Raw genomic sequence first — 72089 nt, forward strand, 5'->3', positions numbered from 1 at the left:
CTGGAAGCCAGAGACTCACACATTTCATCTTTCGGTTGGTGAATTGATGGTGACGCTAGAAGATGTGAGCTATATTTTTGGTCTCCCGATTAATGGGGAGGCCGTTACGGGTAGATCAGATAGCAGTCACCAGTTTTTGGTGGAAAACTGCATTGCGTGTTTTGGTCGGGAGTCCGATCCGGAAGATCACGTGTTGGGGAAGGTTAATATTGCTTGGGTCCGGCGGTGCAGAGACACCGAGAAACGGGGAGCGTTTTAATTTGAACACGAGACCTTGGCATCTTCAATGTCATTGCTTTCAACCATACTGGCAGAGTCTGGTAAGAAACTTCCCAATCACCGAAAACTTTTGCGACAGCTTTCTGCTTTGCCAACCAAGCCTTGCGGCGGTAACTCACAGTGTAGTTGAACCTGCCTTGAACTTCTGCAATAACAGACTTCACCTTTATCGAGGGGTCTGCTTCGACCAACGGCCTAATGGCATCTGCAATTGTGTCTGAGTCCAACTTGGCATGATCTTGTGAAATCGTGCCCATGGTGCACGTGTGCTTGCCATTGTATCTCCTGATCTCCCAACAAGCTTTTTTCGAATCAAGCTAGCTCGGATAAGCCAGTCGTACCCTGCACCATACCCCTTGCATTTCGCATAGAATGTTTGCGGTTCAGACTCATACACAGTGTAATCAACTCCTCTAGTGATGGTGTAGCTTTTGATCGCAGATATTATCGACTCTCTCGATCCAAATTCCATTTCGACACTAAACTCGCCATCTTCCGCCGCAACGTTGCTTTCACCTACGACATGTGCACCACCATCAGTCAGACAAGGCAAATAAAATAAGCACTATAAGAAACTTGAGTTAATAATCATAACATACCCGTATTCACATACTCAGGAAATTCCGGGGCATGCATGACTTCGAGATCTAGAGTCTGCATAAAAGACGGAACACCAAACGGGTGTTGGCCTACAATCGCATTTGCTTCATTTTGCACTGCCGGATTGCCTGCCAAGTCTCCGTCATCGTTTTCGTCATCGACTTCATAGTTAGCTTCGAATTCCTCTTCGCTGTCATTATTCTCTTCTTCCTAATCTATATCTCCGAGGTCATCAACATTGACCTCGTCGCTGACCGTACCCATCCCCGACTGCTGTTCAAACTCAACATACATCTCTATCGGCACGTGAGATCGGGTTTGTTGATAAATATACAACATCTGCTGCATACTGGCATCGTCAGTGATGGGCATTATTTGAAACTGTATTAACCACCAAATACTTGCAAAGGACTTCTGTATAAAAGGTTGCTCACCCTTTTCAAAATGTGACTTTGAATGTTATTACAAAGCCCATTTTCTAACTCGACAAAACTCATGGTACATGGAATAGCAAATAACAACGGACATTCACAAACAAAAGTCACTCCTTCATGTATGTTTGGTATAACTTCACCGTTATAATATACTCACAAATTTGCAATATTTTCCATAACTTCAACCTCACCTAATCCAATTTTTTTGACACACCTAACTGCCAAAAAAAACTAAGAACTAGAACATATGTATAAGAAAGAAGAGTATGATGAGTAGAAGTGGAGTGAGTCCATTTGGGCAAGGCTTGCTTCGTATTTATAGGCAGACCTCTTCATTAAAATATTTTTTCTCACAAAACGCAACCTGCGTTTTTCATTTTTCAAAAAATTAATCTGACACTACAAAAAATGCAGCCTGCATTTTGCATTTCTTAAAAAAAAAAGCTGACATATAGCAGAAAATGCAAGCTGCATTTTGTTATTACGAAAAAAAAAACTAAAATCCATCACAAAACGCAGGCCGCATTTGGTTTAAAACAAAATAAAAAAATTTTGAAAAGCATGCAAAAAGCAAAACGCAGCCCACGTTTGATCCCTTTCCTGAGAAAAAAAAACCAAAACCAAGCCAAAAGTAAAACGTAGCTTACGTTTTAAATCTGACACCATAACAGGAAAAAATTTGTCCATACATCCATTACATTGAACAATACCAATCTTTGTTTTATATAAAAAAAATGAGCCATTTCTAACATTATAGAAATTAATAATTAAATTCCATATATAATAATATGACATTTATATGGATAGATTATTTTATATTATATATCGAGTGATAATAGTCAATAGACTAGAGTGCACAAGGCCACAAGTGCAATTTATATACTTGTCCTCGAATTTGTGGCCAAATACAAAAAAATACTGGAGCTTTAGCAAAGTCACTATCATCGGCAACATCAATGGTCAACCATCGTTGCAAAACGCAAGTCAAAACTAGAAATGAAGTGCACAACAAATAACATAGGTATATATAGGTGTCATCTATGGTGGCACTAAAGGTTGGATGGCTATAATGGCTAAGTTCGTTGAACCAACAGATGCCTGACATTTGTAGAATTTGGAGGTCGTTTGACTCTCCGGTTCACTATGTCAATGATGGTAAAATTGTTAATGAAATACAATAAATATATGTTGATGTGGTTAAAACTGAATTAACAAAAATTTCACTCCAAAAAAATTAAAAGAAAATTAAATTTTTATTCAATATTTGATTTGGGAAAAAATAAATTATGCTTCGGTTGTGCTGTTCCTGAGTCTATCGCCGTGGCCGTGTGGTGGAGGAGTTGTCGCTGATAGTGTGACGTCGCTAGTAGGCCTAGCAGCATGGACCCTATCCGCGGGTACCCAACCCGACCCAACCCGGTCGGGTAGGGTTGCCAACCCGATCTGCTGCGGGTTGAGTCTCAACCCTACCCGCACCCCATGATATGTGTTATATATGATTAAAAATGTTACATATGGGAGTTGAACCAAAGATTTTAAGCATGTGCAAAAACTTCTTGGCCACTTAACTAAATTTATAAATTTGTAAACTTTACTCATTTATTTTTATAAAATATATTTCTCATTTAATGAGATATAAATACAACTTTTAACAATCTAGTGGCCTCCATTTTTGTCAACCCGCGGGTAGGGTCGGATACCCGCGGGTTGAGTGCGGGTAGGGTTAGGGTTGGGTATTTCTCAACCCGCGGATAGGATAGAGTTGAGTGTTGGTTAAAAACTCAACCCGCGGGTAGGGTTAGGGTTGGGTTCAAACCCTACCCTACCCTACCCGTTGCCACCCCTAGTCGCTAGTGTTCGTGGAGAGTGTCTTCAAAAACATGGGTGAAACGTTGTGGGTGGAGCAAGTTGGTGTTCCGTTCATACATCGCCGGAGGAGGAGCGCCTCATCCAAGTTTCTACCTTGTGCTCCGGAGGCTGAAGCACACCTAATGACTATAACGAACAACACTATCAAATGTCCTTGACGCAAGCACTAATGTCGCCTTAGTCCCATCGTCAGTCTTCACCAATAACATGCCAATAACTTCAAAATCAGCATTTCGCATTCTACCATGCCTCCTGCCATTAATAGACCCAACATCATCGACACAAAACCACTACTGCTTCATCAACTTTTGAACTCATTTTCTAGAACGACGTCCGCCGCAAACCTAACCCATTTTCTACGGCCGTCGGTGACGCCGTCTCTCTCACCGATACCCATTGAACTGGTTGACATTCATAGCCTTGCTAAAGGATAGCAATTTTCACTAATATCCCCCGGTAAAAGAGATAAAAGTTACCGTAGTTAATCACAAACAAAGATTAACCTAAATTAACAATAATGCCACTTGTCATCTTCTCATTCAATGATCAATGGATAGCCATCACTAGCCATCGAAATTATGGCCGCTAGAGACGTGGCCATATAATATACATTTATTTTTTTAGATTTTGATAAAATTTTTGGTGTAACACTCAATTATTAAATTTTATTATATTTTTTAAAATTTTAGAATACAATAATTAGAAAGCGTATTGTTCTACTTTTAAAATTTTAAAAAATACCATAAAATTCAATAACTAAATGTTATACCAAAATTTTTTATATATAAAAAAAATTAGCCAATAAAATGAAAAAGATTTTAGCTATTATGATAACAATCATTGCTTTATATATTCCATTTCTTTTAACTTACAACTCACTGTAAAAAATTATAGTGGATACTAAGGCAAATTTGAATAATAGTGCTAGTACAAGTCAAGAAAAGTAAGATTCTGTTAGTATAAGTGATAGTATAAATAGGAAGTCATTGCTTTCAAAAGAATGAGGTGTAATACATATTTTTTATAATCCCAATTTTGCTTTACTATATTTTTTTCTTTACTATGTTGTCCTAAGTTCTTTCTTGGCTTTCACACTATCTAGCTCGTATACATCTTTATCATGTCCCTATTTTCTGTTCATCTTTCTTCTTAAAAGTTACATATTTCAATTCTCCTAAGATGGTATCTAGAGTTTAAATTTCTATTCTTCAATGGCTGAATCACCTTCCAATTTTAACTCTGTCAACAGTAACAACAACCCCCAAAATGCCGTTACATCTGTTCCTAGTACTGCATCCTTCTTGAATCAACAACTACTCACCCCGATTGGAGACAAATTTGGCAAAAATAATCACAATACTTGGTTACAACAAGCTGTTGATGGGTAAAAAAATGTCGGTTAAGAATTTCTGATAAAAATAGCGTTGCAAGTACAGTTTTAACTGACGAAATTTCTACTATCAATTTAAAATATGTCACAATTAATAATAAATAACCGGGAGTAGAATCCGGGTCGTTTCCCAAAGAGTTGACACAAGATGCAAATTATTGGCTAGGATTTTTCTGATTATTTTCTTGAAATTTAGAACGGAAAAATAAATGGCTAGGAATTAAAGTAATGAATAAATAACAAGAGGTGATATGTATTTAAAATAAAAGGCCTTGGTTAGGGGAGAGAATTGGAGTTTCTATCCTTGTTGTCTTTCCCAAGTGTAATAGTAAAAGTTCATTGCTCCCACTTAGTTATCCTCTAACAATTGAAGGAAAGTCAAGTGGCTGTCACTAACTCTGACTCACAAGTCCTAGTCACTTCATGGGGAAAGACTAGAGTTGGTGAAAATCAAGTTAGCCAACAATTCCCAATTACAGATTAACACTTGAGTATCACAACTCAAGGGTTTCCAATTAATCAACCCCTAAGCCAAGTTGGAAGGTCTACTCCATGAACACGAATGCCATTTTCATAAACACATAATAGGAGTAAATAAAAGACATAATAATTATGAAAAATTAATTAAATCAGAATTTGTACGAACAATAATTAACACGAATCAAACAAGAAATAAAAATAAATATAAAAATACTTCAATGCATTAATAAGATTCAAAAGTGACAAGATCCAAATGTGAATGCAAAGTAATCAAATAGAAAAGAGTAAATAAGGGAATTTAAGAAGAAACTAGGAACAAAATGATGATGAATGAAGGTAGCAGCACTCTCTCAAGATCCAATTCAAAAGCAAAACTAAGAATGTTAAAAACCCTAGGAGAAGTAGTAGTTTCTCTCTCTAGAACTCAAAACTAATCAAAAACTAAAAATGAAAGTGAAGTGTAGTCAGTCTTAGCTCCATCCCTGCCTCTACTCTGTGTTTTCGGGCTTGGATCTGGGTCCAAATCAGCCCAGAAATCGTTCCCAGCGAGTTCTGTTAAGTGCAGCACGTGACGCTCTGTCACGCGTGCGCGTCGGCCACGCATACACGTCGCGGAACTTCTACACTGGTCGTCGCTGAATGATGCTCCTGATCACGCGCACGGGTCGGCCATGCGTGCGCGTCACTCCTCGCTTCTCAACTCTTTAGTTTCTTGTGTTCCTTCCACTTTAACATGCTTCATCTTCATCCTTTAAGCCATTCATGCCCTGTAAACCTGAAAACACTTAAGAAACACATCACGTCATCGAGTGGTAATAAAGGAGAATTAAAAATTAACAATTTTAAGACATAGGAAGCAAGTTTTCAATCATAGCACAGAATTAGGAAGGAAACTTAAAACATGCAATTTACATGAATAAGTGTGAGAATAGTTGACAGAACCCACTCAATTCAGTCTAAAATATATCATAAAATAGTAGTATATCAGCTGTAGCTACCATTTATGGACAAGATTTACAAGATTATCTTCTACCAGAGAAAATTTTTCCTCAATATCTTTTCTGAAGAAGATTGAATTGCTAGAAAAGAATCTGTTCACTACAAGCAGTGGAGGCAAGATGATTCCAACCTCATGTCATGGATGATTGCATCAACTGATCCGAATTTCAAAAATAAAATGGTAGGCATTGCTTTTAGTTTTCAAATCTGAAAAAAGATTGAAGATTACTTCGCTAAGTCAATCCTGTACAAAATCAAACAACTCAAGACACAATTGAAACTCATCAAGCAACATGGATTATCTGCCTCTGATTATGTGTTCAAAATCAAACATGTTGTTGACTCTCTTACGGCTTTAGGAAGCTCTCTTACTTCAGTAGAGCATATTGAAGCACTTTTTGAGGGTCTGAATTTTGATTATCAAATGCTAATCTTTACTGTCAATGCAAAACCGAAAATGTACTCATTAAATGAAGTTGAAACTCTCATTATGACTCATGATGATATGGTAAATATCAAAATTCAGAAATTTTAATAGCACAGGCTCATTTGACACAAGGCAATTTTTTACCCTCCATCAATCAAGGAAGGGATTTTGGAAGACGACGAGGCAGAGGGGGTAGGTTCTCTCGAGGAGGCAGATTTTTTAATTCAAATTTTAGACCACAATGCCAAGTTTGTGGTCGTACGGGTCATATTACTTGGAATTTCTATTATAGATTTGATCAACAAATTTTTTCTCCCTCAAATTCCACTGCACCCCTTTACAGACTTCAATCTCATTTTCTTTCATCTTTTATACCATCATCACAACCACCAGTGCTATCCACCATGTCACCACTACCTACAGCATCCTTTCATCATCCTGAGACATACATGGATGTTCTCTTATCAATAGCAGATACTTCTTGGTACCCAGACACAGGTGTATCTCATCATATCACCCCAAATTACTCCAACCTACTTATTAGCACCGAATATTCTAGCCCAGATCAAGTTCTTGTAGGTGTTGGATCAGGTTTGTCTATTAAATATTATGGAAATTCAATTTTTTATGCACAAGACTCAAATAGATGGTTTTAATTACAAAAGTTAATTCACACACCACAGATCACAAAGAATTTAATCAGTGTTTCTAAATTTGCTCAAGATGACAATATTTTTTTTGAATTTCATGCCTTTGTTTGCTTTGTTAAATGTCAGCTTTCCAAAAAGGTTCTCATGCAAGAATTTTGTAAAGGAGGAATCTACAAATTTGTTAATGTTGTTGTTTCTCATTTTTCTTTTTTAAATTTTGTACCTAGAGTTCTGGCTATTACATGTTCTTCTTTTGAATTGTGGCAGAAGAGCCTGGGACATGCTGCCAAACAAACTGTACACACAGTCTTGAATAAATACAGTATTATTACTCAGAATACAATTGACTCCTTTAATTCAAATTCTGATAATTCGTTGTGTGAAAATTGTGTTTATGCAAAATTACACAAGATGCCTTTTTCTGATTCTACTACTACTTACACTAGCCCTTCAATTAGTATATTCTGATGTTTGGGGCCCCGCCCCTATTATATCTCATCTTGATTTTAGGTACTATGTTATATTTGTTAATGTATATAGTAGGTACACTTATCTATATCTATTACAATCTAAATCTCAGGTATATACTGCATTTCTATAATATAAGACTCTCATTGAAAACTTAACAGGACATAAATTGAAGGAGTTACAATCTGATCATGGAGGAAAGTATAGCTCCAATAGTTTTAAAGAATTTATACTTAAACATAGCATGCATCATAGATAATCATGTCCTCACACACATGAACAAAATGGCAGGGCTGAGAAAAAACATCGCCATATTATAGAAACAGCTTTGGCAATGCTTTCTACAGCTTTCCTTCCCCTTACCTTTTGGGATGATGCAGTAATTACTGCTACATATCTAATTAATAGATTACCTACTCCTGTTTTTCAAGTAAGACACCATATGAATTGTTATTTAATCAAATTTTTTATTATCAATATTTGAGAATTTTTGGTAGCACATGTTATTCCCTGCTGAGACCCTAAACAGACATAAGTTTGATTATAGATCTCACAAGTGCTTTTTTCTGGGATATGCAGCCAATCACAAAGGTTATAGGTGCCTGTCACCCACTAGTAAGGTGTTTATTAGACATATTGTCTTTGATGAATCTTATTTCCATATAAAGAATTATTTGTAAATTCAGCTAATGACTTACGGTGTACAAAGACTAGAACTGAAATCAATTTCATTAATTAGAGTTCTTTTCAGACTATTCCTACTATAGAAACATATACTTATTTACCTACACAAACACTCTCTCATGATCAGCCCTCCCATAATTCAACTTTTCATAAGTCGAGTAATAGTACTAACACTAGCTCTGACATAAAAATTTCTCAGCCTGATCAAGTTTCTCCTTCAATTCTGCACCATGAAACCCCTATTGCTGGTTCTGCTATAGAAAGTTAGTCACCCTGTGATAGTTCACAACACAGTCATAGTGCATCATAAAATCCACCCATTCCACCAAACACTAATGTCCACCCTATGAACACCGGATCCAAGACAGGCAAGTCTAAACCCAAAATTTTTCTAACTAAACATAGTGATGAGAAATTTGAAAAAAGACCACCAAAAACTGTAGCTACTACTCTCACTATACCACACTGGTATAAGGCTATGAAAGAAAAATATAATGCTCTTATGAGAATTGATACTTGGAACCTAGTGTTGCACCAACTCATGCTAAAATAATAGGCTTTAAATGGATTTTCACTACTAAAAAGAACTCTGATGGATCTGTGCAAAAATACAAAGCACGATTAGTTGCACAAGATTTTTGTCAACATGAAGGTTTTAATTTTGACCAAGTTTTTAGTCTAGTGATTAGGCCTACTACTGTGAGAATTGTGCTAAGCTTAGCCTTATCCAAAGGTTGAGTTATTCCACAATTTTATTTTAATAACGCATTTTTTAATGGAGATTTATCTCAAATTATTTATATGCAGTAGTCCAAGAGTTTTGAAGTCAATTCTAAAATCTTAATGTGCAAACTAAATTGATCCCTATATGGTCTGAAGCAAACACCACGAAAATGGTTCCTAAAGTTGAACAAAACTCTAGAAACATTTGGCTTTACCACTGAAAAATCAGATACCTCTTTGTTTTTGAAATACACTTCTAATCATGTCATATATCTTCTATGCTATGTAGATGACATCATTATTACAGGAAGTGATTCAACTCAAGTTGACTTGATGATTAAAACTTTAAATACAGTTTTCTTATTAAAGGATCTAGGTGAACTGAGTTATTTTTTAGGTGTTGAAGTTAGAAGAACTACTGCAGGACATATTCATTTATCTCAAATAAAATATGTGAATGATTTACTCTCAAAATTAAACATGGAAGAGGCAAGTGCAATGTTAACTCCCATGATATCATCTCTTCAGCTGTTGACTACAAGTTCAGAAGAATTTGTGGATCTAAGACTATACAGATCTGTCACCAAAAAAAAAAAAAGACTATACAGATCTGTTGTTGAAAGTCTTCATTATCTCAGAATAACCAGATCGGATGTTTCCTTCGTTGTGAGCAAGCTTAGCTAATTTATGCATAAACCCTTGCTTGCACATTGGAAAGCTCTGAAGAGAGTTCTTCGGTATGTTCAAGGCACTAAGCAACAAGGGTTACTCTTTCATAAGAATACAGATTTCAGATTGTATGGATTCGCTGATGCTGATTGGGCATCAGACCTTGAAGACCACAGGTCAGTCACTGGGTTTTGTATTTTTTTTTAGGATCTAATCTTGTGTCTTGGTGTTGTAGGAAGCAAATCACTGTCAGTAAGAGCTCAACAGAGGCTGAATTTCGAAGTCTTGCAGCGTGTGTACGTAGCAGAGACAGTTTGGATTAGGAACTTGTTGTTCGAATTGAAAGTTCAACTTTAGACATCTCCAACCATTTTCTGTGACAACTTAAGCACCGTAATGCTTGCTTCCAATCCAGTGTTAAATGACAAAACAAAGCACTTCCAACTTGATATACAGTTTGTTCGAGACAATATCAAAAGCAATGAACTACATGTGGTCCATATCCCAGGTCAAGAACAAACTTAGAGTGGTCCCAAGACCAATCATAAATTTGAGGGAGGGAGGTGTAAAAGATGTAGTGGACACTAAGGCAAATTTGAGTAATAGTGCTAGTGCAGGTCAAGAAAAACAAGACTCTGTTAATATGGGTCATAGTATAAATAGGAAGTCATTGCTTTCAAAAGGATGAGATGTAATACATATTTTTTATAATCTCAATTTTGCTTTACTATATTTTCTTCTTTACTAAGTTGTCCTATGTTCTTTCTTGGCTTTCACTATCTAGCTCGTATACATTTTCATCATGCCCCTATTTTCTGTTCATCTTTCTTCTTGAAAATTACATGTTTCAATTCTCTTCAGACTCACAACCACACTTTAGTCTATTGGATTAGTACACAAAATACACTTTATTTAAATAAAATTTTTCTTAAATATTTTTTTAATCGCTAGTTAAAGCTCTCGACCATAAAATAGGAAAGAGTTCAAAAACTCGACTATATAAAATAGTCGAGCCTACAATACAAAACCAAAAAAGAACAAACAAAAGCAGAAACAAAAAGACTTTAACCAAACAAGACAAATTCGAACGTCTATATGAACTCGCTATTCGAAACAACAGAAAGTCTATAAAACATTAAAATAACAAGAATGATCCATAGCAATAACACTAAAGGATGTTAAAGGCAACCTTCTCATCTGTTGAACTCCTCTCATTCACCTCTTAAATTGAGATCTTGGTTTCAACTCTGCGTCGTTTTTTCCTTGTACGTCTACTAGTGATCTAGGTTGTGTCCTCCATTTCTTATTCCCATTCGAATTTTCCCTAATGCGATTCATCATGGCCTCATCATCACATCAAATTGAGTTGTGATCATATTCTCCAAGTTTTGGTAGCTTTATTTTCAGACTCGTCGTCATCTTCACTTCCACTAAGAACCCATCCCTTAAATCTGCCTCACCTCCTTTCTTCATAGCTTCTTCTTTGATTTTTCGTTTCGCTCTTCTTTTCCTTTTTGCGTCATTCTTATGTTTTGTTTCTGCACTTTTGATATGACCCTTTTTTTTAGTTGTTCGTTTTTCTTATTGTCTAGTCTTTCTTTTCTATGTTTTGGTCTTGCAAGAAGGCATCTCTTTTTCTCTTTCACATCACACTTTTTCATATTTCTCATCCTCACTTATGTTAGTCTTTTCTTTCGAATACTAAGTTGAGATGCATGTGTTCTAATAGCATCTTTAAAACCTGGTAGATACATAGATTCTATATCAATACTGGTCTCTTTACTATTAATCGTATAGTTGAGTTCATGTTCCTTGATACTGCCATAATGGAGGCCCAATTGAGTTTTTTCAATAACTTCTTCCGTGTTTCTATCATTCTGTGTTTTAATAACTTACCCTTTTCATGATGTACCATCCTGATTCACTATCAAGTTATCTTTAACTAAAGCTCCCACTCTGTCGGAGTATTCTTTATCCAAATCTTTTATTGACTTTTTTTTTCACTTGTTTTTTGCTTTTCTTTGTTTATATCTATATTGTAAAAAGGATTCCTCTTCAAGGTATGTTTTTTTTTATGAAGATATTGAATTTTGATATTTAAATTTTAAACAAGAAATTTTAATTTTAAGTTAAAAGAGGTTTGATTAATTGTAGCATTTAAGTTTTGGGTGTGTCTAAATTTTGTATTCATTGGATGTGTCACATTTTCATAAACCATTGTATTTTATTAAATAAAAAAAACTATTATAATAGAAGATTATTAATAGACTACTATAAATGCAGAATATACTAGTACATAAATAAATAAATTTTAATATATAATATTTTAAATAACAAATATAATCTTTTATTTTTAAATAAATATATATAAAATCTATAAATACACAAAAATTATAAATTATTTTTTATTCATTAAGATCAATTAATATAAATAAAATTTTTATAATATTAAAAATTTCTATTAAAATAATATTTTAAGTTACAACATAAAAATATAAAATAATTAAATTATATATATATTATTTGACAAATAATTAGATTGTTCTATTAAAAACTTATCAACTTATTACTTCCGTTAAAAAATATTATGAAATATATTTTTTTATCAAAATATTTATAAAAAAAATATATATTTTTAAATATTATATATAATACATAAAAATGCTAACTTTAACAAATTATTGGTAAAATTTTTTGGTTTAATATGATAAAAGAATTGCGTAATATAAAAAGAGAAGCATGTTTTTTTTCACATCTTACTTTTATGATTTGATAAGGTATCAATGTTAGAATTACAGAAATACAAGACATAGCAAAATCATTTTTATCATTGGCAAATCAAGTGCTGCGAACTGCAAAATAAGATGGCCAAAGTTCATGAAAGAGTAAAAGACATTGAACAAGTGAATTCAACTTTCAAGCTAAAATTGTTTTTACCTCTTTTTGTTGGAAAAAAATCTTATATTTAAGTTTATCCAACCAATAATCCATCTCTATCTAGTTTTTTTTTGGGACAAGGTTGCTTATGTGTAATGCACAAGGTTCTGAAAACCGGACCGAACCGGTCGGTCGAACCGGTTCAATTGGGAACCGGCAATGCAAGCAATCCGGTCCTCTCTCTAAAACTGCTGGAAGAAAAACCGTTGAAAAACCGAAGAATCGTGTAAGACCCGGTTAATTAACGGCTAATTAACCCATATATGAGAATTTATTCTAGAAAGCCAAAAATGATATTTTTATGGCTTAATATGATAGAGGAAATTGAGACGAGAATTTCGGTACCAATTTTATAGAATTCGGACCAAGATTGGACCGAACGGGCCAAACCGGGCCAACCGGACCCAAAGTGGGCCCTTGGCCCAACATAACTAAACCAAAACCCTAGTTTTCAGCACTCTCTCTCCTCACAACACACTCAAACACGCTGAAATTGAAGAGAGGGGAGGAAGAACACTCTCTCAAGTTCTTTCTCTCACTTGATCTTCAAACCACCATAACTTTTGATCTAGAGCTCCGATTGCCGCTCCGTTTGCGGCCACGCGTTCACCGCGGAGAGCTCTACAAAACCCATACAACTAATCTTGAGGTAAGCCACGTGTTTCTGTTCGAAATTCCAGCCCTTATTTTCGAGTTTCATGGGTAAAATGTTGAGATTTTGGGTTCTTTGATGTTATAGGACCCAACTCTCTTGAAGGAGAAGGTTAATGTTGTCTCCTTGGACCTTGGGTGTGGTAAGATTCTCAACCCTAGTGTGATTTTGTTGTTCTATGATGTTTGGGTTTTGAGATGTTGTGTATGGGTATGATGATTGTGGCTTAGGTTGTGTATATGTGAATATTGGAGCTTGATTGGTGATTTTGGAAAGCTTGGAAGAGGGTTTTGTGTGATAAAATCTGTTCTTGGAGGTGTTGATACCTTGAGAGCTTGTGGACAAGTGGTTTGGAAGTGCTCCGGTTGAGCTTGGGGAATCGGCTAAGGTATGGTTTTAGTTTCCCGTATCTAATATGTAATGTGGTAGGAAATACTTAGGCTAGAGGCCCTAAGATAGGCATTGAATTGTTGGTGTTGTTGAATGGTTGAAATATATGATGTGTTCATATATGTGATTATGAATATTGATGCCTTGATTGTGTGAAATATGAGAAATGCATGTTGTGATATATGCTTGATGGATGATTGAGGTTAAATTGATGGGTGGTACCATGTTGATGGTGAGTATGATGTTGATTATGTATAATGATGGTTAATTGGAAATGGTATTATTGGAAATTGGGATGAGGAAGGATGTATGACATGATATTGTGTTTGTCCTTTAGCCATTTGATTGAGAAGTGTTAAAATGGTTGGATGTGGTTTTGGAAACCTTGGTAAAGTGTCAATGTGTGAGTTGAGGATGGCTTGTTGTTGATTTTGGTACATTTTGAATGATTTCAAAGAGAAGGATTGAAATTGGCATGTTTGATTGATTTTGAAAAGAGTTGAAAGTGGCTTGTTTTGAAAATGGCACCTTGTGGTTTTGTATGAAAACATGGTTTTTGGGTATACTTTGACGGGACATAACTTGGACTACGGATCTCTGATTTGTGCCAAATCTGTTTAGAAATGAAATTGGATCCGGGATGTCCATGCCGTTCGAAGAACGAGTGAAAAACAATTTAAAATGAGGAAGTTATGTCCGTCGGAAGATTGGGGTTTGAATCTGTAAATTCTGCAGCTTTTAACTTAGAAAATTTTTAGCAGAATGACCCCTCGCGCATAGGCGCACTTGGTGCGTACGCGCCGTTCTTCGAGAAAGCGCCATCCACGCGTGCGCGTGGAGAGCGCGTACGCGTGGACCTGTTTTCATCCCAAAGTTGATTTTTGAGTTTTAAAAGCCAAATTTCATACTTCTAAGCCTCCGATCTCACCACTTATGTCTTAAATCATTATGATATGCCTAGCATGAGAAAAAGGGCTAGTGACTGTGGTAACTTGCGAGTGAAGCAAGGGGAAAAATGAATGATCATTGAGGGTCAAAGATGATTATGTGAGATGCGGAGAATGGCGGTGGAAGTGCTTGTTGTGCCATGGGCCGAAGGGCCGTAATTGTTAATGAATTGGCTGGTTATGGATTTAACCGTGAGCCGGATGGCTAGATTATTGCCGTGTTACGGCGGAGCCATGTTTATGGCCAAGTATAAATGCATATATGATGTTGATTGAATTGTGAAGGTTTGCACTTCCACCATTGGAGATGAGGGTTTCCCTGGGTAGTAGCAATGGCTAGCCACCATGTGCTCCAGGTTGAGACTCGAAGCTCTTTTGACCCTATGTCGTAAGTGTGGCCGGGCACTGTGAAAGGCCCGGATGAGCTCGCCCCCATAAATATTCACCAGTGATGGTGATGGATAAATATTCACCAGTGAGGGTGATGGATATGGATCATGATTATGATCAAGTTTATGATGAGTATAACTCGAGTTGGGGATGCACGACAGAGGGACAGTCCAATGGCTAGCTACCAGGACTTGTCGGGTTGGCTCTATAACCGACAGATGATATCATCAGCCACTAGGGACAGGCATGCATCATAAGCATACTACATGAATTGTTTGAGATTGCCTATTTGACTGCATATTACTTGCTAATTGCCTAAATGCCTTATTTGTTCCTATTTGTAAATCTCTTGTCTGATATAACTGTGTTTGCTATATTATACTCCTGCTGGTTGTTGGGAGGTCTGAAGGAAGTAGAAAGGGAAGTATTAGTTAGACTGAAGGATCTTTAGTTAGTTGCCACTTACGGTTTAGCTTGTTTATAAGCTTTGATATTTTCTGGAGGAAGTTCTAGGATTGCCTTCGGCTTTCCTCTATTATTATGTATTATATATGTGGAAGCTGTTACCGTACTGGGGACCTCTGGTTCTCACCCATGCGGATTTTGTGGTTTTCAGATGCAGGACGCGAGGCTTCTCGTTGAGGCATGTTGGGGACTTCTGGATTAGCGAAGATCCTTTGTTCTTGGGACTCTGTTTGGTTTATATATCTTGTTTAGATACTTTTATCTCCATTAAATAATACAAACTGTGATGACTCCTTCTAGAGGGGATTTTTGGAGAATAGGTTTTCTGTATTTGTGTCCCTTTGGGTTTCCTTTGGGATTTCCTTATTTTATCATATGTATATATTGCTATGCTCGGACCGGTTCTCTTCGCAGCCGGGTTTTGAGTCTTGATATTCTTGTTTTTGACACTCTTTATATATATGATCTTGCGTTAGCTTATCCTTTGCTCGTTACGTTATCGATCGGAGTGTTGCGCGTTCGAGTTACGGTTTTTGTTTACCCCTTTTTCTACAAAGGCTCCTAGTTATAATCAATTATTCATACTACTATACGTACCAAATTTTTGTTTTAGAGGTCGTAATACCTTGCCATCTCTGAATTATGACTTAAGCATAAAACTCTGTATGGTAGGGTGTTACATTATGGTATCAGAGCAGTTCGTTCCTATAGAGCCTGAGGGATGGACTGACTATGCTTCTGTGCATTCTCTGTGTGTATGTGTTATGTGCTGTTAGTATATCTACTTGATATAATTGGCATAAACGTTCATGAGCATACATTTGGGACTTTGAAACACTAGACTTCCGATATTGAGACTGATCAACTTAATATCGATTGTTTGGTGTGTAGAGGAACCAGATGGCGTCTCGTGGACGCGGTAGAGGCCGTGGGAGAGGTCGTACTAATGCTCGTGCGCCGGAGACTAACCCTAATGACCCGTTGAACTTTATGACTGCGTTGGAGAATATGGCTGCTGCTATGCAAGCCACTGCTGAGGCTCTTGGTCAACAGATGAACAACCATGGTAATGACGGAGGTGGAGTTCAGGGCCCGATGACACTGGCGAACTTTTTGAAGGTTAATCCACCTAAGTTCAAGGGAACTACTAGCCCGACTGAGGCCGATACATGGTTTCAGGCTATAGAGCGAGCACTGCAAGCACAAGTGGTACCTGAAGGACAGCGTGTCGAGTTCGCTACCTATATGCTCACAGGTGAAGCGTCGCATTGGTGGCAAGGTATCCGTTGTCTTCTGCAGCAAGGTGATGATTATATCACCTGGGATGTCTTCCAAGAGGAGTTCTATAAGAAGTACTTTCCGACTTCTGCTAGGACGGCCAAGGAGCTTGAATTGTTGCAGCTGAAGCAGGGTACTATGTCCGTATCTGAGTATACTGACAAGTTTGAGGAGCTGTTCAGATTCTCTCGTATGTGTCAAGGGACTCTAGTGGAATATGAGGAATGGAAGTGTGTTAAGTACGAGGGAGGACTCCGGAGTGATATTTTCGGTTCGGTGGGGCCAATGGAGATTAGGACTTTCTCCGAATTGGTGAACAAGTGTAGGGTTGCTGAAGAGTGTGTGAAGAGGACAGCCGCTGAGAAAGGAAGTCACAAAGGATCATTTCCACAGAACCGAGGGAAGAGCTTTGCACCTAGAGGTCTGTCTTTCAAGAGGGGAGGTTCTTTTAGGAGGCCCAACAACAACTACTCCCAAGGAAAAAGGTTTAGGAAGCAGCCTCAGAATGATCAAGCTTGTACTAGGTGTGGGAGTCACCATCCGGGAGTACCATGCAAGGCCGGATGGGGTTTGTGCTACAATTGTGGAAAGGCGGGGCATAAAGCCGCAAGTTGTCCAGAGAAGCAAAAGCAAGGTACTGGGAAAGCACAACAGACTGGTCGGGTGTTCACCACCTCAGCTGTGGGTGCAGAGGGATCCGAGACACTCATTCGAGGTAACTGTGAAATGGCTGGTCAAACTTTAAATGCTTTATTTGATTCGGGAGCATCGCATTCATTTATTGCATTTGAGAAAGCCCATGAGTTAGGATTGAAGATCGCAACCTTAGGTTATGACCTAAAGGTACATAATGCTACCCATGAAGCCATGGTAACTAGGCTAGGATGCCCGAAAGTTTCGTTCAGGTTCAAGCAGCGTGATTTTGTCCATAATTTAATCTGCTTACCGATGATCGGTCTTGATCTTATCTTGGGATTGGACTGGTTATCTGAGAACCATGTCCTGCTTGATTGTTCTACAAAGTCGGTGTACTTTATGCCGGAAGATACAGAAGGGCCGGTCGTGGTGAATAATTATTACTTGAATTCAATGATGGTGAACTGTTCTGGAACCGAATGTCAGGGTATCCTGTTGTTAACCGCGGGTGTTTCGGGTGATGATCAAAAGTTGGATCAGATTCCGGTAGTGTGTGAGTTTCCGGAAGTGTTTCCCGATGATATTGAGGAATTTCCACCTAACCGAGAGGTCGAGTTTGCTATTGAGTTGGTGCCTGGGGCGGGACCAATCTCAAGTGCTCCTTATAGGATGTCACCGTTAGAGATGGCCGAGCTAAAGTCTCAGTTAGAGGAATTGTTGGGTAAGAACTTTATCCGACCAAGTGTTTCCCCGTGGGGTGCTCCAGTATTACTGGTAAAGAAGAAAGATGGAAGTATGCGGCTCTGTGTGGATTACAGGCAGCTGAACAAGGTCACCATAAAGAATAAATACCCATTGCCGAGGATTGATGATCTCATGGATCAATTACAAGGAGCTGGGGTTTTCTCCAAGATCGATTTGCGATCCGGTTATCACCAGATAAGGGTGAGGGGTGAGGATATCCCTAAGACTGCTTTCAGGACTCGTTATGGTCATTACGAGTATACTGTAATGTCTTTTGGGTTGACGAACGCTCCTGCAGTGTTTATGGATTACATGAATAGAGTGTTCCGTCCGTTTCTGGATAAATTTGTTGTTGTCTTCATTGACGACATACTGATTTACTCCAAGACTGAAGAAGAGCATGCGGAACACCTGAGGACCGTGTTGCAGATTCTAAAGGAGAAGAAACTCTATGCGAAACTGTCTAAGTGTGAATTTTGGAAGGATAAGGTGAAGTTTTTGGGTCACGTGGTGAGTAAGAAGGGAATAGCCGTAGATCCAACCAAGGTAGAAGCTGTGATGGATTGGAAGCAACCAACCACAGTAACTGAGATAAGGAGTTTTCTGGGTTTAGCTGGCTATTACCGAAGGTTCATCAAAGGCTTTTCGCAATTAGCTTTGCCGTTGACAAAGTTAACTCGCAAAGACACTCTGTTTGTTTGGACTCCTGAGTGTGAGGAGAGCTTTCAGGCATTGAAGAAAAAGTTGACCACTGCACCTGTGTTAGTGTTACCTGAGCCGAACGAGTCTTTTGAGGTGTACTGTGATGCATCGTTGAAGGGTCTAGGGTGCGTGCTGATGCAGCATCATAATGTGGTGGCGTATGCCTCACGACAGTTGAGACCTCATGAAGTTAGTTACCCTACGCACGATCTGGAACTCGCTGTGGTCGTATTTGCCTTGAAGGTGTGGAGGCATTATCTCTATGGGGTTAAGTTCCAAGTCTTTTCCGATCACAAGAGTTTGAAATACCTCTTTGATCAGAAAGAGCTTAATATGAGGCAAAGGAGGTGGATGGAATTATTGAAGGACTACGACTTTGAGTTGAATTACCATCCGGGAAAAGCGAATATAGTGGCGGATGCGTTAAGTCGGAAGTCGTTATATGCGTCTTGGATGATGCTTCAAGAGGAGAAGTTGCTCAAGGGATTCGAGAGTCTAAAAATTGGTGCTCGAGAAGTATCTGGAAACTTGTGTTTGAGCCGATTAGAAATCTCAAGTGACTTTAAGTCCGAACTCCTAAAGGCTCATGAAAATGATGAAGCATTATGGAAGGTGTTACCGGCTATCGAGCAAGGAAAACAGTGGAGAGTGTCGGAAGAAAAAGATGGGTTATGGAGATTCAAGGGTAGGATCATTGTGCCGGATGTTGGTACTTTGAGACAAGATATCTTAAGGGAGGCACACAAAAGTGGATTCTCCATTCACCTGGGGAGTACTAAGATGTACCATGATTTAAAGGCGATGTTTTGGTGGCCGGGTATGAAGAATGATGTGGCGGAATATGTTTCAAAGTGCTTAACTTGTCAAAAGGTAAAGATTGAACATCAAAGACCTTCCGGGATGTTGCAACCCTTAGAGGTTCTGCAATGGAAGTGGGAAAGTATTGCGATGGACTTTGTGTCGGGATTGCCAAGGACTAGGACTGGTTTTGATGCTATCTGGGTGATCGTGGACCGACTGACGAAGTCAGCTCACTTTTTACCCGTTCGGATGACTTACACCCTTGAGGAGCTAGCTCGGTTATACATAAAGGAGATTGTGAGACTCCATGGTGTACCTGCTACTATAATCTCTGATAGAGATCCTCGTTTCACTTCGAGGTTCTGGGGTGCATTTCAGAAAGCTTTTGGAACCCGATTAAGCTTGAGTACAGCTTACCATCCTCAAACAGATGGTCAATCTGAGAGGACGATCCAAACACTAGAGGATATGTTGAGAGCTTGTGTTTTGGACCAACCGACGAGTTGGGATCGGTATATGCCGTTAGTGGAGTTTGCATACAATAATAGTTACCATGCGAGCATCGGAATGGCTCCGTATGAGGCATTGTATGGGAGGAAATGTCAATCTCCACTATGTTGGTATGAAGCTGGAGAGAAAGGCTTGTTGGGGCCAGAAATGATAGCTGAAACCACTGAACAAGTCAAGAAAATCCGAGACAGGATGCTTACGGCGCAAAGTCGCCAAAAGAGTTACGCCGATCAGAGGCGGAAGCCCTTGGAATTTGAGGAAGGAGATCATGTTTTCCTGAAAGTTACTCCGACCACAGGAGTAGGTAGAGCGATTAAAGAAAAGAAGTTGAATCCTCGATACATTGGTCCATTTCAGACCTTGGAGAGGATTGGGCCAGTGGCGTATCGGGTGGCTTTACCACCCCATCTTTCAAACCTGCACGACGTATTTCACGTGTCGCAGCTTCGAAAGTACACTCCTGATGCTAGCCATGTGTTAGAACCCGAATCGGTTCAGTTAAGAGAAGATTTGACGCTTCCAGTGGCTCCAGTCAGAATTGATGATACTAGTATCAAACGGTTGCGTGGAAAAGAGGTTTCATTAGTCAAAGTGGCTTGGAGTCGAGGCGGTGTTGAGGAACACACTTGGGAACTTGAGTCGGAGATGCGAACGGATTATCCGCACTTATTCTCAGGTAATTGAATTTGAATTTGAATTTTGTGGGCAAAATTCCCAATTAGGTGGGTAGAATGTAAGACCCGGTTAATTAACGGCTAATTAACCCATATATGAGAATTTATTCTAGAAAGCCAAAAATGATATTTTTATGGCTTAATATGATAGAGGAAATTGAGACGAGAATTTCGGTACCAATTTTATAGAATTCGGACCAAGATTGGACCGAACGGGCCAAACCGGGCCAACCGGACCCAAAGTGGGCCCTTGGCCCAACATAACTAAACCAAAACCCTAGTTTTCAGCACTCTCTCTCCTCACAACACACTCAAACACGCTGAAATTGAAGAGAGGGGAGGAAGAACACTCTCTCAAGTTCTTTCTCTCACTTGATCTTCAAACCACCATAACTTTTGATCTAGAGCTCCGATTGCCGCTCCGTTTGCGGCCACGCGTTCACCGCGGAGAGCTCTACAAAACCCATACAACTAATCTTGAGGTAAGCCACGTGTTTCTGTTCGAAATTCCAGCCCTTATTTTCGAGTTTCATGGGTAAAATGTTGAGATTTTGGGTTCTTTGATGTTATAGGACCCAACTCTCTTGAAGGAGAAGGTTAATGTTGTCTCCTTGGACCTTGGGTGTGGTAAGATTCTCAACCCTAGTGTGATTTTGTTGTTCTATGATGTTTGGGTTTTGAGATGTTGTGTATGGGTATGATGATTGTGGCTTAGGTTGTGTATATGTGAATATTGGAGCTTGATTGGTGATTTTGGAAAGCTTGGAAGAGGGTTTTGTGTGATAAAATCTGTTCTTGGAGGTGTTGATACCTTGAGAGCTTGTGGACAAGTGGTTTGGAAGTGCTCCGGTTGAGCTTGGGGAATCGGCTAAGGTATGGTTTTAGTTTCCCGTATCTAATATGTAATGTGGTAGGAAATACTTAGGCTAGAGGCCCTAAGATAGGCATTGAATTGTTGGTGTTGTTGAATGGTTGAAATATATGATGTGTTCATATATGTGATTATGAATATTGATGCCTTGATTGTGTGAAATATGAGAAATGCATGTTGTGATATATGCTTGATGGATGATTGAGGTTAAATTGATGGGTGGTACCATGTTGATGGTGAGTATGATGTTGATTATGTATAATGATGGTTAATTGGAAATGGTATTATTGGAAATTGGGATGAGGAAGGATGTATGACATGATATTGTGTTTGTCCTTTAGCCATTTGATTGAGAAGTGTTAAAATGGTTGGATGTGGTTTTGGAAACCTTGGTAAAGTGTCAATGTGTGAGTTGAGGATGGCTTGTTGTTGATTTTGGTACATTTTGAATGATTTCAAAGAGAAGGATTGAAATTGGCATGTTTGATTGATTTTGAAAAGAGTTGAAAGTGGCTTGTTTTGAAAATGGCACCTTGTGGTTTTGTATGAAAACATGGTTTTTGGGTATACTTTGACGGGACATAACTTGGACTACGGATCTCTGATTTGTGCCAAATCTGTTTAGAAATGAAATTGGATCCGGGATGTCCATGCCGTTCGAAGAACGAGTGAAAAACAATTTAAAATGAGGAAGTTATGTCCGTCGGAAGATTGGGGTTTGAATCTGTAAATTCTGCAGCTTTTAACTTAGAAAATTTTTAGCAGAATGACCCCTCGCGCATAGGCGCACTTGGTGCGTACGCGCCGTTCTTCGAGAAAGCGCCATCCACGCGTGCGCGTGGAGAGCGCGTACGCGTGGACCTGTTTTCATCCCAAAGTTGATTTTTGAGTTTTAAAAGCCAAATTTCATACTTCTAAGCCTCCGATCTCACCACTTATGTCTTAAATCATTATGATATGCCTAGCATGAGAAAAAGGGCTAGTGACTGTGGTAACTTACGAGTGAAGCAAGGGGAAAAATGAATGATCATTGAGGGTCAAAGATGATTATGTGAGATGCGGAGAATGGCGGTGGAAGTGCTTGTTGTGCCATGGGCCGAAGGGCCGTAATTGTTAATGAATTGGCTGGTTATGGATTTAACCGTGAGCCGGATGGCTAGATTATTGCCGTGTTACGGCGGAGCCATGTTTATGGCCAAGTATAAATGCATATATGATGTTGATTGAATTGTGAAGGTTTGCACTTCCACCATTGGAGATGAGGGTTTCCCTGGGTAGTAGCAATGGCTAGCCACCATGTGCTCCAGGTTGAGACTCGAAGCTCTTTTGACCCTATGTCGTAAGTGTGGCCGGGCACTGTGAAAGGCCCGGATGAGCTCGCCCCCATAAATATTCACCAGTGATGGTGATGGATAAATATTCACCAGTGAGGGTGATGGATATGGATCATGATTATGATCAAGTTTATGATGAGTATAACTCGAGTTGGGGATGCACGACAGAGGGACAGTCCAATGGCTAGCTACCAGGACTTGTCGGGTTGGCTCTATAACCGACAGATGATATCATCAGCCACTAGGGACAGGCATGCATCATAAGCATACTACATGAATTGTTTGAGATTGCCTATTTGACTGCATATTACTTGCTAATTGCCTAAATGCCTTATTTGTTCCTATTTGTAAATCTCTTGTCTGATATAACTGTGTTTGCTATATTATACTCCTGCTGGTTGTTGGGAGGTCTGAAGGAAGTAGAAAGGGAAGTATTAGTTAGACTGAAGGATCTTTAGTTAGTTGCCACTTACGGTTTAGCTTGTTTATAAGCTTTGATATTTTCTGGAGGAAGTTCTAGGATTGCCTTCGGCTTTCCTCTATTATTATGTATTATATATGTGGAAGCTGTTACCGTACTGGGGACCTCTGGTTCTCACCCATGCGGATTTTGTGGTTTTCAGATGCAGGACGCGAGGCTTCTCGTTGAGGCATGTTGGGGACTTCTGGATTAGCGAAGATCCTTTGTTCTTGGGACTCTGTTTGGTTTATATATCTTGTTTAGATACTTTTATCTCCATTAAATAATACAAACTGTGATGACTCCTTCTAGAGGGGATTTTTGGAGAATAGGTTTTCTGTATTTGTGTCCCTTTGGGTTTCCTTTGGGATTTCCTTATTTTATCATATGTATATATTGCTATGCTCGGACCGGTTCTCTTCGCAGCCGGGTTTTGAGTCTTGATATTCTTGTTTTTGACACTCTTTATATATATGATCTTGCGTTAGCTTATCCTTTGCTCGTTACGTTATCGATCGGAGTGTTGCGCGTTCGAGTTACGGTTTTTGTTTACCCCTTTTTCTACAAAGGCTCCTAGTTATAATCAATTATTCATACTACTATACGTACTAAATTTTTGTTTTAGAGGTCGTAATACCTTGCCATCTCTGAATTATGACTTAAGCATAAAACTCTGTATGGTAGGGTGTTACAAATCGGCCGAGAACCGGCCGGTTCGGATATAACGGCGCCGTTTGGAAATTTGTAATAATAATAAAAAAAACGGATCCAGTGATCCACTCGTGACCCAACCCCCCCCCCCTCTTCCCCCAATCATTCATTCATCCATGTTCTGGAGAACTCTGAATGAAAGAAACCCTAGCCGCATAGCCCTCCGCCTAACCCTCCATCGTCGCCGCCTAACCCAAGTCCTCAGCGCCGCCGCCATCCCAGCTCCTCAGCACTGCCGCTTCTTCCTCTTCCCCGTGTCCAAAACCCAGTAACTCGGCAGGTCCTCTTCGGCTCTTCATCTTCGCTGGCTTCTCGGCACGGACCCAGGTTAGTGGCTTCTCTTCTTCATCCTCACTAAATGTTTGGTCTTCTTCTTCAATTTTTGTTCCATTTTTTATTTTTCTTCAAGTCTACTTCGATCTTGGTTCAAGTTTGCTTCGGTCTTGGTTCTGAATGTTTGGTCTTTTTCAATTTTTGTTCCATTTTTTATTTTTCTTCAAGTCTGCTTCGGTCTTGGTTCAAAATGTTTGGTCTTGATTTTTCAATGTTTGGTTTCAACTGTTTCAAGTTTGGTTTTGAAGGTTGGATCTTCAATTCTTCTCTTGGTTCTGTCTTGTATTTGAATGGTGAAAATTTTACAAATTTGTAAATTTGTATGTATGGTTCTGAACTTCTGATTGTATGGTTCTGTATGTACGGTAAAAATCTGTATGTATTAAAATTTGTTTTACCAGTTGCTAATAGTTTGGTTCTGGATCTGTTACTCTGATGGTTTGAAGTTTACTGTGACTGTTTTCTAATTGCTCGATGGTTTGAAAGTTTATCACTTGTCTACAGGAACTGCATACCAAGGTGGCATATTCTTCCTTGACATCATCTTTCTTTCCGATTATCCCTTCAACCCTCCCCAGGTACTCCTAATTGATCATCTTCACGATGTTTTGTTTACTAGAATTAGAATACTTAATCCTGTGTAAACTGATTTTGTTCTAACTTCTGAGTAATTTAATATGTAAGTCCTGCCTTGGATTCTTTTAACTGTTTTAGGTAGTATTCAAAACTCACATTTACCACTGCAATGTTGGCACTGATGGTCATGTTAGTCTCGAAATGTTGAAGGATGGTTGGAGTCCGGCACTAACCATTACCAAAGTGCTAACTGCAATAAGATCACTTTTAACAAATCCTGACCCTTGTAAATTCTTCCGCTCTCTTCTCAACCCCATAATGTGGAATGGATTTACTTAAGAGTTATGATGATGGTTGTTTCAGATAACGCTGTTGTCCCTGGCATTGCTCACTTGTATTTGGAAAACAAAGCAAAACATGATCTTGTTGCTGGAGAGTGGACTGCTCGATTTGCCAAGTGAATTATTCAAGCCTTTTTTTTCTAATTTTGTATCTGTTTTATTAATTTTGGTAATGAATAATAGTATTTAATCAAGAAGAAATTGTTGATAACAATGCATCTGTGAATAATAACTTGCTTGTCAATCCTCCTATTTCGAATGATACTGCTAATCCTAATTTTCCTATTTCAAATAATACTGCTAATTCTAATCCCCCTAGTACTAACGATAGTCAGTCACAAGGTTCTCCTACTCCTAATCATAATCCTCTTATTTTAGATATGTTTTTTACTTTTTTTACTATTTAACTTTTGAGTTTGTATTTTGATAAGACCATATGAATTTGGTTGATAATATTTTATGTAGTGTTTTAAAATTTCGAAGATATTTTAAGATTTATATTAGACTATAATTATATTTTAGGATGTTTATTATTAATTTATTTATTATTCTATTCTAAAACGGTTTTTCCGGTTGAACCATCGATTAGACCGATTAGACCAATAAATTAATAAATCAGTGACTAGAGTAGTTCGATGACCGATCCGGTTCTCAGAACCTTGGTAATGCAAAATTCCTACATCCCCTCCTATTGTCGAGGAGTGCTATGGTAGCCAAAACCGTGACCATAGATATGGCTATGGTCACGGTTTTGAGGAGGGGTGACCATAGAGGCTATGGTCACGGTTTTGACGATGGGTGACCATAAAGGCTATGGTCACGGCCAAAACCGTGACCTTAGATAAGGCTATGGTCACGGTTTTAAGGAAGGGTGACCATAGATATGGCTATGGTCACGGTTTTAAGGAGGAGTGACCATAGGCTCTATGGTCACAGCCAAAACCGTGACCATAAATAAGGCTATGGTCATGGTTTTGAGGAGGGGTGACCATAGAAACTATGGTCACGGCCAAAACCGTGACCATAGATAAGGCTATGGTCACGGTTTTAAGGAAGGGTGACCATAGAGGCTATGGTCACGGCCAAAACCGTGACCATTGATATGGCTATGGTCACGGTTTTTATGCGTGACCAGAGATTGCCCTATGGTCACGGTTAAAAACCGTGGCCTAAAGTGTCAGAATTTTAAAACTGTAACCGTGGCCATAGAAACCGTGACCATAGGTAAAAAAACCGTGACTATAGACCTATGGCCACGACGGAATAGGCCACGATAAAAAACCGTGACCATAGGTCCAAAACCGTGACCATAGATCTATGGTCACCCTTTTCACTAGCTATGGTCACGGTTTTTTACCGTGACCATAGACCTTTTTTTTTTGTAGTGAAAGAATAATTACAATATAGAAATATAACGTAAAAATTTTTATTCTCTTGATAAGCAAGTGATATACACCTCCTTATCACTTATTCTCCTTATCACCTACCATTTTAGTGCATGTTTGAAGTCATTAATGTTCTTTTCAAAATCAATTTCAGTTTCTCCCAAATCGAATTCCTAACATCTCTCAATCACATTATTATCCATTAAAATGCAATAATTCTCTGCAAAAATTATAGAAGTTAAATTAAAAAATTTTAATAACTTCTACTATATAATTTTTATTTTACATATAGACTATTAAAAAATAAAAAATAAAATATAAAATATAAACAAAAATTAAAAAATAAATTTTTAAAAATAATTATGAACTCGTTATATTAAAATCAATAAATAAGCATACATATGAATATTAAATAAAAATATTAAAATAATTAAAATCATGACCTATTAGTACATATGAGATAATTTGAAGAATACAATAAGACGTATAGTTTAAAATTTGATAATATTGATTATAAAAATTTATTAATTATAGACATCATATGTATGAAATTATGAAAATTATGAGTACAAAATTATGGATGTTATTAATATGAAATTATGGATGTTATGTGTATGAATTTAGGGATGTTATGAGTAAATTTATTAATTGAATAAATTAATTTAAGAATTTGACGTTTTTTAAATTCAATTATGATAAAATTTAAAAACATCTGTGTTAATTTTATAATTACTTAAGCAATAACTAAAAAATGATATGTGTATGGATGTAATATCTAATAAACATCAATTTAATTTTTAGATGTTAGTTGTATGTAATTATGGATGTTATGTATATAAATGTATGAATGTTATGTGTATGAACTTAGTTAGTACAATATAATTATAAATGCACATAAAAACACACACAAAAATTAATCAGTTTATTACCATACCTCATCAACACTAGTGGAGTTTTTCATATTCTCGAAAATTGATTGACTGACAACAACCTCGTCGAGTGAGTCCATCTGTTGTATGTTCAAATTCTTCAGCACTTTCTACCATAGCTAGGTACTATATTAAGGTAGAATTCAAATGACATACTATTTGTAATGACAAAGATGATTTCTTGTAAAATTCCTTAACCTATTCTAATTGTGTTTGCAACGGTATTAGAGTTATGAATTTTGAATGAAAATAATTGAATTAACGGAAACAAAATCATATTAGGTAGCTTTCATATTTTGTATCTCTCCATTGAATGATGATAAATGACTTAACAAAAACAGAAAATTAATTACAATAAAAAACGATGATAATAATAATAATAATAATAATAATAATAATAATAATAATAATAATAATAATAATAATAATAATAAACAAAAAAGTGTTTATGATAATAATCAATTACAATTATTGAATTTATGTGATATTATCGTATCTCTATTAGGCGAAGGAGTAGAGCAAGAATCAATTACAACGATAAATCATAATCGTTATTAATTATTATTATTAATCTTTATTATATTTTTAAATATAAAAATTAAATTATAAAAGAGAATATTAAGTATTGATTACAAGAATGCCTAATAGTAAGGAATATGATATTATAATTAATATCATTAATAAATAGAGTTGATAAGAATATGATAAGTGGAATGATAAGAGAGTGGGCTAAAAAATAAAACTGTTACTAAATGATGTAAATGAAGTATATTATAGAAAATTTTAGCTAATTATAGCTGAAATTGTTTGGTTACCAAACTTTTTTCCCTATTGTCAAGCTTGCTAAATTTAGGAATAAATTACTATCGCTAAAAATAAGCTTGTATTTTATCTTTGTTATCTTTTTTAATAATAAAAAAAATTAAAAAAATTGAGTCAACCGCTAGAATACTACTACTACGGTTAAAAAAAATTAAAGTTATTGTTCAAGTAAATTTAAATTGGAATTGAAAAATAAAGTAAATTTAAATTGGAGGTTGCGAGTTTGAGTCTCATATCTTTGGTAAAAAAAAAATTGAAATTGGAATTGAAAAATAAATCAATTGTGGATTATTGATGTTTTGTTTGAAAACTAAAACTATGACGATTAAATTTTGATTGTTGTCTTGTAAAAAAAAAAAAATCTATAATGATGAATTATTTTTTTTATTGAACCGTGTTTGTTTATTTTAATGATTTTATCATATAAATTCTATTTATCATATAAATCCCTACAATGTAAAGTGAAGATATAAAAGTAAAATGATAAAATTATTTATAATAAAATTTAAATGTAAAATAAAATAAGAATTAGAAATTGATTTAATGTATAAAAATATAATTAAAAAAAGAGTAAAGTATCATTTTTATTCTCAACGTTTGGGATAAGTCTTATTTGTGTCCTTAACATGTAAATCATTCTATTTGTATCCCTAATGTTTGTAAAAGTGATTCAATGTTATCCTGCCATCAATTACACATCATGAGCTTTAGTTGGAGTTTTGAAAATCTCTTCTTGAAGTTAGAATACAAATGTCTGGACAGAACCGATGATCCACTCCGAAAAATAGCTCATCAAAAGTTAAAACTAATCCTTGCAACATTTACATAATTTATTTTTCTAGAGACATAATTGAACCTAAACACAAATAGTGGGTACAATATTAAAATAGAATACATCCAAGTGAGACCTAATTGAGAATGAATGCATCCAAGTAAGAATAATTTTGAAAAATACAATATGATCTGTTAGTATAATTGACGGCAGAAAAATATTGAATCACTTTTATAAACGTTATAGATACAAATAGGACAATTTAAACGTTAAGGATACAAATAAAGCTTACCCCAAACATTGGGGATAAAAACGATTACTCTTAAAAAGATAAAAAGAAGAAAAATAGAAAAATTCAATTAAAAAATGTCTTAAAAAAATAAAAAATATAATCTAAGAATATATTTATTTTTAATAAAAAATTAATATTTTTTAATATAAATAAAAAATAATTTAAAAATATATTTATCTTTTTAATTAAAAATTAATATTTTTTTAAATATTTTATTAGTTAATTTTTGAATAATTTTAATAAAGATAAGCCTCTTTCAGTCATTAAATTTCCGAAGGGAGGTTTAGGATAATTTTTACAAAACAGTTCTGCTACATATTTAAGTTTTTTTGGCAATTAAATCTAATTAAATTGTCCCAAATTTAACAAAAACTACTTTTATTACATGCAGCGTGTACACACGCACGCTACACTAACGCAAATATATCCTTCTTCGTCTTCGCAGTCCTTATCCTACTTCTTCGCATTCTTTCGTCTTCTTTTTTGCATTATTCCTTCTTCTTCTTCGTTGCATTCCTTCTTCTTTTTCGCGTGTTATGAGAAAATGAAATAAGAAGAAGAATGTTATGAATAAGAAGCAGCAGAATATGAGGAGGAGAAAGAAGAAGAGTTTTGAATTATGCAGAACTTATCAGAATAAAAATACACTAAAATTTCTTAACAAATATACATAAATTTTTTAGTTTTTACACCGAAACTTTGCTACAAAAGCACAAAAATATCTTTTTTAATGCTGTATTTTTTTTCTTTCTTTCTTTTAGTTGAATGAATGTAGGTTCATCATTTTTCTAGTAATTTTGCAGCATTATATATTTCTTCTTTTTCTTTGTTTGATTTCTTTTATTCTTGTTAAGAGAGTAAAACAAGAAAAAACTTGAGAAGGTAAAACAAGAAGGAAAAGATGAATAAAAAAAAGAAGATGATGGTGAAAAAAAAGAAGAAGTAGCAAAAGATGAAGAGTTTTGAATAATTATGTAGAACTTATCAAAATAAAAATATACCAAAATTTATTAACAAATACACATAAATTTCTTAGTTTTTTACATCAAAACTTTGTTATAAAAGTACAAAAATGTCTTCTTTAATGCTGTATTTTTTTTTTCTCTTATTTCTTTCTTTCTTTTAGTTGAATGAATGTAGGTTCATCCTCTTCTTAGTGATTTTAGAGCATTATGTATTTCTTCTTCTTCTTTGTTTGATTTTTTTGTTTTGTTTTTATTCTTGTTAAAAGAGTAAAACAAAAAGAAACTTAAGAAGATAAAACAAGAAAGAAAAGATGAATAAAAAAAGAAGAAGATGATGATGAAAACAAAGAAGAAGAAAAAGAAGAAGTAAAATATGAGGAGGAGGAAGAGGGAGGGTTTTGAATTATGCAAAAATTATCAGAATAAAAATACACCAAAATTTCTTAACAAATATAAATAAATTTTTTAGTTTTTACATCGAAAATTGTTACAAAAGTACAAACATATCTTCTTTAATGCTGTATTTTTTTTTTCTTTTATATTTTTTAGTTGAATGAATGCAGGTTCATTGTTTTTATTCTTATTAAAAGAGTAAAATAAGAAGAAATTTGAGAAGGTAAAACAAGAAGAAGAAGATGATGATGATGATGATGATGATGATGATGATGAACAAGAAAAAGAAGAAAGAGTTGCAAGACCTGGAATAATTTATCATGGCCTAACGTAAGTAGTTATGGAATGATTAACACTTCTGCGACATTTCATTAGCAAGTTAATGTGCACGAATAATCAGATAAATTGTGTACTTTTTGGTCAGGTTATAGATAATATTCTCCCTTATCTTGAAGAAGGAAGAGTTGGACCTCTCATCGTTGTGCTGAGTTTTGAATTATGCAGAACTTATCAAAACAAAAATAGACCGAAATTTTTTAACAAATACACATAAATTTCTTAGGTTTACACCGAAATTACTTAATGATTGCGACACGTAAATTCAGTTCGAAAACAAACACACAAATAAGACTGAATCATGAACAAAAACATATCTAAATTAATTTTAGATCAGACAACGTCATTAATTTGATAAAAATTTAAAAATAACGATAATAATAATGACAATAACGATAAAGAAAATGACAATGACAATAATGACGATGACGACAATAAAGAAGGAATAAGAAAAAAATTAAAAAAATAAAAAAAAGAAAAAAAGGAGAAAGTAATAATAATGATGGTGACGTAGATAAAAAAAAAAAAACCAAAATGTTAGTAAAAAGAAAAAAAAAATGCATTATTTAAAAAATAATTATAACAACTTACTTAAGTATTTTGGATAGAACTTTATTCTTTCCAAATCTTATACACTTACGATGTCAAGCAGTATAACCAAACTACTAATCAAATTTACTACTGATATGTAGTTAGAGTATACGACCAAATTTAATTTAGTTGTTTCCGTTGCGTGCAACAAAAAAAGCGAAACTCTCGTCGTTTACCTTTTATCACTTTTCACGGATCCTTCTCTCTCTGTCTGTCTCTCTCTCTCCCCCTTCTTCTTCAAACCATTTCTTAAACACTCTCATTGATCACCAAAACCAAAATCAACCCAAACACAAAGCCATAATCTCCCAAAACCCATTTCCAAATTCGAAACTCCACAATTTCATTGCAGATCTTCCGAATCTGGCTCCGAACTCTCCATGTTTTCATGACCATGCCACTCCTTTGACTTTGACTTTGAAACTAGAATCAGATTAGGCAGAGATTCCATGGGTCTCTGCGTTTCAAAGGCTCATTCCGAGTCTCTCTCTCCTTCTCACAACAACAATTCCAAACAAGAACCAGAATCAGCATCCGTCAATGGTGGCAAGAAGTCCCCGTTCTTCCCGTTCTACAGCCCTAGCCCGGCTCACTACCTCTTCTCCAAGAAGTCTCCGGCGAGATCTCCGGCCCGGACAGGGTCGGAATCGACGCCGCGGCGGTTCTTCAAGCGGCCTTTCCCACCGCCGTCGCCAGCAAAGCACATAAAGGCGGTGCTGGCGCGGCGGCAGGGGTCAGTGAAGCCGAACGAGGCGAGCATACCGGAGGGAAGTGAGGCCGGCGGCGATGACGGCGTGGCGGTTGCCCTGGACAAGAGCTTCGGGTTCTCGAAGCATTTCAAGAACAAGTACGAACTTGGGAGTGAAGTTGGGCGAGGGCATTTTGGGTACACTTGTTCTGCTAAGTTCAAGAAGGGAGACCTCAAGGGTCACCAGGTTGCTGTCAAGGTTATCCCCAAAGCTAAGGTAAGCTTCTTTCCTTCATTTATTTATTTTCGAATAAACTACCATACATTCTTACATATTTTATTTATCCATATATGTTATTTTACTAGTAATGCTATAGAACTAACAACATCACAGCAAATTTTGGTCATTACGTTGCTAAACAAACTCAATATCAAATTCACTGTTTGAATTTCAAATGTATTTTCAAATTGAATTTCTTGATTTTTTTTTATTTTCATGAATTAAACATGTTTTTTTTTGCGCTAAATATTGGCTATAATATTGACGGTCAAATATTAATTCTTAAACTTTCTGTTTACTTATTTACATAATAAATCACAACTCGTCTACCCAAGGGATGACTTAAATTTACAGACATTTGAGTAAACGAGATGTGTAAGTAAAAGATTTAAACTGATCTTTTGACAAGTTCGCCAAATAATATGGTTCGGTATTTTAGTGACAGTTTAAGGCTCTTCGTTCCTCCAAGCGAGTGTTAAATACTTAAATTAGAGGCTTTTCTTTTCTCACATACCCAGCCTTCGATGGCAACATTTACATAACTCTATTTTTGTGTGAGTTTTGAAAAAAAAAATGTTTTATGATAGAAAGATAATTTAATTGCACCGAAACCATTGAATTGGATTGGTCAAAAGCTGCTCTGTTGTAGCTGTTGCTGAAGGATGACTTGGGAGTTTATTAGTTTTGACCAAATTTTTAGAGACACATTTATGATTTAAAAAATGTTAGAAGATTGTCAGAATTTATTGTTCTTAACTATTATTTTTAGTCATTAACACATTTTTAAACATCAATAACTAAAAATAATAAATTTTAATAACTTTTTAATATTTTTTTTATGATTTATCAGTTGAATTTGAAAAAGTAAGAGAGAGAAAATAGATAAAGAACAAAAGGTTGACGAATAGAGTGGAAGAAGAAAAAGATTTTCTATTAAGAATTTCTCATTGGTACATTTGTATATCATTTGTATATGGATGCATGGGTTTATGTTGAATCAATTTGATCATAGTGACAAGTATTTTTGAGGAGTATAAATCCGAAAAAATGCACTAAATTTGAAACATATTTAAAATAAGTGGGAGTTTGAATTGCCTTATTTTGGGTTTGTAATGTATTGTAAATGTAAATTTATAATTATAGTCAAAAGCTGCACCGTATTACTTCTTTCTTTTTCCAAAAAAAAAAAATCCCATTTTAAAAATATACTTTTTACCCCCTCAAGCATTACATGAAGCATGTCTTAAATGATTTTTATATTTTAAGATTTTTTTATTTTATTTTGGTGGAGTTTGATTTCTAGATAAAAAAGGGTGGAGTTTGAGTTGGCTCATTGGCTGGCCATCATTTGTTGTTAGATTTTATGAGCATAAATCTAGGAACTTTCATCTAATTGGTAATTGCTTTAGACCTTTTTAGGGGAGTTGGTGCGTAGTCCTTACAAACCGTGTTTTCGGTTCAAGTTGTTAGTTGGTGAAGACTTTATTTAATTATTTGACCCCTTTTGTTAATGCAGTGCAATTAGGTATCCTCTAAATATTGTCTTTTATTTAGTCTTTAGAAAAAAAATAAATAAAAAATAAGTAATTTTTCTAATTTTTTGAATAACTAGTACGTAAAAGTAGGTATTTAAATTAATTAAATAATAATAAATCTTTAAAAAAATTGACAAAAGACTAAAAGTTAAAGGACAACTAGCATTTTTGTTGTTGTTAATGGGATTCACTATTATAATATTTGAACTGAGTAGATATCTTCGGCTTCTCGGTTATTTATTCTACGCTTTGGGTTGTTTGGGTAATTATAAAAAGAAAAAGTCTAGAGGGCCAGCAACTTTTGTGTTTTGTGGCCAGCATTTAACCATTAAAAAGACTATTGATGGCTAATTGATGGTTATAAAATACAAAATTTGCTGATCCCCAAGCACTCCTCTTATAAAAAATGAGACGACGGCGAGCCACGAGACGATGGCGAGTGGCTTGAACAGAGAAGCCGCCGGAGGATGGACGCCGAACAGAGATAGAACAGAGGGTTTGGGTTTGGGAAAGGGCGAAGAGGGAAGCCGCGGAGGCACCGACAACCACCTAGGACGGCGGTGGAACCTTTGAAGAAGCTAGGGTTTTGGCTTTGGGTTTGAAGTTTTGAATTTTGAAGAACGGTTTTTCGCTTTCTTTGCTGAGTGACACACTGAAACGCACGAAGGAGGGGGGTTTGGGAGGAAGGGAGCGTGACTCGTGGGGTTTTTTTTTTTGAATCAAGCAAAACGGCGTCGTTTAGAAAGAATCGGTTGGTTTTCGGCCCGTTTTCAATTTGATCTAACCAGCTGGTTTCCGGTCAGTTCAGCGATTTTTGGGCAGTTCTTCAATTGGCGGTTTTATGCATGAGACCGGATCATTGTCATCGCTTTTCGATTGGATCGGCCGGTCTGGTCCGGTTTTCAAAACTATGATGTTTACATTTGCTTTAGTTGTCATATTTTGTCTTCTCATATGGTGTTCTTTGAGTTGCAAGTAATTAAAAAAAAATGAATGAGAATGAGAAACACTAAAAATATAAGTTAGTTTTATAATTATGATATATTTGAATATACCTAATAAGATGTGTCAAATTTGAACTTACTTAGGGTTTAGAAAAATGAATGAGGATGAAAAATACTAAAAATGTAAATATAAAATTATGAATTAATTTATAATCATAATATATTTGAATGTATTTAGTAAGAACATGTGGCAAATTTAAACTTACTTGAAGGAATTTTTGCTAATTGGTATGAGAGATTAAGAAATAAAGATAGTAGAGTCTTATGTAGTTATGTATAAATAGACCAAATAATGATGTAGTAAGAGTATTAACATGTTTAATATATATTTATTGTATTTAATTAGTATTTTATGTTTTAATTGAATAATAATAAATAAGAATTTTTTTAGAAATATTTTACTAAAAAATAAGGAAAAATATATGTAGACAATGAAAATACTAAATAATGTGAACAATAGATATATCGGATGTTCATTTCACTATGTGTACGGATGGTTATTCTAATATTAAGATTTAGGTGGGTAATTTGGAGGTGTAGTATGTTTTTATTTTATTGGTGGTTGTTCATGTTGTTCAAGAAAGTTATTGGTTACGTAGCATAATCCAAAACAGTAATTGGTTGATTTCTGAGTTTTGCCAAAAAAGCAAAATTACTGACATAACATATCCATATGGCTTAAATACAATATAGAAAAACTAAGGTATTAATTTTTATACAGTAAGAATAAATAGATAGATAAATTGATGTTAGGTACCGAAATTAATAAGGTAGGATAATACAACTAAAATTTGTAAACAAAAAATAAATAGAACTGAATAAGAATTTGAATAATAATAAAAATTTTATGACTAAATAGTAAAATTATAATTTCTTAAAATATATAAAAAAATTTATAATACTTTTTTATATATTATAAAAAAAAAAGAGAAAGTTTAGGAGTCTAGCACTTTTATTAAAAGAGGAATGCTAGGGAACCGGTAACTTTTGTGATTTGTAGCCATCAAATAGCCATCAATGATGGTTTTAATGGTGTGAGATTGGTGAGATTTCATCCAATGACTTTCTTTTCTTTGCTGGTTACATGCTGGCCAGAATTTAACAAAGTTGCTGGCCCCCTATACTTTTTCTTATTAAAATTTGGCCAGCACTTAATCAGCAAAAGAAAAATGAGTAGTCCTACACCAATGAATGAAATCTCACACTATTAAAAATACTAATGATGACTTCAAATCACAAAACTTACTGACCCTAGGCTCCTCTTACAAAAATAACACTGATACAAAGGAAATTACACATACAGAATTTTACTATTTTCTCTCTTAATTTTCACTCATTAAAAGACATACAAAACTAAGCATATTAATACCATAAGCAATGCTTCCTATTTATAATGTATGTATAGCAGTAACGGTTACAGCTTGTCATTGAGTTGTTAATTTGCCTTTGATATTCAACTTGCATTTGTAACTTTCAAGCTGTAAGCATCAGCAGGAATTGTTTGACTCAAGTCAACCTTTATTATTTTACTACCAATTTGGCTTGATATTTGATTCCAAGGTCTTCTAGATGATTATTATTTTACTGCCATGCATTGATTGATCATCAAAATTAACTTTGATACTTCCACAATTGAGCCATGGAAATTGGAGCGTAATTCGTAACAAGTTTTATGCGATAGGATTAGATGTTTTGTACGGATTCTACCCTAAGATGGGTTGTGTTCTCTCTTTTGGCAGCAGCAACCAGCAAGGCATTGAGACTTTGTAAAGTGATCCATTGATGGTGTGAGTAACGTGCCATCTTAGTTAGTAAATCTGATGCACTTGGGGCATGCAGCTATTATTGAAATTATGAAGGGCATCATGATTAGTGCATCATCATTAAAACTAGTTCCGGTATATATATATATTTCCGTGTAGATAAACCTTTAAGGTATATCACTGAACGATTCTGAAATGCATTCTTCTCTAACACTTAAGTTAGTATGAAAAGTGTATTAGAAGATAGCAGAATAATTCAGAAATCAGGACTTACTCTCTGTTGAGAGATAGAGAATGACTTATATAGCAATTAGATTATAAATGACATTGATGTTATGATCGTTTAGTGATTAACTCAGTAATCATGGCTAATAATGTAATCAGTTCTTAATATGTCAAAATTTCTAAAAGGACCAGCATTTTGAAACGGGAGGGAGTAATTTATCGATCGAAACACCTTTAGCATCTTTGACTTTGGTGTGTTTATGCTTGGTGAAAAATAAAGCATACACACCTGTTTCATGAACATCACATATATCATCTTTATTTTCTTTATAGAATAATAGATTTTGATTTGTATGTTTCAATTGTAGATGACAACTGCAATTGCTATTGAGGATGTGAGAAGGGAAGTGAAAATATTGAGAGCTTTGACGGGACATAAGAATCTAGTACAGTTCTATGATGCATATGAAGATCACGATAATGTCTATATAGTAATGGAGTAAGCTCCGAATACCATTCTTATTTTTCGTGGTTTGTAACCACCTTTTTTGACAATTGGGCTCATTGGTAGCAACCTATATCCAAATTTTTTAATTCTTGTTTATCTCAGATTGTGTGAAGGAGGTGAGCTGTTGGATAGAATACTATCAAGGTATTTGTTTAATTATTTTCTGTTGATTGGCAAAACGTGGATTCATGCATTGCTTTAAAGAATTAATGTTTCATGGTCACAGCCTATAAGATATCTGTTTCTTCTTGCAGAGGAGGGAAATACACCGAAGAAGATGCAAAAGCTGTCCTCACGCAAATTCTGAATGTTGTTGCATTTTGCCATATGCAGGGTGTTGTGCACCGTGATCTTAAACCCGAGGTGAACTACAGTTTAGACTTTTTGTTCTGACCGAAAACCCGATGCAAAATTTTAGCTTTCACTGTTTCCTATTTCTATAACTTTTATCACGTGTTGAATTCTAAAGATGGATAATTTTTGGATCAGAACTTCTTGTTCGCATCCAAAGATGAGAACTCAGAGCTGAAGGCCATAGACTTTGGGTTGTCGGATTTCGTTAAACCAGGTATATATTTACGCAATTGAGGAATGTTGGGTAACAAGTTATTTTATTGTGCCAGTAAGCTATTGGACCAACTTGGTTGAACTTGGTTACCAGAATAACTTGGTTATGTTATATTACTGTACTCAATTTATGTTCACCCCGTGTTAGCTTGATATCTTGGTCTTAAATTATGTCGTGACTTCTTGTTGTACTTAACAGATGAAAGGCTTAATGATATTGTTGGTAGTGCATACTATGTGGCTCCTGAAGTTCTACATAGAGCTTACAGTACTGAGGCCGACATCTGGAGTATTGGTGTAATCGCGTATATTTTATTATGTGGCAGCCGTCCGTTTTGGGCACGGACTGAATCAGGGATATTTCGTGCTGTATTGAAAGCCGATCCAAGTTTCGAAGAACCTCCTTGGCCTTCTCTGTCGGACGAAGCAAAGGATTTCGTAAAGCGACTACTAAATAAAGATCCAAGGAAAAGAATGACTGCAGCACAAGCATTATGTGAGTTTCTTGTAAGTTGTTGCAGGGTCTTGTTAGTTCTTATATTTCTATTCTCTTATTTAAGCCGTGTATGATGCAGGCCATCCATGGATTAAAAATTATAAGGATGTGAAAGCACCCCTCGATATTCTAATGTTCAAGCTCATGAAGTCATACATGCGCTCCTCGTCTTTACGAAAAGCAGCTTTAAGGGTGCGTATATTTATGTAGAATGTACTTGCTTTCAAATACTTGACACTGAATGTAAAAGAGGCTTTCAAATACACCTTCAGAATTTTCTTTTGGTATCTTTTGATTAGATTTTACTAGAACTGTTCTCTCAATGAATTCATATTCTTCAGCTTATTAATAAGTGTACTATTTTTTATAGGATGTTTGAACTTGGGATTAGTGAGTTCTGAGTTGACTGTTGAATAAGTAATCTAACTATCAAAATGAATCGTTTTTTTGTTTAGTGTTTCCAAATGGGTGTCGCTCAACTGTGTTTGTTTCTGATTTCCAAAAGAGTGATTTTACTGCTTGATCTTTTACTGTATAGTTGAAAAAGTTTAAAACTGATTTATTAAGATACTCCATTTAGCTTTCTCAAAAATGCTGAAATTGGATTCTTTTAAATGGCGATTATTGTATAAAATTTGTACAAATCTATAGAATGATGGTTTTTAAGCCTAAAAAGCTGAATCAGATGCATGTTAGTCTACTGATGGAAAAGTGTTTGCTTCTTTCTCCAATTTTGTTTGTCTCTATTTGTTGATCAAGTATTGGATGCATGTTTAGTGATAACTTACTAGCGTGTTATTTTCTTGCACACTACGGCAGGCTCTGTCGAAGACGTTAGCTGTTGACGAGCTGTACTATTTGAAAGAGCAGTTTGCACTTTTAGAACCAAACAAAAATGGCACCATTAGCTTAGAAAATATCAAAGCGGTTGGTTTTTTCGTCTCTTCCAATTCTTTTCATATACTTTTTTAAAAGGATCCTGTTTAAAGACTCAAATTTGACCTGGCAGGCCTTGATGAAGAATGCAACTGATGCTATGAAGGAGTCGCGCATTCCTGATTTTTTGGGATCGGTAAGTGCTGTGATTTAACTGTAGAATGCCTCTATATATATATAACGCCTTATTGTAATGTTGGCTTATTGATTACTGATACAAACGGTTTTTGGGTGGCAGCTTAATGCATTGCAGTTTAGAAGGATGGATTTTGACGAGTTCTGTGCAGCAACTCTTAGTGTTCATCAACTTGAAGCGCTCGACCGGTGGGAGCAACATGCTCGCTGCGCCTATGAGCTTTTTGAAAAGGATGGAAACAGGTCCATAGTCATTGAGGAGCTAGCTTCGGTATGATTGATTTTATTGCAATAATAGTTTATCCAACCATATCTTCCGAGCTTTTTCTTACAGTGGTAAACTGGTAATACAAATGGATATATCTAACAATTTCTGAAATTAATTTCTAGAGTAAATGTCCTATCCATTTCCTGACCATGAAGGACAAAGTGTCTCTCTAGTTCAAAAATCTCTAATCGTCCCAACCATCTAAGTAAATAGTCTAAGTGGTCCTTGTAAAAACGTTGACCTACTCGTGTCAGGACCTATTTAGACAAGTAACATGGGATGTTTAGACCAGTTACTTAGATGGTTCGAGACCGGTTAAAGATTTTCGAATCGTGGAAGGGCGCTTTGTCTTTCGACAAATAATCAGAAACCGAAAATAGCATTTACTCTAATTTCTAACAATTTCGGATATTAATTTGTCCCTCTAAGGTGAGTTTAATATGGCGTGAATGTAGAGAAATTCGAGGATTATGTAATTTCACTCATTGCTCCACGAAAATCCAACATCATTCTCTTCTCATGTATGGTTTTTATCTAAACAATCGCAGGAGCTAGGACTTGGTCCATCTGTTCCTGTTCACGCAGTTCTCCATGACTGGATTAGGCACACTGATGGAAAACTAAGCTTCCTTGGGTTTGTCAAATTGCTGCATGGTCCGTCTCGTAGTCTCGCCAAACCTCAATAGAATGAGACCCAAGAGCTTGCGTGTGTTCACCAACCATGATGCATGATGGATCTGGTCAATCAAAAGAAGAAAGAAAGAAAAAAAAAAGAAAAACTATATGCTGGTCAAAGCATCATCATCACATGAAAGAATATTTGCTACTTCAACATTATATTTTGCTTAGAAGAAATCATCGAATTGGTGTTTTACAATCCTTTTTCTTAGGCTAAATATCTTGTCCACATGGAGCAGGAATCATAGCCTGCTCCCACAGGCATTTGTAATTGTAATTGCAATTGTCCACTGTAAAGCTGTAGTGTGTTAAAGTTTCTAGTTTATAATATCTTTTGTGATTATTACGGGGAATGCTATGGTGTAGATTGTGAAAAAATCTAAACCTGTGGACACTGCGAGGATAGATTTCCTCGATGACACCTATTGCCTAGTTGTTTTTGTCCATTCACGTGAGTCAAGTACGATATCGGCACCAACTGCAATTGCAGGGATCTATACCCATTAAATTTTTTTCTTTTTGGTTTTCCTTAACTCGGGAGACCAAAAACTATCCGTTGGGAATCTACATTTTTTTTAAAGATTTGTTGATAGCTAATGAAGGCCGAGATTCAAACTCTCCATATTTATTTAACTGGATTAGTGAACTAACTAAGTTAAAGCCATTAAATTTTATTAATCACAAGTAATTCATTGTTAACGAAGAGATTAAAAGTTTTAGTTCTGGATCTTTTGCAAAATTGGGCCATACATTTAGCTGGACCAAAAATCCAAAATTATATTTATCCATGATTTTTATTAAAAATTATATTTCTTAAACTAAGTAAAAGGATTTAAAAGGCAACGAATAGTAGCTCATGAGGCATTTGTTTCTTTTTTTTTCTAACAGATTGGAACTTTTTTCGACAAAAAGGATTATAAAGGAAAAAAAACATACTAAGATATATATGTGCGAGAATCACATTATTATTCTCTTGATCTTGGGTTTGTTACGTGCATGAGGGTGTAAAGCTCTGCCTATATAAAACAGACGACTCTCAATGTGTAATTGATATATACATTCATAAACAAATACATGCAATAATACTTCCACTCTTTACATTCAATCTGCCACTCTTTCTCCCTTTACCTCATCTATTAGAAAACATCATATGGTATCAACAGTCACATGATCAAGTTCTTGATCATGGGCTTCGTCATCTCGAGTTCATCTTCAAAGCAAGCGTTGATTCCCATTCCAAAAAAACTGGATGAAGATAACTCCAATACTTGGCGAGCATGGTTAACAATTCAAAGTCTCAACTTGGATTCACTACAAAAAATGTGCTGATTATCGCCGGATTTTAGGACAGAAACTACCGGCAATTTCGTTTAGAGACTGTTTGATAACTACTTTCGTTGAGCTTGAACCGGTACCATCGGATTTATATTTCTACCAAAAAATCCGACGATAACAGATGGCACGTAATGTATTTAATTTGGCGTGCGTTTTACAATTGAATTTTTTGGCAGAAATTTTCAATAGTAACTCATTTTGGTGGAACGCACCGTTTTATTTAATGAAACTACTTTTATTGTCGGATTCTTCTGCCGAAAAATCCTACAGTAATTTGAATACTTAAGTTTCGTGATGAAATCCTCTCTCTCTCTCTCTCTCTCTCTCTCTCTCTCTCTCTCTCTCTCTCTCTCTCTCTCTCTCTCTCTCTCTCTCTCTCTCTCTCTCTCTCTCTCTCTCTCTCTCTCTCTCTCTCTCCGTAGCTCCACTCATCAGCCACCATCTGCCAGTGTCATCTTTACCCAGCGCGTTATCTTTAGGTAACAACCCTAACTTAACATTGAGTTTATTTTATTTTATTTTTATTCTAAAGAGGTAAATGCCGAATTGGTAACCGAAAGATTTTGACGCTGAGAAAATAGTACTTGACTTTTGTTATTGACAAAATAATTCCTAAAAGATTTTAAAACTTGACAAGCGTGCCCTCGAATTCACTGGAGCACATCTTCGGCGACCACGCTGCTGACATGGTCATCGTGTTTTGCTGAGATGGCAGCATTCCTAGACTAATTACTTAGATGTAATTAATAATTAAATTAAATCAATAATAAGTAAAAATTTCCCAACCCTAATTCTCCCTTCCCCTTCCCGAATACACTCTCGCTCTCTCACTCTGAGACGGGCTAAAATGGCGCCTCAACTTCTTACTCTCACAGAGCCGCATAGTCGCCGTCTTGTCGCGTCGTCCATGCACCATCTCGCTTCTCTCCGTGCAGTCAAGCAGAAGAACAGGACACACAGCAGCGGTGCCTCACTCATAGACCTCGTCTCCGTGTCTCTCGCCGGTAGCTATGCCTCGTCTCCCCGCTGCCAATCGATGCTTGCAACAGCTCGTTGCTCGCTGTAACACCCTAATTAGCCTAGGCTTTACCTCGCGTCGTAAAGCAAAGGTTAATCAAAGGTTACGACAGTTCTAAAGCTGATACATATAATGTATAAAAAGGGTTAATATATTCTAGAAGTCCGATGAAGAATATAGCTCAAAAGAGGATTCGAAAAGCTCAAACGTACTAACGAAACTTCTAACTTAAAGCATAAGAAACAGATGTAATATAAACAAAGATAATAGTATAATAGTGTAATATCATAAGAAACTAGCCATGGCTCGCGGAGTTTAAGCCGGCTAGCCAAATACAGGCAAAAAAGAACTAGACATTAAAAAAAACAGCTTATACAATTTTGTTCTCTCAAATACAAGCCTCTAGACAAAAACAAAATACAAAAGTGAGAGATGTATACACAAAATAAATCAAAAGACCCAAAAGGTATCCGAATCCTCCGCTTCTGTCACCAACCAGACAACTCATCGAGGTGGGTTGCGACCTGCATCTGAAAAACATAATAGAAATATGGTATGAGAACCGGAGGTTCTCAGTATGGTAACAGTGCTCAATGATGTAGGATATAAGACCCCGGGACGCCAAAGGCAATCCTAAGCTCCATATCCATCACAAGATCTCATCTTAAGGCATACTAAAACAATAAAGCATAATAATATAAACCTTAGTATAAATAAATAGGGTATTCTATCTTAAGGGATTCTATGCTAATCAAACACCGCTGTTCCACAGCCTTTACCAACCGATCCTCCATGCGATCCCATCGCCACCGCCTTCCGAACCTCCTCAATCCCAGTAGCAAACACAGTTATATACAATGCAAGTAAAACACAAGTAGAGGCATATAAAGCAAGTAACTCAAATAGCATTTAGACATGTTATACAAATAGGCATACAATTATAAGTCGGCAAAGCAAACAAACAGATAGAAGATGCACATGATGAATGCCTGTCCTACTGGCTGTGATATCACATTGTCGGTTCAACTGCCAACCCAACACATCTCCATGGAGATGTCGTCCTTCGGAATCATTATTAGGAACCCCCGAGATATAGTGCTCGGATCACTGTCCAGAATTTTGTGCCTGCACACTCTGATGATCCGAAGGGATGCGAGCGGAATACTCTTGCCACCGACCTCGCATCTCAACGTAAGTGGGATCCAACCACCGTCCTTACGCCGCCGCCGCTACCTTGACAGGCAGGATCGAACCGCCGTCCCTACCGAGCGCATAGCATCTCATAATCATAAAACAGTAGTTCAGTGGTTTTTCAGAAAATATTTTCAATACATCAGTGATTCCTCATCACACATTCGAGCCCTCGACTCATCTCAACCACTGTAAATTCACATTTTTATTCCGAACTCAACAGTTCTTCGATCCTCATCTCATACACCAACCATTCATCACATACCATCGAACCGTCCTCAGAACGCCAGAAACCTAGGCCTCCATTTTTCTAATTTTCCAAATAATATCATCTAAAATCCTTAAATTCTTTCCCATGTTTTAAATATCCAAAATTAGGCCCAAGAGTCTTAAAAGGGTGTGATAGAAGCTTACAACCTTGTTGGAAAGGTGAAATAGTTGAAAACAAAGTTTAAATTTGTAAAACAGGGTTTTATGGTTTATATTGTGTTTAATTGTGTGGTTTTATCAAATATTTACCCACTTATTCATTAAATTAGCATGTATTTACAATTCCTTCCCAAAATTACTCCATGGTTGAAAACTTGCTTCCTAGAGACTTTTAATTATGTATTTTAATTCTCCTTTATTTCATTCGATGCCGTGATCTGTGTGTTAAGTGTTTCAGGCTTTATAGGGCATGAATGACTTGGAGATTGGAAAGGAGGCTTGCAAAAATGGAAGGAACACAAGAAATTGAGGAGATGACCAACGAAAAGCGACGCGGACGCATGGCTCACGCGACCGCGCGAATTAGAGGAAATTGCAGTGACGTGCTCGCGTGCCTGACGCGAACGCATGGATTGGAAACTGCACAAGTGACGCGAATGCGTGGACGACGCGCACGCGTGGCAAGGCAAAACGCTGGATGACGCGATTGCGTGACGTGCACGATCTGCAGAATCTGCAGAATTCACTGGGGGCGATTTTGGGCCTTGTTTTGACCCAGTTTTCGGCCCAGAAAAGCATATTAGAGCTAGAGAACATGCAGAGACCAAGAACAATATTCATTCGGTATAATTTTAGTTTTTAGATCTGAATTTACTCCTCCTCTAGATTTTCTCTCTACACATTTATAGTTCTTAGAATTTTTGATTTTATTGCTTTTTGGATTGGGATATTGAGAAGGGTTATTACCTCCGTCAAGACTTCATCATTCTAGTTTGTTTCCTTACTTGTTACTTACTCTTTCATATCCTTAATTTATTCAGAGTTACTATTGGATTATTTTTAGAATTTATTAATACAAGAACTATTTTTATTTTTTTATTGATCCTTTTGATTATTATTTATCATGTCTTTCTTTATTTCACTTTCTTATTTCGTGAATTTTACATTCATAATGAGCGAGTAGTTTCATAACTTGATTGGGAGTTGGTTGAAAGGAGAACCTTGAGTTGGAATGCTCAAGAGTAAAATTATAATTGGGTTTAGCGTTGGGTCGCCCTCTAATCACTGACACTAGTCCTTCCCAAGGGAGAGGATTAGAACTTGTGAATAGAAACTGATTTCCAACTTGCTTGACTTTCCTTTATCTGGTAAAGGATAACTGAGTAGACAACCTTCAATAACTCCAACAAGGATAGGATTTCCGACTAATCTACTCCCGGTCAAGGTTTTTATTTAAATTACATAAATTCTCTGATTTAATTTCCTGTCTATCAAATTCAAACCCTTTTGGAAAACACCTGATTAATAAAATAGCATATCTTTCTGCAACTCGTCGGGAGACGACCTGGGATTTATACTGCCAGTATTTTAATTCTAATTTTGTGACAACCCTTCTAAATTGATAAGTGGATTTTTGGTTGGTTAAGAACTATACTTGCAACGTATCTCTTATAATAATTTTTTAACTCGCCAATTTCCGCCACGTCAATTTTTGGCGCCGTTGCCGGGGTGTTGCAATAGAGTGCTAAGTTATTGATTGAAATTTATTTATTTGCATTTTATATTTTTTTGCTACTATGAGCTGCATGTTTCTTTTGTTAAATGACGCGTTCACTTCCTGATCCAAGCTTGCCAGTATTTGATCCTGAAATTGAAAGAACTATTTCACGTATAAGGCAAGCTCGGCGTCGGCTAGTCCTCCCCGAGGGCGAATCTGAAACGTCACGTAAGGAAGAAACAAGCTCCCTTTCTACTGATTCGGTTGATTTACGTGCAGGTGACATGGCACCACCTAGGAGAGTTACGATCCAGGAGGCTGGAGCCCCTGATTTTACAATGCAACCGTTTCAAGCGCATTACCCAGCAGTGGCTACAGATTTTGAAATAAAGACTGCACTACTCAACTTGATGCCTAAGTTTCATGGCTTACCTGCTCAAGAGCCTATCAAGCACCTTAGGAATTTCCAAGCAGCCTGTTCTACTGTCAGGCGTGATGGTGCAGATGAAACTTCTTTTCTGTTAAAAGCCTTCCCGTTCTCTCTTGAGGGAAAGGTGAGAGAGTGGTACTACACTCAACCCGCAACAACTGTTTCTGACTGGGATACACTTAGAAGAGAATTTTTGGAAAAATTCTTTCCAGCTGAAGTTACTGATAAACTGAGGATAGACATTTCCATGATTGTTCAGGACGAGTCCGAGACTCTCTACGAATACTGGGAACGCTTCAACAATCTTTTGAAAGCATGCCCCCACTATATGATTGACAAGCTAGTGTTGCTCGGCTACGTCACACAGGGCATGAGGCCTCAAGATAAGACCACATTGGAAAGTGCTAGCAATGGGTCTATGAAAAAGTACAAGACCACTGATGAGGCATGGCAATTGATCAGCGACTTAGCTGAATCTACTCGGAATCACAGGCAGAAACAAAGCCGGTCAAAAGCTGTTGCAGAGGTATCTTCTAGCAAGCAGACTACTGCTCTGACTCAGAGTATATGTGAAATGACCAACTTACTGAAGCAGATGCAGTTGAATCAACAACAAACGCAGCAAAGCCAACAGTTAGTCCCACAGAGAGTGTGCGGGATCTGTGTTGATTATAGCCACTATACTGATGAATGTTCGCAGCTCCAGCAGGAAGACAACACTGTGGCAGCCACTCATAACTTCTATGACCGCCCCAACCAAGGATACAACCAAGGTGGCAGCTACAACCATGGATGGCAGGACAATTTCAACCAAGGTTGGAGGGATAATTCTAACCAGAGTTGGAGGGACAACAATAATAGAGGAGGCAGACACAATCAAGGAAATCAGAGGTGGAATAATAACAACAACAGGCAGCAAAATCAGAACCAGCCTTACAGAGCACCTCACCTGAGGCAATCCCAAGGAGCATAGCACAACCAACAACAAGTTCCACAGATCACTCAATCTAATTCCTTTCCGAGTGACGAGGCGCTTCAATCCATTGCGCAAGGACAAAGGAACATGGAAAGTTCACTTAACGGTCTAACATCCGCTATACAAGCTCTCATCTCTCAGCTGGGATCATCCAATACCTCAAACACTCAACATGCAAGCTCCAGTGGAATTCCTTCTCAACCCTTACCCAATCCAAAGGGTGGCATCAATGCCATCACCCTAAGGTCCAGAACCACACTGTAAGAGAGGAATCAGGAGGAGCCAATCCCATCAGAACATGCTTCAGCTGAAGAGGTGGTAGAAGTAGAGGATGCTGAAGAGGAAGAGGACATACAAGACATGGTTGAAGAAGAAGAAGCTCAACCACAGAAAGAAGCACCAAAGGATGCAGACGCTGCAGTAAACACCCTTCCTATTCCATTTCCACAAATTGCAAGGAAGCCCAGGAAGCAGATGGAACTTGATCCCAAAATGGTAGAAATATTCAAAAAGGTTGAGGTAACTGTTCCCCTTTTTGATGTTATTCAGCAGGTACCTAAATACGCAAAGTTTCTAAAAGATTTATGTATACATAAAGACAAAATTAATGAATTAGAAACTATTCCTTTAGGTAGTTCTATATCTGCTTTAATGGGAGGAATACCTGAAAAGTGTAGTGATCCAGGTCCATGTATGGTTAACTGTACTATTGGAGGTGTGATATTTTCTGACTGCATGTGTGATTTAGGAGCATGTGTTAGTATAATGCCTTTGTCTATATATGATACTTTGAGGCTCCCTCCCTTAAAAAGGCCGGCAGCTCGTTTTGTGTTAGCAGATAAAAGAATTATTACAGTGGTTGGAATTACTGAAGATGTATTAGTGAGCATTAAGGGGCTCATATTTTCCATTGACTTCTATATCCTGGAAATGCCCCCTAATGACTCAGGAAGGCCATCATCAATCCTGCTTGGAAGACCATTTCTGAAGACTTCAAAGTTCAAGCTGGACGCATTTTTCGGAATTTATTCTTTTGAAATAGATGGCAGAATAGTGAAATTCAGTTTAAATGGAGCTATGGAGCACCCTCCGGATGATCATTCTATCTCTCAGTGTGACATCATAGATGAAACTGTGGCTGAAGTTCACCAGGAGGAATTAGAGGAGAAGTACACAGGACAAAGTCCAAGTGTGGGGACACTTTCAGAGGACAATGAGGGCACTTTGCCATTATCACCAGCTCCGGATGATCCAGAGCCTGGCCATAAGCAGAAATTGGAATTAAAGCCCCTCTCTCCACACCTCAAGTATGCTTACCTTGAGGACAAGCAGAAGTTTCCAGTTATCATTGCGAGGGAACTCACTTCTCAACAAGAAGAACAGCTACTCAGTGTGCTGAGAAAACACAAGAAAGCAATTGGATGGAGCCTGGCGGATATAGTAGGCATCAGCCCTCAAGTTTGTGAGCACAGAATATTCCTAGAAGAGGGAGAAAAGCCCGTCCGTCAACCTCAGAGAAGACTGAATCCCACCATCTTAGAAGTTGTCAAGAAAGAAGTGACCAGGCTACTTGAAGCAGATATCATTTACCCCATCTCAGATAGCGAATGGGTCAGTCCAGTACAAGTGGTGCCCAAGAAATCTGGAATCACAACAGTAAGAAATGAGCATGGAGAGCTTCTGACAACTAGAGTGCAGAATTCATGGAGATTTTGCATTGACTATAGGCGTCTCAACCAAGCCACTCGCAAAGATCATTACTCCTTGCCATTCATTGATCTGATGCTTGATCGCCTGTCAGGTAAATCCCATTATTGTTTTCTAGATGGTCATACAGGCTATTTTCAAATCCATATAGCTCCTGAAGATCAGGAAAAGACTACTTTCACATGTCCTTTTGGCACTTATGCTTATAAGAGAATGCCCTTTGACTTGTGTAATGCACCAGCTACTTTCTAAAGGTGCATGATGAGTCTTTTCTCTGACCTTATTGAGAACTGTATGGAGGTTTTTATGGATGATTTTAGCGTTTATGGTGATTCATTTATCCTTTGCTTGGATAGTTTATCTAGAGTATTAGATAGATGTGTCAGTATGAACCTTGTATTGAATTTTGAAAAATGTCACTTTATGGTAAAACAAGGGATTGTACTAGGACATGTTGTGTTTCATACTGGCATTTCTGTAGATCCAGCAAAGGTGGATGTTATTTCTAATTTACCTTACCCCTCCTCTGTGAGGGAAGTCCGTTCGTTCCTTGGCCATGCAGGTTTTTACCGGAGATTCATTAAGGACTTTAGTAAGGTAGCACTACCCTTATCCAGACTACTGCAGAAAGATATTGAGTTCGAGTTCAGTGAGGATTGCAAACAAGCATTTGATAAGCTGAAGACCGCCCTGACTCAAGCTCTAATTGTGAGAGGACCAGACTGGAGCCAGCCATTTAAAATCATGTGCGATGCTTCCAACCATGCAGTAGGAGCAGCGCTGGCTCAGCATGAAGGTAAGGATCCTTTTGTAATTGCTTATGCATCTAAGACTTTAGACACTGCTTAGTCTAATTACACTACTACTGAGAAAGAGCTTCTGGCTATTATTTTTTCTCTGGATAAATTCTGAGCCTATTTACTTGGTGATAAAGTAGTAGTGTACTCAGACCACGCAGATCTAAAGTATTTATTAGCTAAAAAGGAGTCCAAACCAAGGCTTATACGTTGGATACTGCTACTACAAGAATTTGATTTAGAAATTAAGGACAGGAGTGGTAACCAGAATCTAGTGGCAGACCACTTGAGTCGCCTTGAGCACATTAAGGATACCTCCACTCCTATAAATGATAATTTCCCATTCGACAACTTGCAAGCAGTATCTGAAGTAGTCCCTTGGTATGCGCCTGTAGCTAATTATCTAGTTAGCCGCACTTTTTCTCCAAACTTTACTAAGCATCAAAGAGACAAGCTGAAAAGCGAGTCCAAATATTATATATTAGATGACCCATATTTATGGAGATGTGGCACTGACCAGGTAATTAGACGGTGTGTGCCTCAATCAGAATTCCAGTCCATTTTAGTGGCCTGCCACTCATCTGAGAGTGGAGGATATTTTGGCCCTCAAAGAACAGCTAGAAAAATTTTAGACTGTGGATTCTGGTGACCTACTCTTTTTAAAGACGCTGCTGAATTTTGTAAATCTTGTTCCCTATGCCAAAGGTTTGGTAATATATCCAAGAGGGATGAGATGCCTCAACAGACTATGCTTTTCTGTGAAATTTTTTATGTTTGGGGCATTGACTTCATGGGTCCATTTCCACATTCTAATGGTTATTTTTATATATTGTTAGCTGTAGATTACGTTTCTAAATGGGTGGAAGCAATTTCTACCCGCACTGATGATGCTAACACTGTTGTTTCCTTTGTTAGAACCCATATTATTTGTCGCTTTGGATCACCACGAGCAATCGTGAGCGATCAAGGCACCCATTTCTGTAACAGGAGACTAACAGGATTACTGAAGAAGCATGGGATAGTTCATAAAGTGGCAACAGCCTACCATCCTCAGACTAATGGGCAAGCTGAGGTGTCTAACAGAGAGATAAAGAGTATATTGCAGAAGATAGTCAAACCTCATAGAAGAAACTGGAGCACCAGGCTACAAGATGCACTCTGGGCATACAGAACGGCTTACAAGACACCCATTGGGATGAGTCCCTTCCGCTTAGTTTATGGAAAAGCCTGTCACCTCCCAGTTGAGGTAGAGCACAAAGCCTTTTGGGCAGTAAAGGAGTGTAATATGGATTTTGAGAAGGCCGGAACTGAGAGGAAGTTGCAACTGCAAGAATTAGAGAGCCTGCGCCTAGAAGCTTATGAGAACTCAAGGCTGTACAAGGAAAAGATGAAGGCTGTGCATGATAAGCACATCAAGAGTAGAGAGTTCCAACCTGGGGACTTTGTCCTCCTTTACAACTCTAGACTGAGGCTCATGCCAGGCAAGTTGAGATCAAGATGGGAAGGTCCATATAGAGTAGAGAAGGCCGAGCCATACGGAGTTTTCCACCTAAGTCATCCTTCGAGCTCTGAATTCATCAAAGTTAATGGACATCGCTTAAAGCTATATCATGGTGAGAAGGCAACGAAAAACAAGGAGTTAGAAGTCTTCCTCTTGGAGGATCCACCCACAGCAGAAGACTAAGCTAGTGGAGCGTCCAACTTAAGGACGTTAAAGCAAAGTGCTGGGTGGGAGACAACCCACCGTGGTATGATAATTTCTTTCTTTTATTTCTTTATTTCCTTTCTCAATAACTCTTCTCAGTACTAGTGCCTATAGTTTACATCTTCATTTGCACATTGCATAAAAAAAAGGACACGCGACGCGACAGCGTTGCCGACGCGTCCGCGTCGCAGGTGAGTAAGAAAGAAAAATAAATCGAATAGAAAGTCACACGAGAGCGTGGCTGGAGGCGTGCCTTAGGCACAGATTGATCTACGCGACTGCGTCACTGACGCGTTCGCGTCATGTGGGAAAAATGCCTCCCACGCGTCCGCGTCACCCACGCGGACGCATGACCTGAAAATTGACGTAAGAAAGGGTGCATGGCCGAAAGTTGTGCTGGAGTAGGGCTGGACTGGCGCTAGACACACAAGCCTTACCACGTGAACGCGTGCCCCACGCGTCCGCGTCGTATTCCAATATTGGCCACCCACGCGATCGCGTCCACCACGCGAACGCGTCACCCTGGAATTTGGCAACAATGAGTTTCGAACAGAGAGTTGTGCGAGCGCGAGGCTACCCTCGCGCCAGTAGCACCGAACAAGTCACGCGTCCGCGTGACCGATGCGACCGCATCGATTCATATAAGCGCCATCCGCGCAAACGCGTACCCCACGCGTCCGCGTCGCTTGCGCCGCACAGCTTATCCTAATCTGCCAAAATATCTTATCTTTCTCTTCCCCAAATCCTACTTTTTATTTTCCCTTCTTATTTCTTTCTTCCCCTTTCTTCCTTCTTCCCTCTTTCTCACTTTCTACTTTCTCTTTCTCTCACCACCATTTTCAAGGTTTTTCTTTTCTTCTTCCCTCCTTACTTTTCTATTCTTCTTCTTTATTTTATGTTTTCTTCTTCCGTTCTTTTTTTTCTTTTTACTTTCATTATCAATGTTTTCTTTTTCTTTCTTTTTCTTTTAATTGGTGTTGGAAATTTATTTGGGTCATTGTTTGTTATGATATGCTTGTGGATTGTTGCAAAATTATTTGGCAATTATATATTAATTTTTAAGGATTGCTTGCATGTTCAATTTATTATTTTCATTAGCTTATTTACCATGCATGCTATGTGTTTGTGAAAACGCCCGTATGGCATTGTGCACTGTTTTTCGATATCTTTTATCCTACTACTCTAAAATACTTGGTTTTCACAAAACCCTTTTTCATATCATATTAATTCAATATAATTGTCATTACAAACAGGTTATTAGTTTGAAAAGCTTGGTAATCTAACTTGAACATTGAATGCTTGATCTATGCTACTCATGCCTTTGTCTGCATGCCAATAAACACCTTGCATTTAATTGTCATCATGTGCACTTGCTATATTTCCGTTGATGATTTTTCACATGTAGTCATGACCATGTGTTAACATCATTCATCTTTTAATGTGCATTGATTACCACCTTTCCCATTCTCTTCCTTGCTCTAACCCTTGACATTTTAACCTACTTTCTCTTTTCTTTCTTTTAGGATGGCCACCAAGAAAGGAAAGGAGAAAGCTACTCCCAAACCACCAGCAAGAAGAGGAACAAAAGGGGCATTAGTGGCAGAGCCATCCTCAACTGCAGTTAAGCCCTCAAAAAAAAAAAAGAATTAAGAGGATTATAAAGGTTGATAAAAAAGAGAAAGCCTTCCCAGCAAAGGACACTGCGCGATTTACCAATCGCTACTGTGAGCAGATGTTCCCCATCCTGGCAGAAAGGAGTTACAACAATGAATACCTTCTTATCCTCCCGACCAGTATTGCTGAATTTGTTGAGCCGCAAATTGAACGAAGACAATGGAGTTTCCTACAGAGACAGCCACGGCAGGTTAATCTTTCCTGGGTAGTCGAGTTCTACTCTAATTTTCACCTGCCAACCCTGCAGTCTGTCTATGTCCGACAGAAGCAAGTCCCCATTACAGAAGAGGCCATTCAGCGAGCTTTAGATCTTCCCCCTACTCCAGAAGGACAGGACACATTTCAAGAGGCCGTACTCAAGCACCAGATGTACCAATTTGACTGGGATGCTGTTCTCAGAGTTATCGCACTACCTGGCAACAGATGGATCTACGGATACCATCGTTCCCGATCTAAGGGAATATTGGCTTCTGCACTTACCTTGGAGGCTCGCGTGTGGGCACAGATTATATCTCATTACGTCTTTCCGAGTACCCACGAGTCCTCCTTCACTGCAGACATGGTTGTTCTACTATGGTGCATTCTTACAGACCAGCCTCTGAACCTACCAAGACACATCCGGAATGCTATGGGACATGTACAAATTGCGGGCAACTTACCTTTTCCCGCCTTGGTTTTAGATCTCGTCTCAGCAGCCGGAGTCTCCTACAGAGCTGGAGACACCAAAGCTATGCTCCCACGGGATGATCAGTACGTCCCTAACGGAAAATATATCAGACTTCTAGCAGCCACTACAAGCCAGCCTACTGAACCGGCTGAAGACATTCCTCCTTCAACACCACAAGCACCCATACCAAACCAACTGCTCCATCAGATACTTGAGAGGTTGGATCGGCAGGAACACAAAGCAAAGCTAAGAGAGCACTGTAACAAGCGCCGATTCACATACCTCAAGGAGCTACTTATGGGAAAATACAAAGACCCAAACACCCCGGACTCCACTTTATTTACCAGCACAGGGAGCCATGACGGTCCCGACTGTGGAGATACTGCTACCAACCCACCTTTGTTCCTGACAGATGGCACCAAGGATGGTGCAAAGCCTTAAGTGTGGGGAGGTCGGTCAGTACCTGACTTCCGGAGGTAATTTCTCTTCCCTAACACCAATAAAATAGGATATTTAGTTAGTTTTTCTTTTGTAGAATAGGATAAATTGTATAGTAATAGGTTAGTTGCATGCATGTTCTACTTGATTGAAAAGATAATAAGTTTCTTCTAAGACTCTATTTTTAGAACAAAATTTCACTAATTTTAATCAAAACTTTTATGTTAAATTTTCTTGAAGTTGTATTTGGAACATAGTTTTTGAGCTAAAGAACACACAACCTGTGAGACTTTGAGCCTAAATACATGGTTACATTATTTAACCATAATTATTTTATTCTTGTGTGTTTACTTCTCTATGATTGTAATCTATATTTTGTTTCATCCTATATGTCCAATGTTTAATATATTTATATGCTTGCATATGATTGAGGCCATTATTTGTTTAGCTCACTTATCCCAAATAAGCCTACCCTTTCAATTACCTTTGTTAGCCACTTTGAGCCTTTAAATCCCATTTGTTCTTTATTTTACCACATCACTAGCCTTAAGCGGAAAAACAATTATATATCCCAATTGAATTTTTGGTTAGCTTGAGATAGAATTGTGTGTTAATTGAGTATGGGAAGATTGTAGGAACAAAATATAATAAGGGAATGTGTCATGATAATATAATAGGAATTTGGGTACCTACTCATGTGAAACTATAAAAGAAAAATTAAAATTCTATGTGCATTGATAAGCTGTGTTTATGTTAAAAAAAATCCAAAAATATTCAATGAATAAATAAGGGGACAAAATTACCCCAATGCTAAGTTAAAATTCAAGGATCAATGCATATATGATAAAATTAAAATAAAAGTTGATACATAAGTAAGGAATGTGAAAGGGAAATTTTGGGTAGTTAGGTATGAAATTTAAGTTATATAGAATAGGGAAAATTATTATAAAGGACCATTAGGAAAATTTAATTATTAAAAAGGACCTTTAATTTTAAAATTATTTAGAAAGACTTATTTTTTAATATTTAAAAAAAAGGACCAAATTTTTTTTTGTGAAGAGACAAATATATCCTTACATTATTTTTTCATTTATTTCTTTTTTTTAACATAATTTTTTTTCTAATTATCTATGACACTCAAATCCTTATTCTTCATCTATAACTCATAGAGACATTTGTTGCTGTCAATCACAAAACTTAAGACCTGGGAGTACCTATGAGTATACTCCTGGCAGGTAAGTTGATTTTCTAGTATATCCTTGCAGAAACATTGCTATTGAGTAATATATTTCTTTCAAATTCATTTTTAGATTTTAATGTCTCTTCCCTCATTATTGGTTATTTATTGTTTTATATTTTTGCATAGACATGGAATCTACTGTTCGTCGACAAATTTTTTGTTATTTTCACATTGGAGGTAATATTGAAGTTGTACCAAGCCAGAAAATTATTTATCATGGAGGAAAAATCATAGGAGAGCTAATTGAAGAAGGATGCACGCATTCAAATTTAATGCATAAGATATGGCTTCGAACCAAGGAAAATATGCAGAATAAACGCATTACCTACACAGTCAAGTTTAACCAATCTCAACTCATAGATCTCATTGATACTGATAGTGTTAACCAATTGATCACATTCAATGATGATACAGCTCATGTATATATCATGGAGGTAGAAAAGACTAACCATGATATTGCACCTCATGAGGACAAGGACGACAACGTTCATGACAGGTATGTATTCCAACTGGGTTATCTTTTTATAAATTTTCTTATATTAGTGATTAGTGAATTGTTATGAAATTAATTTAATTTTTTTATGATTAGTACACTATCAAGTAATTCAACTCAAGGAGTCGATGTCGTTACTAATATTGATGGTCAAAATCCATTGACACCAATTCTATGTACAACCCAACTTGTCCCTACACCTCAGATTATCAATGGCTCTGCTAAGTGGAATGATCTTATAAAGGAAGAAGGATAGATTTTTTAAAATGCAAGTAAGCTGAGGAAAGCTTGTTTGAATATGGTATTACTCATAAGTTTACATACAAGTTCTTAAAGAACAGTCCGGGTAAAATAATTTGTGTCTGCAAGGTTGAAGGTTGTCCGTGGAAATTGTCGGCTTATGCTATGGGAAAAAATACTTCGTTCCTCGTAGTGAGACATTTTATCAAGAATCATAAGCACTCAGCTCAAGATGTATTGGAGAGTACTCACTCTTTCAGATCTAATTTGGTGTCTTCAATTATTGTCGACAAGTTGAGATTAACTCCTGACAAGTTGCCTAATGACATACGAAATGATATTTTCAAGGAATACGGATTTTCACTAACATATCACCAAGCTTGGACTGCAAAGGAGAAAGCATTAGCTGAAATTAATGGCGTACCTAAAGATTCATATATGCTAATTCCTTGGATATGTAATCGTTTAGTGAAAACTGATCCACAAACAGTTGCAAAATGGACATGCTCTCCTAGCTATCAATTTGAAAAGCTTTTTGTTGCATATGTGTGTTGTGTGACAGGTTTTCTTCGTGAAGCAAGGCCTATATTATTTATTGATGGTTGCCACTTAAGTGGTCCATACAAGGGAACTCTTCTAGCTGCCTCTACATGCGATGCAAATAATGATTTATTTCTGATTGCGTATGCAATTGTTAGTGCTGAAAATAATGAGAATTGGCTTTGGTTCCTATCTAATTTGAAAGAACTAACTGGGTCAATTCCAGTTACGTTAATATCTGATAGGCATCCATCAATTATTGCAGTTGTGGAGCAAGTATATGACAGGGATAGACATGCTTATTGTTATCGACATGTGAAACAAAATTTTTGTGCAGAAACTAAAAAGTTACAGAGGGGAATACGCGGTGAAGTAAAAAAAGATGCAAAAAAACTACTAGACGCAGTTTGTTATACCCGTTTTGGCACAGAGTTTACAGAAGCTGTGGAACAACTTCGTGCATTTTCACCAGAACTTGCAAATTGGTTAGAGACTAAAGGAGATATTAACAAATGGGCAAAGTCTCAATTCCCTCATCGACGATGGGACCTCATAACTACCAATGTAGCTGAATTATTTAATTCATGGATAAGAAAAGAGAGGACTCATAGTATTTGTGCTTTAATGACAGAGTATAGAGACAAACTTGCAAATCTGTTATATACTGCAAAGTTAGAGATGACTAAATGGAAGAATGAAGTTGGGCCAAAGATTGATAAAATATTGATGGAGCATGTAGCTAGAAGTGAGTTTCTTAAAGCAGTGAGATATGGAGATCATAATGTTATGGTTAGAGGGTCAAATGTTGATGTATGTGTGAATCTACTACGCAAAGAATGTACATGTCTTGAATGGCAAATGACTGGAATTCCATGTCCACATGCTTGTGCTGCAATTAAATTATTACATGGCAACATCTACACCTATGTAGAGGAGTGCTATCTGAAAAGTTCACAAGAAAAGATTTATGCGAGCAGTATGATCCCAATTGAAACTCATGACATGCCTGATGTCAACAACCTGACCCTAACAGACTGGGAGAATAATATTTTTCTTATACCACCTACAACAACTCGTCCTCCGGGAAGACCATGCAAGAAGCGTCGAGAGTCACAATTTCAAGATGTGCATGTTTACAAATGTAGCCGATGTGATCAGAGTGGTCATAATCGTTCTAAATGTAGAAATCCTAATCCGGAAAAAATATGAATTTTTTTTAGGTAGTTCTAATTTTATAGATTGTCACATTTAGAATTGCAATATTGGTTTTTCTTAAGTTATGCATATTAGGTGATTCTGCTGAGTTTCTTAATTGTATCTACACTTAAACTTTATAGTTTTACTTTGATTTTTAATTAAATTTGTGTAATCTTACACTTGAATTTTGTAGTTTTACATTGATTTTAATAGCGTTTCTGCAGATATGCACTTGAATTATGCAACAGGTTTGGCTTTAGTTCTATTGTGCAATTCTGCATTAAAGTTGCTGCACTTAGTAAATAAAAATCTGCAATTTAATTTTTTCTATGATTTTGCACTAATGTTCTGTAATTTTCTGCACAAACTCTGCAATTTTATACGAAAATTGTGTAACTCTGCTCATATTTAAACAAAACAATCTTAGAAAAAGAAACACTTTTTATAAAATTTTCAATTGATATTTTCATTACAAGTCAAAGATCCAATGAATAATTGTGCTTCCATACCAGTCTTCCAGTAAAATTAGACCACTCTAATGTTTTCATACCATTATTCCTTATGCTTCATTGATAGCCTTGATAGTTTCTAGTTACTAATAATCATGGACAATGATCATCACACTCATCAAAAAGAAATTCATATTTCAAATCAATTCAGGTTCATAGACTCAATGAGGCTGTAGAGAAACATTTCAGCTTCTCTTTCAATCTGTTTTCAAGCAAGAGATAGAATTCATGTTTGAAAGTAACCTGATTCTCCCTACAGCCATGTGTACTCAATGATATTTCAATGTAGATAATACATTTCACTCTAATCAACTCTTTGAATTTTCAGATAGGGAGAAGTCAGAACAGAACAGTCACTAACCATAACATAGAAGCCTACTTTGCACCTAAAAGTGACTTAATGATAGTATCACTCATACCATCAAGATAAAGGAACAAGTGACCAGATCCTTTGAGTTCATGATACTGAATCCAGGGAAGATTTTCGGCGATGTATCGTTGCACTATAACAGGCACCATCAAATCTTCCTCTCTATGCCAAAGAAGATGGACAGAAGCTTCATTATTTGGAAATGGGTTTTCAAGATCCAAAAGACTAAAATCCCATTTACCAAATCCAATATTTAAGTCACGGTGGAGAGTCTCGTATTCTCCTTGCTGTCTTGCCTGAGCCTGTAGAAACAAAGTACAAAGTGAAATCAAGAACTTTAGTTAATTCTCTGGCAAAACAATCACCATAAACTTTTATTATTATAACCAATATAAATTATTTTAGGTCACTAAATTGTAGCCACCTAAAGGCTAGTAGTGATACTTACCACATGACCCTTTTTATTAGACCAAATTGTTGAAGTAAGCTCTTTATCTTTGAAATCCTGCATTTTTTTGTGTAAACATAATTAAGAGTCATGACATATAATTAGGTTCTTCTAATTAGACAAATAGAAAGAAATGCTACAATCATAAGCAACGCCAAAGCATTGTGTTTAAAGTCCATGAAAAATTTTAGAACACAAGTTTAGAAACAAAAACTGATCCATCTTTATTTTCAGCCTCATACCAAACACACCTTGAACATAAACCCTTCAAATTCAGATTCATTCATTCATTAATGTATTTTTCAATATAGACAACAAGTGTTATTAGAGTTCTTACTGGGGCCAAAGATAACGCTCTTAACATCAATAATGCACTACTATATTCATTAAAAAAACTGTAACTTAGATTTTGTTTAATGCATATGCCCTTATAACTTGAAAGAAACAAAATTGAAAATCGCATAATCAGTAAAACAAAACAGTGACTAATAGCATCATCAGGTTTGAATTAAGGCATTTCCAGATCACACTAAAATCTTATTCATGAATTGAAAATGTTCAAACTTCATCATGTATTGCAGTTTTCACCTTAAAAGCTATACAATTTTTAATTTCAAGGATACTAATATAGCTCAAAAGCTTAAGGCAGGGACTTGAACCTGAAATAAGCGTGTGGCTTTGGGGAGCTTCAGGTGGGGCTTGCTGCTGCGAGCGACTGGAGGAGTCAAAGGAGCGATGGTCGACGAGGGACGAATGAGTTTCACCGCCGGCGACGAGCTTCAGAAGATGATTCTGCCCGAAGATGACGATTTTGCCTCTGACAACTTTGCTGGATGGTGATGAAGACGAATCTCTTTTGGCACGACGAAGACGGCATCGATTCCGCCTCTGATACGACGATTCTACCTTTGGCGAATCTTCTCAAGCGCGCGCCACCGACGTTTCCCTTAGGTTGGATATGGAGTGGGTTTGAGAACGGGTGAAGAAGATGGGGAAAGAAAACAAGGGGAAGGAGAAGAAAGATTATTGGATATTATTGTCTTTTCATTTTTTATTTTTTTTGTTTTTATTTTTAATAATATATAAATTAGTCCTTTTTAATAATTTTAAAATTAATAATCCTTTTTATTAATTAAGTTTTATTAATGGTCCTTTATATTAATTTTCCCTATAGAATATATATATGTGTGTTAGATGAAAGCTTGGGTTAATTAAAGATTCAATTTATAAGCTTACTTAGCCATATATGTACCCTTACCCTTACCTTGGCCCCATTACAACTTTGAAAAGACCTCATGATGTTTGCATTGGTACATTAAATGTTGTTGATTGGTTAGGTGAAGAACAAAAAAAATTAGAAAGCATGATTAGAGAAGGATAGAGTGATTACCCTATACACTAGAGAGATTAGAGAGTACATACATCATCAGTGAGGGTTCAATGCTTAAATTCTATGTTCCTTGCTTTCATGAGCTACCTTCTTGCATTTTTATCTGTTGTTACTATATAAGAATTGCATTAATGGAATTTGATTTGTGATTGTCTTGAAGAGCTTATTTACTTTTAACCAAGTGGACAAGAATCATATAGTTGCATCCATATGTATAGGTTGCATTGCATAACATGAGTTTTATGTGTTCCTGCTCATTTATTTTATCTCCTTCAACTAAGCATGAGGACATGCTAATGTCTAAGTATGGGGAGGTTGATAAACTATTATTTTATGATTTATATTGTGTTTAATTGTGTGGTTTTATCAAATCTTTACCCACTTATTCATTAAATTAGCATGTATTTACAATTCCTTCCCAAAATTACTCCATGGTTGAAAACTTGCTTCCTAGAGACTTTTAATTATGTATTTTAATTCTCCTTTATTCCATTCGATGCCGTGATCTGTGTGTTAAGTGTTTCAGGCTTTATAGAGCATGAATGACTTGGAGATTGGAAAGGAGGCTTGCAAAAATGGAAGGAACACAAGAAATTGAGGAGATGACCAGCGAGAAGCGACGCGAACGCATGGCTCACGCGACCGCGCGAATTAGAGGAAATTGCAGTGACGCGTTCGCGTGCCTGACGCGAACACATGGATTGGAAACTGCACAAGTGACGCGAATGCGTGGACGACGCGCACGCGTGGCAAGGCAAAACGCTGGATGACGCGATTGCGTGACGTGCACGATCTGCAGAATCTGCAGAATTCGCTGGGGGCGATTTTGGGTCCTGTTTTGACCCAGTTTTTGGCCCAGAAAAGCAGATTAGAGCCAGGGAACATGCAGAGACCAAGAACAACATTCATTTGGTATAATTTTAGTTTTTAGATCTGAATTTACTCCTCCATTAGGTTTTCTCTCTACACATTCATAGTTCTTAGGATTTTTGATTTTATTGCTTTTTGGATTGGGATATTGAGAAGAGTTATTACCTCCGTCAAGACTTCATCATTCTAGTTTGTTTCCTTACTTGTTACTTACTCTTTCATATCCTTAATTTATTCAGAGTTACTATTGGATTATTTTTAGAATTTATTAATACAAAAACTATTTTTATTTTTTTATTGATCCTTTTGATTATTATTTATCACGTCTTTCTTTATTTCCCTTTCTTATTTCGTGAATTTTACATTCATAATGAGCGAGTAGTTCCATAACTTGATTGGGAGTTGGTTGAAAGGAGAACCTTGAGTTGGAATGCTCAAGAGTAAAATTATAATTGGGTTTAGCGTTGGGTCGCCCTCTAATCACTGACACTAGTCCTTCCCAAGGGAGAGGATTAGAACTTGTGAATAGAAACTGACTTCCAACTTGCTTGACTTTCCTTTATCTGGTAAAGGATAACTGAGCAGACAACCTTCAATTATCAATTGATCTTGGGAGAACTCCAACAAGGATAGGATTTCCGACTAATCTACTCCCGGTCAAGGTTTTTATTTAAATTACATAAATTCTCTGATTTAATTTCCTGTCTATCAAATTCAAACCCTTTTGGAAAACACCTGATTAATAAAATAGCACATCTTTCTGTAACTCGTTGGGAGACGACCTGGGATTCATACTCCCAGTATTTTAATTCTAATTTTGTGAAAACCCTTCTAAATTGATAAGTGGATTTTTAGTTGGTTAAGAACTATACTTGCAACGTATCTCTTATAATAATTTCTTAACTCGCCAATTTCCGCCACGTCAGTGTGCGTACGCACAAGGGTGTGCGCGCGCACGCTCTGGAGAGTTTTAAAACGTGTGCGTATGCACAGGGGTGTGCGTACGCACAGGAGTCAAAATTTACAAAGTTTGTTCACTCGTACAACCTGTGCCAGCGCCCCCAACAGACTGGCCTCCCCAACGTGTGCATGTGCACAGGTGTGTGCTAACGCTGCAAGCAGAACGCATTTTCCTGCCTGTGCGTGTGCACAGGTATGTGCGTTCGCACAGATTAAGATTTTCGTAGGGTTGTGCATGTGCACAAGACTGTGTGTGCGCATATATCAAAAATCCTGAAATTCTGCAACTTTGCAGGATTTCAGATTTTTAACACCAACTTTGAATGATCATAACTTCCTCTACAAAAACCCAAATTTTACAAACTTTATATCAAATTGAAGGGTTTTCAACAAGCTTTGATCTCAAACAAGTTCCGATCAATTTTGAAAAATGAGGCAAAAGTTATGATCGAACAAAGTTCACCAAAACCATACGAAACCATTTCCAATCTCTATTTATCATCAAGATCAACCCTTTATGTCATATTACACCAAACTTACCACATTTTCGTTCACCTTTACTCATCCTCAATCTCAACATCAATATACCACATATATCAAACTTCATTAATATTTTTCTAACTACATTACCAATTCATCAACATAAATATCACATACACCAACACAACTCACTTCTCAACTTCACAAATCATTCATCCTCATCATATCACTATCAATAATCATAATCAAACTCAACAATCATCAATTCATCATAAATCATCACATATCATCATTTAACAACTCAATAACCATTTAAATTCAAACTTATCCTATGGGTCACTAGCCTAAGTGTCCATAAATATTATATACTACATAGAAAAAACTGAAACCATACCTTGGCTGATCCCTAATACATCCAAAACTCAAAATTGAGCACAAGCAAACTCTCAAACCTAAACCAAGCTTTCAATATAGCTCCAACAAGCACCAACAAGCTCCAAAAGCTCCCAAACTCATAATAATCAAACTATATATGCACAAGCCACCATAAATCAACCTAGCGCTTAACATAAATCAAAATTTCACAAGAGTTCAAAGCCTCTCACCTTGTCCAACCGTTTTGGTAGCCAAAACACAATGCTAAGCAAGGATTAGAGTGAACCTAAACATCCAAAATCACAAAAACTCACTAAATCAAAAGCCCTAAATACCCAAAATTTTGAAGAGAGAAACTGAGAGAGATTCGAGCTTTCCTTACTAGTTTCTTATATGATTTTTGTAGAGCTCTTCGCAAAGAACGCATAGCTACTGACGACACACAAATCGGAGCACCGTAGCTCGAGATATCACGAAGAGAAGAGGCGGGTGAATAGTATTTTCTTCTTCCTCTTCTTTCTTTTCTTTGCTGCTGAGTGTGTGTGTGTTTAATGGTGTTGTGGCTGCATGGGTTCATTAAATGAACTCTTATATATGTTGGGCTTGGGCCCAACTGGGGCCCGGTCTAACCCGTTAGCGTTTTTAGTCCGTTGCCCCAACTTCGGGCCAAACCTTTAAAATTAACGCCCGGTTTTCCATTTCTAGTATTTTTCTAAGGTTCTTGACTGTTTCCACTTTTTTTCGCGCAGCACCGGGCAAACTTGAATCGGTTCAACTGCCAGTTTGCGGTTTTTTACGGTTTTTCGCAGAAAATACTTTTTCTGACTCAAAAAGACCTACTGAGTCCGAAAATCACCTTTAAATCCTCAAATTCTCACTCCAACTTTGCGGAGTCTAATATGGGCAATATAATCACTTAATTAACCGGTTGATTAGTTACGGTTCTTACACTTGCAACAGTTGGCTACTCACCTTCATTTGTCGCTCGTATTTGCTCGCTGATCGCTGCCAGTCGCTGCCTTGCCGTGCCTCTTCTGTATGTGTTGAAGCAGCCGTCTTGGCTCCACCGTGACTTGCCTTCTCTGCCTCCGCCTCTGCCTCTGCGTGCCGTGCTTCTCAACCTTTTCAAAAGAAGAAGAACAACAATAATAAAAAGGAATATAATTTGTGGCTTCTCATTTTTTTTTTCTAAAATTGCTGTGGGTAAGCATTTATCCATTAAAGCAACGATCTCTGAGTCACTTTGGAAGACAGTGAATTGTGTTTAGAGTTTGGTACTGGATATAGAAGGATCCTTCTGAATGTGGTACTTTCTTAATAATAAAATAGGAAATGTGGCTAGATGAGAGATTTTTACCTTTAGTTGTAAAGCTTATGAATAGATTTTTAAGTTTTCATTGCCATCATAATAGAAACTAAGAGGAGAACCTTTCACACGGCCATTTATCCATTCTCATTTGGAGTAGGACTCTTGGTAGTTTGCTGTTGATAATTTTAGTGTATGTGTGAGAATGAGAAAGGGAAGAGTGCGTTGAGGAGGGGGATAGTGCATTCGGGAGGAGGAAGAGGGAGAGTGCATTGGAAAGGGAGAGGGAAGTGCGTTGGGGAGGGGAGGGATTAGGGTTGGGGAGGATTTTTACCATCTCAGCAAAATACGGTGGCCACGTCAGCAAGGTGCTTGTCGGAGATTTGCTCTGACGAGCTCGGGGGTACGCTTGTCAAATTTTAAAATCTTTAAGGGATTATTTTGTCAAGAACAAATGTCAGATACAATTTTGTCAGTGTCAAAATCTTTCGGATACCAATTTGGTATTTACCTCTATTCTAAATTATTTGTTACAAACCCAAACCCTGAGAAGCCCCAAAGTAGTTCTTTAGATTGGCAGCATACACTAAAATTGTCTTTGAGATTGTAATTACTCTAATTACATTCCTAAGATTGGAAAAAGTTCACCACGTTAGTCCCTGACCCATTTTACATTAACGGTGTGCTGACGTGGCTTGATGACGTGGACCGTTAGTGACATAAGTCACTTCATGATTTAGTCATGTGTAATTGTATGATGATTGGTCTATAAGTGACACGTGACATGTTGATGTGGATGGTTGTGTCTTATGTGACAATATTATTTAGCCACGTGTCAGCTTGTATCATGTGTTGCAATATTATTCGTCTATGTGTCATCCGTTATGTCATTATTGTAGATGCACCAAATTAGTCATTAACTTTGCATTAAATGACCCATTTTAGTCCCTGAACCCTAAACTTTAACCCTATTCCTCTTTAGCTACCAGATTCGTCACTGCCGCCACCCTTGCGCCACCACCACTATCGTGCCTAAACCGCCCACTAGCATCCAAATTTTTTTTATATGTATTTTTACAAATTTAATTAATTTATTTTTTAATAGGGCTAAATTAAAATTATTTTTAAATTGTATTATCCTCTTTTAATAATTATATTTTTTTCATCTAATAAAATTTTATTTACTTTAGAATATGTTATTGATAGAGTTTTTTAATAAAATTTAAGGTAATTAAAATTATTTAGGTTCGATATATTAATTAATCAAAATTTTATGTGTTCAATTTTTACATAATGATTAGAGTTATGATTTTGTTTTATTTAATAAAAATTTAGTTACTTTAGATTATATTATTATATTATTTATAGAATTTTAATAAAATTTAAGGTAATTAGAATAATTTAATTAAGTTCAATATTTTAATTTATCTAACTTTAATTACATAGTAATTTTTGGGTATGTCTATGCTTTGAATATTTATATATTGATTTCACTTGTGATTTTGTTTCATTTAATAAAATTTTTATTTACTTTAGATTATGTTATTTATGGAGCTTTAATAACATTTAAGGTAATTAGGATTATTTATATTCCATATGTTACTTTACGAAATTTAGTAAAGTTACTAACTTAATTTGTTTTTTAGGATTTTGTTATTTTCTTTGAATTTGGTGTACTTTTAATCGTGAATTGTTCGTGCCGTTATATTTAATTTCGTGGGTTATACGTGTAGTGTTTGGATTAGTTCTTTATCTCTGAATATATTAAATTGTTTAGATTTTATTTGGGACTTAATTTTTTTAAGATAAACTTTTAGGGTGGAAGTGGAAGAAGGTTGTCTAGGTAGTATCTTCTTGAAATTCTTATTTGTTGAAAATTACGAAATAATAAAGGAATACACACTAAAACGGCTAGAATTTGATATTTACTTGAATGAAAGCTTGTTTTTGTTTATGCTTGCAGTTATTTACTTTGTAAAAATTGAAATTTCTAAACTTGGTGGAGGTATTTGAATTAAGAAAAAATTCTGAGGGTTTTTTTTTTTTGTTAAAATCATTTAAAAACATTTGTTGAATTATGTATATACCGTTAAATTTGTTTAGTTCGTAAGAGTTGAAAATTATGTTTGGTGAGGTATCTATTTTTGTTCAGGAATTTTTATGAAGAAAAAGGCCAGAATGGTATATAACTTATTTTAATATATTAAGTTTATTTTATCTTTGATTTTTAAATTAATTGTCACTTGATTTAACCTATTCATTAAGTATGTGCATTCTAAGTCGTCGGATCATGAGGTGACAATGGCGAAGTCTTCAAATACACTCATAAGATGAAGGAAAATAAGGAGAGATTTGCTATCAACTATTTGACGATTATTATGTAAGTAATCGTTCTAATTTATTTCATAACATATAATCATTTTCAATTAATGTTGACTATATATAGTTGCCGTCCTAACAATTGCATGTCATGTGTTAGTAATTATCCACGTAGAATTTGGAGGCATCGATCCAGCAATCTCAGCAGAATAGGGAGGACGTCAATAATTCATCTGCTTCCGTAGTCAATCTTGATACGATGTGGCGCCAAACCGCATCCACGCTGTAGAAGAACAATGTTACAGGCTGGGATCATTCTTCGTCAGCAACCTTCGTACTTCCACCTTAAGGGCTTCGTCCACCTCAACCACTAGCCCTGTAGATTCCCAGGACGTTGATTTACATGAGCAAGTTCATAGCTTGACCCAGAGCCTTTAGGATCAGGGTCAACAGCTGCATCTGGCTGAGGAGAAGCATAATGAGCTCCTTGCACATATGGCAAAGAGGAATGCTAGAGATGCAGGGACAGAGTCCCTGAGGCAGGAGCTCAGGTAGGAGTTAGAGCAGATCCAGTGGATGCAGTAGCAGATGACCATCTACTAAGAATAGATGCGCCCTAGGGGCAACACTGCTGCTGGAGGGGCTCCTCATCCTCTATACAACACTAATACAGGCATTGACAATACCACCTAGACCATCGCTGCCGTGAGACCAGGGGGACGATGCTGATGATGATTATTAGGACCTATAGTCATTAGGGTTTTGTTTTGCTTTGTTTGACAGTATTGTCGTTTATCTATTTAGCTTTTTCTTCTCTATATTTGTCATTTTACATTGTAGTTGACTATTTTAATGAAAAATAATATTTGATTTTCATCAATTCGGATTTGAATATTAATTTTTGACATATTAATTACGATGTATTAGGTTACAATTCTGTATAGCCATTTTAAAAATTAAAAACAAATAATGATTACCGTTGGAAAATCTGCCGGTATGAATTAATTAATTTATAAATAACATATTACCGTCCAATTTACTGTGAAAAAATCCGATAATAATAAACTTTTGAAACCTCGTTTATTGGTGACGGATCTCAGAAATTTGCAAATTATGAGATGAAAACCGCTATTGGTAATTTGCAGTAGACTAAAAGATTCGTCGATAACTCATTACTAGTGAGTTTATTATCGCTTGAAGTTATCTGTTGGTAAATCTGATGGTAATAAATTTACCGTGAATTTTTTTTGGTAAATCCGCTAGTAAATACAACAATTTTTGTCGAGTTTCTTGTAATGATTCTTATCATCTTGATTGGAGAAATCCACCTTCAAGATTTGAGCCTCCAAATCTGATTATTCTTCCAAGCCAGAATCCACTAAGCAACTATTATCCTTACAATTACTTCAAGAAAATGAGGCCTAAAAGACTTAGAGACAAGATGATCTATCTCTCAAGACGTGGTAAGGGCTTCCATGACAACGACATTCAAGAACAAAATATTCCTTTGCAATCTGTTCGGGCTTTGTTTCTCCCTCCCATCAAGCTTGTCAGAGCTCTTTTATTTCCATTTTGTTGACCATCTTTTTTGCAGAATTTGGCCAATGTCTTCGGCTTGGCAATAGCAACGGCCTCTTGAAACTTTTCAAGACAAAGACCACTCTTAAGAACATGAAAGTGGACTTTAGGATTGAGGTCAGAGATCTCCATTTCTATTTTGTTGAACCTCGCCATGTAGTTTCGAAGGCTTTCATATTGACCTTGTTTAGTTGTTTGATCGCACTCAAGTATCAGAATCATGGACATATATCTTAATTAGACAGTTGTTCGTGAAAAGGTTGGCAAACTCTTGAAAGGTAGAAATAGAATTTGGAGACAAAGAGAAAATCCAAAGTAAAACAGCACCATCTAAAAAGCTCGAAAATGAATGACATAAGATAGGGTATGAAAGACCATCCAATAACATCATTGAATGAAATTTTGTGACATGCATGTTCGGGTCCCAAGTCCATCATAAAGCTTCAGGGGTGTGGGAAGAGTGAAGTTCATGGGCATTTGAAAACTCAGGGTCTATTCAATTTACCATTATTATTGACATTGGCATTACCATTGTGCTGGACCAACTGCTCGACCATCCTCTGATTTTTTTTTTTTTTGCCTATAACGCAACAACCATGGGTAACAGTTCCTCTGCTGTCGATGGAGGAAGAAGTTGTACGTTGGTCATGGTCCGATTTCTGCTAAAAAGAGAATGGAAACAAAAAGAATGGGGTGAAGTAGTATCAGTGTTAACAAAACCTAATCACTCGTAGTATCAATGTGTTCTCTGGTTATGCCTTATCGTACTTTCATGACTCGGTTATAGATGGAGAAGTAGCATTATTGATCATTCTTCAAGTATAATCAATTTTTGATTTATTAGCCACGTTGGTGGGTGATGCTTTTATTTAGTTACACTTTAAATTCTTATCGGTTTGTTTGAATGGGTCTCTTCTGAGTTATATGTCTCCTGGGTCACGTGGAAAAAATAGATAGGAAAGGATTATACTTTGAAGATATCATTTTTAAAATTGAACTTGTTCCGGGTAATATTCAGTTAATGAATTTTATACGGGACAGATCATATATTTATTACTATTACATATATTTATTATTATTTCACATATTTAATAAACATGTTAATATCTATTAACTTAAGTTACGGGTATATATATCCAAAGTAAAATAATTTGGAGAAAAATTCTCCACCTTCATAGTTTCGAAGCATTCTTTCACTGGGGCTGATGTAAATTCTTTGGTTGCTTGAACATACACTACAATAAAGTTTTAGAATAGTGACCGATTTTAGTGACCGAAAAAATTAGTTACTAATAGCGACGGATTTAACAACCGATATAAGATTTTAAGGACCAGAAAAACGGTAGTCACTAAATCGGTCGCTAAATTACAATCAGCGACAAATTTTAGTGACCAAAGTAATTGGTCACTAATAGTGACCAATTTAACGACCGATAAGGTTTTTATACAAGTAACATAAAGTTGCTTGCTAAAATCGGTCACTATTTTTTAATTTAGCGACCGAATTAGCAACTGAAATGAAGAAGTAATGCTTGAGAGTGTTGGTCACAAAATCGGGCGCTATTTTTTAATTTAGCTACCGATTTTGCAACTAATAGAAAAATAAGCTGAAAAAGATTGGTCGCTAACTCGGTCGCTAAGCTGATGGTCACTAAATCAGTTGCTAATAATTAAGATAGTGACCAATTTAGCGACCGCGGTATAATAATATTATAACTAATCAGTCGGTAAATCGGTCGCTAATTTAAAATATTTACTAAATTACTCTACCCTCACTAACCCTAACTCACCCTCACTAGTCACCATTCTCACCTTCTCAAACAGTTACTGAGCTACACTTCTCCCCCTTAACAGTCCTCGTATTCTCCAATCTCGATGCCATCGCCATCATCTTCTAGACTCGCAGCTGTCATCGTCGTCTTCTCCAGTTTCGGTGCCATCGCCGTTGTCTTCTGGACTCAACATCTCGCTTGCTTTCTCTCGCTTCTACAGTGACAAAGGTAGAGTTCTCAGTGAAGAGGAGCAGGCCAAAGAGAACGTCTACATCAAGGTATCTCTCCCCTTCTCTTTTCCTTTCCCTTTCCCTTTCTCTTTCTCCTTCTTCAAAGCCCAATTCTGTTGATCTTTTATGTGTGCAAAAACGGGAGAGAGAGAGGTCGGAGAAACAGAAGCAGCAAGCTAAGAAGGAAAAGGCAGAGATGGACAAAAAACGCTTTTGATAAGTCTTGTCGTCAGTGTTTTAGGGTTTCGATTTCGCTATTCTAATGTCTAAACATCAACCCTGTGTTTTCACGATTGGATAAGTTTCTTCTCACTGAATTCATAATTTAGGGTTTAAATCTATTAATTAAGACATTGGCCTCTGAAAAATGCTTTAGATTTTAGAATTAAATCAAGCATTGTATGGTTTGCATTCCAATTCTTGAATCTTCGATCGAAAAGTTCAATGACTGTTGGTATATCAGATTCAACACTCCAATCTCTATATTTTTTTCAAATGTTTTCCTGATTTTCCTCGTTCTTCTTCAGTTTGAAGACTTCGCGAATCATAATGCATTCGATTTGCTTGAAAAATACAGTTCATCTCATCTTGTTTTCAATGATGATATTCAGGTAGCAAATGTTAATACAGTTGCTTATTCTAATTTAAGGTTACATAATGACTAATCTTCTTTGGTTTATTTTCAGGGTACAACATCTATGGTATTAGAAGGATTGCTTGCTTCCTTAAAATTAGTTAGGGGATCCTTAGCTGACCATACCTTCTTACTTTTGGGTGCTAGAGAGGTTAGTGTCTTGGAGAAATTTGTTTCATTATTTCTATTTCACAAAGTCATGTTACTATTTCAGAAGGGAAAAAAAGATTTAGTATGTATTATTATCAGTGTAAAAACCTTTTATACCTTTTCTTGAGGCT

General features: G+C 36.6%; 3 protein-coding genes and 1 long non-coding RNA gene across 6 annotated transcripts in view; all 4 read left to right on the forward strand.

Moving 5' to 3' along the window:
* Positions 1–259, forward strand: part of LOC112721070 (protein MAIN-LIKE 1-like) — a 1487-nt gene extending 1228 nt beyond the window's left edge. Inside the window, exon 2 of the mRNA XM_025772147.1 lies at positions 1–259. This exon is cut by the window's left edge and continues 152 nt beyond it. Within this exon, the coding sequence (XP_025627932.1) occupies positions 1–259 (259 nt within the window).
* Positions 260–31894: 31635 nt separating this feature from the next.
* LOC112720443 (CDPK-related kinase 5) lies at positions 31895–41345 on the forward strand. Its single transcript, XM_025771382.3, has 11 exons — positions 31895–32874; positions 37773–37903; positions 38015–38056; positions 38167–38275; positions 38402–38480; positions 38679–38975; positions 39055–39167; positions 39795–39902; positions 39985–40047; positions 40150–40317; positions 40863–41345. Exons 1-11 carry the CDS (start codon positions 32359–32361, stop codon positions 40998–41000), a joined length of 1764 nt encoding a protein of 587 aa, XP_025627167.1. The 5' UTR covers positions 31895–32358; the 3' UTR covers positions 41001–41345.
* Positions 41346–56995: 15650 nt separating this feature from the next.
* LOC112721072 (uncharacterized) lies at positions 56996–58579 on the forward strand. The gene has a single exon (XM_025772149.1). It carries the CDS (start codon positions 56996–56998, stop codon positions 58577–58579), a length of 1584 nt encoding a protein of 527 aa, XP_025627934.1.
* A 12409-nt stretch (positions 58580–70988) lies between these two features.
* The window catches only part of LOC112720444 (uncharacterized), a 5075-nt gene continuing 3974 nt past the window's right edge, over positions 70989–72089 (forward strand). For all 3 annotated transcript variants that reach the window (XR_011867349.1, XR_011867350.1, XR_011867351.1), the window contains exons 1-2: positions 70989–71222; positions 71861–71959. This is a non-coding gene — a long non-coding RNA (uncharacterized lncRNA). The remainder of the gene's footprint in view (positions 71223–71860; positions 71960–72089) is intronic.

The sequence above is a fragment of the Arachis hypogaea genome, chromosome 11, assembly GCF_003086295.3.
Source record: "Arachis hypogaea cultivar Tifrunner chromosome 11, arahy.Tifrunner.gnm2.J5K5, whole genome shotgun sequence".
In the NCBI taxonomy this organism is placed as follows: domain Eukaryota; kingdom Viridiplantae; phylum Streptophyta; class Magnoliopsida; order Fabales; family Fabaceae; genus Arachis; species Arachis hypogaea.

Coding starts and splice junctions, on each gene's coding strand:
- LOC112720443 (XM_025771382.3), top strand. CDS start 32,359: ATGGGTCTCTGCGTTTCAAAGGCTCATTCCGAGTCTCTCTCTCCTTCT. Junction 37,904..38,014: donor AATGTCTATATAGTAATGGA/GTAAGCTCCGAA, acceptor TGTTTATCTCAG/ATTGTGTGAAGGAGGTGAGC. Junction 38,976..39,054: donor GACTGCAGCACAAGCATTAT/GTGAGTTTCTTG, acceptor TGTATGATGCAG/GCCATCCATGGATTAAAAAT.
- LOC112721072 (XM_025772149.1), top strand. CDS start 56,996: ATGGGAAAAAATACTTCGTTCCTCGTAGTGAGACATTTTATCAAGAAT.